This window comes from Zonotrichia leucophrys, chromosome 3 (assembly GCF_028769735.1).
Source record: "Zonotrichia leucophrys gambelii isolate GWCS_2022_RI chromosome 3, RI_Zleu_2.0, whole genome shotgun sequence".
Taxonomy (NCBI): Eukaryota; Metazoa; Chordata; class Aves; order Passeriformes; family Passerellidae; genus Zonotrichia; species Zonotrichia leucophrys.
Genome location: NC_088172.1, coordinates 79,117,103 through 79,178,050, shown reverse-complemented (window position 1 = coordinate 79,178,050; position 60,948 = coordinate 79,117,103). Strand labels below are relative to the sequence as shown.

At 41.5% G+C, this 60,948-nt stretch overlaps 1 protein-coding gene across 2 annotated transcripts; it reads left to right on the top strand.

Annotated features, from left to right (window-relative positions):
• The first annotated feature begins 749 nt into the window (after positions 1 to 749).
• On the top strand, positions 750 to 34,598 carry SOCS5 (suppressor of cytokine signaling 5). 2 transcript variants are annotated; one of them, XM_064708943.1, is made up of 3 exons: positions 750 to 851; positions 24,324 to 24,415; positions 26,846 to 34,598. In XM_064708943.1, exon 3 carries the CDS (start codon positions 26,858 to 26,860, stop codon positions 28,466 to 28,468), a length of 1,611 nt encoding a protein of 536 aa, XP_064565013.1. In that variant the 5' UTR covers positions 750 to 851; positions 24,324 to 24,415; positions 26,846 to 26,857; the 3' UTR covers positions 28,469 to 34,598. The 2 variants fall into 2 exon arrangements, with proteins under 2 accessions (XP_064565013.1, XP_064565012.1); XM_064708942.1 differs by lacking the exon at positions 750 to 851 and adding an exon at positions 992 to 1,148.
• The last annotated feature ends 26,350 nt before the right edge of the window (positions 34,599 to 60,948 follow it).

Below are 60,948 nucleotides of genomic sequence, written 5' to 3'. Positions count from 1 at the left end.
AGAGTTATGGACGCCCGGGTACCTTTTTCTGGGCAGCACAGGCCCGTAAAAGGGCACACGTTAACAAAGGATTAACCCTTAAAAGTAATAGCCTGTTGCGTATTCATACATCTCATACACGATGCATAAATTCCATTCAAACACAGGATTCTGTCTGGTCATCGTCAGCTTCTTCCTCTGAATCCTAACAGTGCCTTCGAGGTGGGAAGAAGTTCGGTTCTCCTGATAATGGGGCAATAAATTCTCTTTCTCTGAAAGATTTAGGTGTCCTGTGGCTGCTATCTCGCTGCCAGTCCTTTCTTTTAAAAAAAGTATGCTACATAGCATAGTTTCTATTTTAACAATTTTTATAACCTAAAACTATATTAAACCACTTAAGAGAATTAATACAGCATTACTTTCTAATACAACACATATAATATTCATTTTAATATTTGCGAAAAGCCAATCCCAAAATACGCATTTTCCACAATACCGACGTGTCTCCAAGGTCCTCCACGCGTTAAGCTTTTGCTGCTCCCTGCGGCGTGCAAGGAGCCGCCTGCAGACGCAGTGCCGGGGCGGTCCGTGCCTGCGCAGCATCCGGCGCTTCGGGAGCCGCACTGCGAGAAGCCACCAGCTTCCCCCCGCCGTTCCCGCTCCGCCCCACCCCTGACGCCGGCTGTCGCGGGGAATTCCGGCTGCCGGCGGGGCGGGGGCTCCGCTCGGCCGCTCCTTCCCCGCCGCCCGCCCCCGCACGTGGCTCCGCCCGGACCCAAGATGGCCGCCGGCGGCCGCCCCATTCCCGGCGCGGGCATCCCGCCCGACTCCAAGATGGTGGTCAATGGAGGCCACCGGAGACAGCCTAGCGGGTCAGTGCGAGCGCCGTGCCCCGGTTGGCTGGGCGACGCCCCGCCCCCGCCGACCCGCCTCTCCCATTGGCGCTGCGGGGGGCCAGGCCGGCTCTCATTGGCCGGCGAGGTGTCGCTCCCGGTGTCTCCGCTCCGGGGCCCGGGGAACTATTTTACATTGGGCGGAGGGAGGGAGGGGGCTCGGTCCGGTCGCTCCGGGAGCGGCACCGGCGGCGGGCCCGGGCCGGGGATGCTACGGGCGCTGCCCCCGCCGGGACGGCGCTGAGGCGCCGCTGCCCCCGCCGGGACGGCGCAGCGGTAGGTGCTGTCTCCGGTCGGGGCGCGGGCGCGGCGGGCGGGCGGGACCTGCCTGCGCCGCTCGCCCCCCGGCGGCCGCGGCCCCACTGCCGTTCGCCGAGGCCGCGGCTCCGTGCGGGAGGGAGGCGGGAGCTGCCGCCCTGTCCCGGCCCGAGGGCGTCGGTGGCCGGGGGAAGAGACGGCGAGAACTGGGCTGTAGCCGCGGCCGGGAGAAGGGCGCCTGGGGCGGGGGAGGCGCGGAGCGGAGCGGGGGGGCGGCTCCGTTCGGTGCCGGCCCCCGCTGAGGGCTCGAGCGGAGCCCCGCGAGCGGGCATCGAACCTGCCCGGCCGGACGGCGCTGCCCGGGGTCGGCACCGGGGCCATCGGGGGCCGGTGCGGGAGCAGCGGGGCGCTCGGCGCTCTCCTGTGCCCGAGTCTGCCCGCACGGCGTGTCCGTATGGAAATGTCCTGGCAGAATGACCACTGAAGGGACCTCGGGGCCGCCAGGCTCCCGTTAACCCCCGCTGCGGAGCGGCGTGCGCTAGGCAGCGGGCCGGGCTCCCTCGTGAGAGCGCATAAAAGTTTGCAAGTGGTCCTTATACGCATCTGATTCGAAGTTGTGAATGATTTCTTGGAATTGTAGGAACAGTAAATCGAGTTATTTCTGCTGTTGTTGTTAACTTTGTACTTCAATACTTGCACTGAATCACAGGAGCTTATTCCCATGGAATACATTTCTGTCTCTGAATATTTCTTTCATCAGCGTTGTGTGTAATCTGGTGATGTGGTCTTATGAACCCAGCATGTACAATAGTCTGTTTCCATTCCCTGAATACTTACAGAATCCTCCCCTCTTTTATTTTTTTCCCTCTCCTGTAAAGCTGGTTGAAGTTTTCTGCACTGTTTCTGATTGTAAGCAATACATTTTATGCTGTTCATCATGTGGCACCATATCCCATTCTGTGAGGTGTGATCCCAGGCCATACCACACAAACCACGCAAAGATGCTTTTTCACTGGAGCTAATTCCAGTATTGTTTGGGAATGTTACATCCATAGAAATCTGGAAGTGTGATCCGTGCACCTCAAGACCTTGTGTCATGCAAGTTTGTGCCATGAGAAGCTTGTGCTGAAGATCTCATGCAGCTCTCAGCCTGAGCATAACCCCTGTTACCTTGAATATCCTCAGCTGATGAGTTTGCTGCAGTGAGACATTTGAAAGGAGGCAAGTTTCCAAGTTAGCAACCTCCTACTTCATTCAGTTGTCAGTCTGTAAACCAGCATACTCAAATGGACCTCATATCGAAGCAATAGCCTTAGCAATAGAGTTTCTGTCAGAACAGATCCAATTCTTTACATTTCTGTACATGACTAAGTATGGCAGAGTGAATTATTTGTCAGTCCAAAGCAAGTTACAAGAAAGAGAAAACAAACCAATTCTGTGACCTGGTGGACTGAGTGGATGAAATCTGTTCTGATTTTCCAGTTGGTCTAAATGTCCTGCCTCTGCTCTGGTTTTCAGCATTGCATTAGCAATACAAATCAGGCAGTGAATTCAGACTGTTGGGTAGCAGGAGCTTGACATGACTTCATGTGTATGAGAGCATTGCAAAAACGGCTGAATAAGTCCTTGTAGGAATATCTAGAATTTCTCTTCTGTTGCTCTTTTAATGATGGCAGGTACATCTAAGAAAGAGGGAGCAAAAGCAAGGGATTAGAAATCAACTGTGTTCAAGCAGACAGGGTTTCTTTTAAATCTTCTTTGCAACATGTGAAACCTGTCACTCTGCAGCAAGGTTCTAGAGAGATGACTGTTCTTCAAATTAGATGTTTCCTTGATGGACATATAACCAAAGATGGTATAACATGCATTTTTAGGGCTCATTCATTATGCTTAGAGATGGATTTTTGTCTAATCAAACAACAGTGATGGTTTTTATTAGTAGTTGTAAAGCACCTCATCCTGTGATAGCTTCCTACAAAATGGCTAAATTTTTGATAGATACTTTGTGGATTCAGATCACTCCATGTAACTTCCATACAGCAATTTTACCTATTCTTAAAATTTAGTTAAACTGGTGATATTTTATTTATTGTTGCAAATAGTGAAAACAAATGTAAAATCTAAACAGGATGCCTTTTTGTTTACTAAATTGTACATTCCTGACTTCATAGATGAAATGACTTTTGATGTAAAGGCTTCATCATAAGCTCCTAAAATACTGATTTTTATTCCAAAGTATTGGAATAGGTTGGCTAGTTAAGTAATTCCTGAATAATTGTCTGCTTTAGGCTGATTTCCTTGGCTTGTTTTCCCAAGAGCTGTGCTTCCTAGTTTCAGCCTTAGGGGGAAATGAGCACTTGGTTTTACCTGGTTGTGTTTGTGCCTAGAGGCTTCCAGGGCGTGCAAGGTTTGGTTGTACAACAAGCAGTGCCTCCCCTCCATCTGAACATGGCCTGCACTGTACTGAGTAGCCCTCTGTCTTCCAAAGATACCCATCTAGTTTAAAAGAACATGTTTTAATTTATGGGATTTGAGGTCTGAAGGATGATCAGCTTTTCTGATATGCTGACCTATGCATTAGTTTGAAACAAGCATGCAATTGCTCCATTAAATAAGAAGTGCCCTGGAGTGATATGTATTTGTGTGGTTTGCTTGTTGGACAGCTTATTTTAATCTTTGAGCTATATCTAGTTAAAATGTTGTATTTAAAATTTAGTAAATGTATGCTATACCTTCTGGAGCCCTTATACTTTGTCAGCTTGATAAATTAACTTTGACACACTGAATATTTTTCACCAGCTAACGTAGCTGTTAGTTAAGTTAAATAAAGGAGAAGAGCCCACATGCTCCCTCCATGCATACAGCTGGACATTTCTGTTAAATTTTTCAACAAAAATGAAATTTTGATTGGTTCTTAAAGCTTCATGAATACACTAATTGGTGAATCATCTGATGTGCAGTTTAGTTTCAGGAAATATGAAATGGCTCACTAACTTTGTAGTTACAAGATTATGCAGACCTTCTGAAAATCTCAGTAAGAAAATGTGTGCAGTGGTGGTGGTTGATATTTTTGGCTGTGAGAGAGGTTGGCTAAAACTCAATGCAGTTATGCATAGTCTGCACTAGTTTATATGGTAGGCACTCACTTGAAGAATTATCTGGAAGGAAGAAGGAATAATTTAACAGGTTTATCTGCTCTCAGGGCCTTATCCAGATTTTGGTGAAGAAGTTTGCAGTCAGGAACCTCTTCTAGCTCTGTAACAGGTCCTGAACATAGTTACTTTTCACCCTGTGTTTTTATAGTGCCGTGGTTGTTGAATTCTTCGGCCCTAATGTTGGACAGCTGCAAAACATTTAAAGCCTATCTATGAAAGATTGGGATAGGAAGGAGGGGGAGATGGAGGCTGGCCCAGATCAGTAATACTTCTTGAGGACTCTGAAGTATTTTCTTTATGTAGCTGAATACGGTGTGTTCAGGGCTAGCTGGAGACTCCTTGATTATTTACTGCATTATCAACTGAAACATTTAAACCAGTACTCCTTTTTTGTGAAAGTTTGAATCTTTACAGTAGTTGAAGAATCAGAGAAGTCAGAAATTTGGTTTTCTTTTTGTTGCAGCAGAATAAAAGCAATTTCAGTGCACTACATAACTAGTCTGTGTAAACTCAAGGTTTTTACAAGAAATATTTTACTGCTGTTGTGGATCGTGACGCATTCCTTAAGATACTGTTGTATTGCGATACCTATGGTGAGCACCAGTTTGTTAGAGGCAGAAACTTTTACAGTGTTTGCAAGTGCTTCAGTGATTTCAGCACTGGGGCACATTTACAGAGGTGAAATTTGATATATTGCTTAAAAATTGAAGTGGAGTAGGAGCAATCAAAAATAATTTTTCTGCAGTACTAAACCTGATATGTTTTTGTTCCTCCTCAGCAGAATGAATTCTGATAGTAATTCAATGGTCAGCCTGGCTCCCAAATAAAATAACTTGGGCCTCATTGCTGAAGACTCAAATGTCAGTCATAGGATTAAGAATTGTAATTCTGGGATAAAAAATGTCTGGGGCTTACTACCTAATATTCCCATTAGGCTAGTAGAGACTCAGGGACTGCAGTTGGATGAATTAGGCTTGATCAAAACTAATGAAAATTGATCAAGAGAATTTCTTCAACTTTTTGGTCTCTAATAACAGAAATTTAGCTTGCAGTGGTGCTTATGCCAGTTTGACTTAATTTTGTTCATGGAACTTGCCTAGCTAAGGATGAACACGTTTAATGGGGTAGACCCTGTGTCTTGAAAAGAACTTAAACAGGAAACTTCCATCTCCAAGGTGTCTCTAACTTCTGATTCTTGGGATTTCATCTGCTTAGGTACATCTGTTTTTGTATCAAACTACTCTGCCTCTGTACCTTGGGTTTTTGTTTTGCAGCAAGACATGTACACTGTTTGATTTACTGACTGATTTACTTGTGGAAAAAGTACCTGTTAATGAATTTTGGTTTGGGGGAGCTTTTATACTTTGGGTCTGTGAAGGAGGTGTTTTAATCATTCCACTAGTGCACTAACTCATCAATTTTATCAAATTTTTTTTTTTAATTTAAAATTTGCTCAATAAGTTAAAATTTCAATTGAGTTGTGTCTTGCAGTGTTTTTGACTTGGTAGATATGATTTTCCATTTGTTGGTCTTACTCTTGGCTTGAAAGAGGAAGGCAACAATGTATTTTTAAGCTGTCAAAGCCTTGCAGTGGTAAAATTATTATCAGTTAAGATTGAGAGGTCTGGCTAAGGGGTTATCTTTACTCCAACAACATTCCTTTCAACCAAAAGCTAGCAATCTGATTGTTTCCAACTTTGCATCTCAAATAGGATAATACCAGGCCATCCCTGTGGGCTCCACCACGAGCCATCTCCATGTTGTCATATTATTTAGTGCCAGAGTCCTCCTTAGGTTTGTGGCTGTTCAGCAGCAGACCTAAGGAGTCCATCCCTCCCAGGCAAGGCTACCTGCCTTTGTTAACATTGATGTGATTGCTTTTCCTTGCCTTTCTCTGAAACAATGTATGGTTTGGGGGTCTGCAGCTGCTTGGCAGAGAGCCAGGAAAGATGCTCTCAATGTTCTCTCACTGCGATCGTGGTTAATAAAGCTTCTGTTTGACCTGTCTTAAATTGCACTTGTGTTATTACCCACTTGGAGTCTCCAGATTCTCTGACACAGTTTCTCCATTTTTATTCAACCAGTTCATTTAATCCACACTGTTCTAATTTCTTTTTTCCTCTGGGTTAGTTGGTAGTGGGTTAAGGGAGACCAACTCTGGGCTGTGTGACAGGGCGTGGGGGTACAGAGGGGTGATGGTGTTATGTTGTCCCTTCAGACTGCAGTGACTTGTTCTCTTTTAAGTCTCATCCAGCCACACTCTTAAGGTAAGAAAAGTCTCTTTTCAGTGAGTGAAGTTTCTGCTGCCAGTATCTCACTGGGTATTTTGGCAGATTTTTGCCAGCAGTTTAACTCATTTGGACATTTGACATGATCTAAAATTTTGGCAACGAACCCGATCTTTGATTTTTGCTTCAATTTTATTGTTCATAGTACATTGAGACCTTAATGCAGATTGCCACAGTGATGGTAGATTGGAGTATAAATCAGATTTAAAGTTTCAGTATCAAACCAGCTTTATCACCAAAAATGTGTGTGGTTTATCCACCAAATAAATTCATCATATTTATTGTTCTTAAGATTTGGTAAGCTTTACTTATGGAAGCAAGAGCTTTGACAACAGGAGCTCTGGTTCTTACAGATGTAAAACAGATTATGTGTCATGATTTAGATTTAAATTAAGAGATTGAAAGTATTGATTGTATAGTATATCTTGGAGAATGCAAAAGTACTGTTTCTGGGTTTAAAAACACTGAACTGCAGAGTACTGACTCTAGGAAAGGATATGAGGGCTGTGTTAAAAAATAGTTCACCTGTTGTTGTATTCTCTACTGAGCAGTATGTATTGGCCAGACAGGATTTTTATTAGGTGTACCCTGTGATGGTCAGGGCTATTCTTATGTTACATCCCATTACTGTATTTCAGGAGTGTGTCGTCTGCCTGTTAGTATTTGCTGACATGATTAGCATATAGCCTGGTTCAGCAATTAACAAATTCTGTCCCATCTGGATTATGACATTGTAACTGTTGGTTTCTTTCCATAACTTAGTTCTCTTTAGTTGAGAATGTTTGAAATGGTCTTTTTCAGAAAATCTATCTTTATACTTGACACTTTGCATGATGTGCACTAGTAAAGTTGTAGAAATACTGATTTTTTTTACCCCTATTCAGTTAGTCTATTTGAGAAAGAAAATCCATTTTTTGTTCTTTATTAGAAAGATAACTTAGCAATTAGTCTTCCAATATGACAATTCCAAATTAAATTCTCTTAGGTCTTCTTTGGTTCTTTCATGTCTCAGTTAAATTATTCCCAAATTCAGTTAATCTACATAGTAGTCTATATTATAGAGGTACTTTTATTGAATTGTATTCTAGCAAAAGTTATTTTAATAAACACACACACTCTTTCAGATTGACCTGATGATGTTCTGTTTCCCTTTACTGGAACTAAAAAGATAAAATCTGGGAATCAGGAGTTTTAATGTTTATAATGCTCTAGTAGTTGTGCTGTGAGAAGTGAGAAAGCTGTTTTGCCTCAAGAGTCTGTGTTGCCCAGTATCAGTTCTCATGTGCAGATGATATGGCTTTGTTTTCTCAGGTTCCTTGGGGTCTGAAGCATTTGCTAGAGGATTTAGCATTTTTGTTGGTAGAATTGTTAGTCCCTATGAGCATACAACATGGCTTTGTTCTCTCAAACTCCTTTAGGAGTGAAGTGTCTGTTAAAGGAATTTCAGTGGTTTTGTCAGAATGATCGTGACTTACATTCAAAACTGTCAAGTGATTGCATACACTACAGCTCAGAGTTGCTTATGAGGGGGACCGATGACCACTGTGTTGGACAAATTTTCTGTTTTGATATTTGCCCAGCAGTTGTGAACAAAATAAATGAGGTCTGGTGCCTTAAGGTCCAGATCCAGACCAGCAGAGCAACTGGTGTCTGAAATAGTAGTAGGCATCTTGGATCTTAGATCAAGGTTTGGACTTAGATTCAGTATGGCACTAGATTTGGGAAAATATTGTGTTCTATAGTTCTGTATAATTCAGGAAAAACCTGACTTTTTGTTGATTGAACTTACACTTCCTTTCAGGCCAGAACCCGATTTCTTAAGCAGCTTGAAAGTTTGAAATGTCCTTGCTTTGAGTGTTGTTTGGTTTGCCCTTTCCCCACATTTGATGATCCCTGTTGTAGTTTTTGGTGCCTGATGTTTAGCTTTTTTCACAACTAGTTTGGATCAGAATTTTAAAAATGGAAAAAAATAGCAATGTACCATTGCTTGTCTCTTTGACTGTACCTATATTTAAATACATATGGAAATCCCTGTTGCTGGTGTGCTCTATAGGAACTTTACAGCCCTTTTTCAGCAATAGCTTATATGGGTAGAAAATATTCTCCTGGAGTATCATAGATGACAATAGATAGCAGTAACTGCAAATCTTCAGCTTATTTTGGGAGTGGTTTTTAAGATAGAAATTATTTGGGTTTTAGTCCTGGAAGTTCTTGCTTATAGGCTCAAAAATTATCACATAATGAAATCACTTTTTTTTTCTGTTATGCAAATAATTCAGTAGAAGCAAAAACTTCAGAATGTCTACATAGCCCATGAATTCTATATTTTAAGCATTAGTCAAATATGAAATGGCCATTCATTTTGCACCATGATAAGCCAATTGTTTTAATGCTAGTAAAGTTAATGTGGCATACTAGTAGCATATCTGTGCATGGTTGAGGAATGTGTGATCCTTGCACTTGCTTTAAAGCCTGTAATAAGTGAAAAGAATCTTGATTTGACAGTTTCAATGACAGTGGCATGTGCAATTTCACACAAGTTTTCTAATGGGACACCTGCAGTGGTGTTTTCTGTTTTCCTGAGAAATACAGACACACCACGATTTTTGGTTTGACTTTGTTCATAATTGCAGAGAGCAGTAAGTGAAATAAACCTGGAAACTGTAGAGAAAAGAGAATAATGTTATGTAAGGAGATAAAATGCCATACAGTTACAGTTTGATTTGTTCTTTACTATGAAATTTCACAAAGTCTTATTTGTCCTTTTTAATAGTAATGCTTTTTTTGGACAGAAGTTTGATACTGCAAAGATGAGCAAAGCAGAAGTTTTACTCTTTTTGTTATGTAGTACAAATGTAGAAGAGAATGTTCAGGGTCTATTCTCAGTTTTCCCCTATAAACTCCCCACTTGTATCTCATTTTCTGGGTTCTCACAAATGCTGGGCTTGGTTTCTTCTTTCACTTGTAGACTTGCTTTTCTTTGTACTATTAAGTTTTAGCTGGAATGCCAGAAAATCTACTTTGCAATTTAATTTTGGCTGACTTCAAGAGGGTCAGTAATTACAGTTACTGTTTCCAGCAAGTTGAGTTTTTCCAGAAGTCTTTTTACGAAGAATGTGACTGTGGATTAATTGAATGTAAAAATGAGTCAAAAACTTTTTTCTGCCAAAGGCAAATATAGGAATAGGTGCTAGTAAGGTTTTCAAAACTGTTACCTAGGTAATTTGTAGATGTGGTGTGAGCTGTTGCTCAAAGTATAAAACTGATTTAATTTAGTGAGGAAGTTACTGGAGTACAGCTTACCTGTAAAATAGACAGGAATTCTCTGCAAGTGTTTTAGTTTTCACTCTTACAAGCAAATTGATGTTGAGATATTTTTAAAACCTGCTGCTGCCAGGCTTCCTGTCAACAGTAAGGTCGTCATCTCTAAAGCATGGTACCCTGTCTTTTTTCAAGTTATTCTGAATTCAGAGGGGACAGTAAGTTAGCAGTTGTTGATTTAAGAATATGCTGACATCATGGATGACATACCTAAGAGAACTTCTTCTCTTCTGCCTTGCTTGTTTATGTGCCTTCCTGCAGTCTGGAGGGCTGAAGAGGCAGCAGTGGTGCTCTGAGGCAGCAGGATGACGTACTTTAGTCATTCAATAGCGTGTGAGAGTGCTCAGCTGATGCCTCTCTTCTGAAGGATGTTTAGTTCTGTGGTTTCATTAATCACTGTAAGTTTTCCTTATGCCCAGGATGCACTTTTCTTTTATAAAAACATCATAGTCTTGCTATAAGGAATGATCCAAAGGGAAGCATTTTGCAAACATAGAGGAGTTTGTTGTTAGCATGGGAAAATAGTCTTGGTCTTTGCTGTTGGAAACCCTTGTGATTTGTATATAAGAATTGTGGTGTTACAGATACAGCTACATATGAAAACATTCTGGTCTTTGATTTGGGACAGTGATGAAAGAAAGCCAAATCTCTAAAAGAATGTCAGTGTACAGAGGTAACTCTCTATTACAAAATCTCACTAGTGGGCCTACCAGTATAGCACTGTTTGCAAATCCTTTAAGTATAGCTGAATCCAGTATTCCTAATCTTTGTTTCCCACTCATTTAGCTTTGCATGTTATTTTGTCTTTTCACTAATTTTGGAGTTGAACTGTGTATTTAGCTCTAAAGGGAAGTGATGCCTCTACGCAGGAGCTGAGCCTGGGGTTCAAATAAATATGTGTAGCATGTTGCTGCTCAAAAGGCTTTGCACAAGCAGACCTGTCCTGTGTGTGCAGGAGTCAAGTAGCTGGGGGTAAACTGTGTATTCATGCACTCTGCTTGTTGTGGGAGCAGACAGAAAGACAGACTTGAGCCTCCTTGGTGAGGAGCAGCAGCAAAGGAACGTACCATGAAGTGAGGGAAGTGGAGTTCTGTGCCATCCTTGCCAAGCTGAAGCTGGCAGTGTGTTGGCCCGGTGTTTTGGTGCTGTGGTGCCAAACTGGTGTGCCATGGGCTGTAACACAGTGCTAGCCTGGTCAAAGAATTGTTTCTGCTTTTGCATTTTTCTCCCTTCTCATCAGGTAGGAAGGACATATGATCATGGAAATCTGTTGTGTCCTTGCATCCAGAGGCAAGCAACGAAGCTGGTGCAAGGCCTGGAAGCAATGTCCTGTGAGGAGCAGCCAAGGGCTTTGGGCTTGTCTGCTTTGGAGAAAAGCAGGCTGAGCATGACCTCATTGTTCTCTACAGCTCCCCGAGGAAGGGAAGTGGAGAGGGAGGTGCTGAGCTTTTCTGCCTGGCATCCAGAGATGGGATGTGTGGGAATGGTTCAAAGCTGCTCCAGGGCAGGTTCAGACTGAACATTGGGAGGCATTTATTTATTCAAACACTGGAACAGGCACCCTAGGGAGGTGGTCGATGCCCCAAGCCTGTCAGTGTTTCAGAGGTGCTTGGACATTGCCCTTAAAATGTGCTTTAACTTGGTCAGCCCGGAATTGGTCAGGCAGTTAGAGCAGGTGATTATTGTGGGTCCCTCTCAACTGAAATACTGTATTCTATAGAACAAACAAGCTAAAAAACCCGCCCAACAACGACAAAAAATGAGTAATTAAAAAAGGTAACTTTGTACCAAATGTAGCTGTGTTCAAAGGTATTGCCATAATTTTAGGCTGGGTGCAGGTAGTGCTGGAGTCATGACACTTCAAATAGCTTACAATTGCCCATAGTGGGAGTTGAACAACCATGACTGGATGTAAAGAGTTCATGGCCATGGCTGTTTCTGATTTCACTTATATGTGATTGGAATTTAATTAGAATGTCCAGGACTGCTTGTAAGAGAGTCAGAAGAATGAAGGAAAAATACTCCCCTTGTGTATTTTCTTGCAGTTGAGGTGAAGTTTTCCCCTCTTTTAGACTCTTTGAGGGGTCTTACCTTGTCCTTATGGACTTTAGCTCCTGTTTGCTGTAGGCCTAAAAGTCCTCTACTGTCAGTATTAACTTTAAGAGAATATTGTCCCTGTATATGCCCATGTTGCTTCACTTGTTTGCTCTCTTAGGATGGAGCATGACATTGTTTGGGATCAAGGCTGTGAAGTCTTCCAGTTGAGTCTGTCTCTGAGGCTTGCAAAGGTCACTCTGATTTACCTGCAGATTTTTTCAGGAAAAAATAAGATGGTATAGAGTGTTAATGTTACCTGGTCACAATGAGTAAACAAGCAATTGGAATTTTTAGAAAAGAAGATAGTATTATGTTTTATTTGTGATTGCTGGCTCCATTCTGTGCTGTCATTTCACTGAACCTGACACTGGTCATCACACAGATAACTCTTAGTGTCCAGCTGTTCACCCAGCGGTTTGCAAAGTCAGAATGCACAATTTGAATTGTTTGATTTTGTATAATTGACAAAGCATCCTGTTTTGTTATCCAGCTGTAGACTTCTGTAACAAAGAGCATTGCTGCTTAAGTGAAAGTGGGAGTTCACACAAGTCATTGTTCCCAGTGGTGTTTTTCCTTCATCTGTTTCTTCCACAGATAATAGGAAGTGTTGGAAAAATTTTGACAGCTGGTGTATTCAATTATTTATAACTTTCCCGATCTCTGATCTCCTGGACCGAAATACTTAGAGGCTTTTCTTTGCCTTGAGTTTAATTTTGTTTAAAGCTTTTTGCCAAAATTCTTCATCTGCTTTCAGAAACAGAACTAGAATAATTGTGCCATTTTTTTAATGTCAGTCTCTACTTTGAAATATTGTAGTGCACCTCTGAACTGGAACATTTACATGAAATTTGTCTGTGGGCAGCCTCTGGCTGAGCAGTATTGTTTTAATTTTGCATGAAAATCTGTAAAAATTGAGCCAGTTCTCTTCTTGAAAATTTCTGATCTGAACATGACAGTTTTCTGTTTTGTTTTTTTGTGGGGCACCCTGGAGACTCTCTGCATTCTGTATGCTCAGCAGGGTTTTTCTTTCAAGTACATTTCTGGGCTGCAATAAGCTGTGCAGAGCATGGGAGCCAGAATTGTCCCGAGTGAATTGATTGAGGGGGGTCCTATGGCACAAAGCCAGCAGGGAAATCTCTGAGACAGCCCTGACATGTGCCAGCTCCAGAATCGTGCACTTGTTCCTCCTCCTTTGCTGCCCCATTGGCTCTGCAGTATCTCCAGACTCCTGCCAACACCGGTATTTTGACTGTGACTTTTTGTTGAGACTCAAGAGAAGCTGAGGTGTCCATACTGGGCTAAAGCTTGGCTTCTTCTATATCTGAATGCCTTTGCTGCTTCTGAGCACCACAAGGGTGTCACTGATCACACTCGTGGAGCTGGGGGTGTAGGGGGTGCTCAGTCACTGCCCACACACAGGGTCTATGCTTTTGGTCAGGACTCAGTGCTGTGACAGCCAAAAACCTCAATAGGATTCTTCAGAGACCTTCACAGATAAAATCTCAAAGGACTACTAGGCTGATGAACCTAAAGGTATTTTTCTCTAGGAGTTCCAAACTGGACCAAGTTTATTTCAACCTTTGTAAAGATAGCAGAAGATACTCCACACAAAGGCTGAACTTCCTGCATTTATAAAATGAGGTGGTGGCTTTTTAAAGGCGACAAAAATGTAACTTTTTTTGACATTTTTCCAACAACTTAGACTTTAAAGAACTATTTTCAGTAGCTACCCAGCCTGTGAAATTCTGACCAAATGAGAAAACTAGAGAAAGCAATCGAATGTGCCTGATGATAGGAAGCATTAGGTGAAAGTAATAAATAAATTATTTTTAAAAAAGGAAAAAGATAAGAAAATATTTTCAGAATTATGTGTCTCCTATTGGGAAAAGACTTCGGGGCCACCAAGTAGACTGACTTTCTTTGCTGTTTTTAAGGTGACTAGTTTAAACTTTAAGAAAGATGCCTTGCCTGTTGACACAGCACAGCTGAAAATTTCTTTTTTCAAAAGCATTTCCCCTGTAGCAAAATCTGTGTCAATTATGTAGATGCTTGGAGCTGTGTGAGAGAGCGTTCCCTGGATTTCATTGCTGTCCTTCCTCTGAACCAGCAGCAGAGCCCACTGTGGCAGTGTGAGCTTCTCAGGAAGTTGGTACCTGCTGGATCAGGTGCTTCTTTTCCATGTTCATTCAGTATAGGAGCAAACAGATTTTGCTGCAAGAATGTTCCAGTCTGCCTGCTGATCAGAATTCTTATGAAGATAAATCATTTTTCTTCAAATCATGACAGATTTTAAGTTACCTACAAGTTAATTTTGTATGTCTGTGTGCCACTGTGTGCCAGTACAATCAGAATTTTGTAGCCTTGTGTACAGTCAAACATTAGGCAGTGATCTGGGGTTTTCCCTCCCCCCACCTAAGTGGCAGATTCCTGCCAATCTGTAGCAGAAGAGTTTGAGATCTTTGAACTTGCACACTGGTTTTAGTTATTTGGACCATACAACTTTATATAATGGTTTGAAGGGTGCTCCAGCTGTGACTGTTCATAAGTATTTTAAGAAAATTTCTTAGTTTTCATCTAGTTTTGAATCTAGAATTTGGAATTCTCATTCTTGTGATCACCATGCTGCATGTTTTTCTTCAGGAATTCCTGTCCCCTGGGTGAAAGTTGTTAGATGTAGAAATTGCCATGTCTCATAATGATGTTTTTTTAATTTCTTTTTTGCATCAAGAATCAAAGTATTTTTCATCATGGAGGATGCTTAAGGATCACAACTTCCTGAACTCATTTATTGAACAGGTTGTTCCTGTGCTCTTAAAATGTTCTTGTGTGTTATAAAAAATACCAGAAAATGTCTGGTCTTTCAAGTAGCAGTTGAACCACCTTTTTAAAAAAATAAAGGTGAATATTTCTTATATTTCTATAATAATAGTTTTCCCTGTTAGCAGTGTTACAGTTCCTGATCTTCTGAAGGGTACAGTGTTTTTCTAGATGAGGGTTAGTCTTGAAGCTAAGTTTTAGTTTTTGTTTTACAATTAAGATTTTGATTTAATAAAATGTGTTTCAGGTTATAAGGAGAATCTGGTTAACATTAAGGAGTAGGTTTCACAGAAATGGCTAAACCAGCATTAATGGCTCACTGCTGCTGGTAGACATGGTTCTTTTGCCTCCTTCTCTTGGCATAAGACTTAAAATTCTCCTACCTCCATGCTGTCACTTCTCTCTTCTGGCTTCTTTTTTCTCATTGAAGTGCTGTTTGTCTGTCTGATGCTTCCATCAATTAGCTTATGGTGAAAATGGAGGTCAGATGAATGCTGGAACTGATGCAAGGGGATGGGAGGAAAGCAAGAATATTCTTTTTAATAGGAGCAAAGCAATGGTAGATTAATTATCATGGACTGTCACCCTTAGGGTGCCCTTTCTATGGCTAAATTCTGTTCGTGAGAAACAACCTAGAAAGAACTGTACTCTTCAATAGCTGCCCTCTGACAAGTTTATCACTCAGTAATCATTGATTTAGATTTGCTCAATTTTCTGTGGTGCTGCAGGCTCTTCCTGCATGGAATGCAGCCTCTTAAGCCATTCCAGCATGCCAGAATAGGTAAGGTTAGAAGGGAGGGTCTGCAGTGGATGATCTGGTCCTACCTCCCTGCTCAAGCAGGGTAAGCCATTCATGCAACTGAGTCTCTGCTTTCACAGGGCCAAAGAGCATTACAGGTTTTATTAGTCCCAGGCAGCTGGCAATGGTGTTGTAAAGATTCATTTTTCTAGTCTGCATCTTCTTGGAGTTCCTGCAGCCTGTAAGTTGTGTTCATCCATGTCAGATAGGAGCCCTTGGATACCAAGCAGCTTTCCAATACTGAATGAGCTGGTGTATAGGTATTCAAGTGGGACCACAGGTTAGTGAGTTGTCTTTTTAGGTAGGCCATTTGCCTATTGGTTAATTGGAATGCCCATTAGCTAACCAGTGGATTAGTGATTCATGGCTGGGGTATTGCTGCAACAATCCTTTAGTGATAACTGGAGTCAGCCATTTGGATTGGATAGGTGATTTCAAAAGACAAAGCATTTCTATATTTTGAGAAGAATTTAGGAGCTAACCAAAGATGTATATTTTTCTTAGAAAATTCTCATCCTGTGGGGGCTCACTTATGTAACATGCACAGGTGCCTCTTTGCTAGAATAAGCATTTCATTAAAATAGTTTTTATTTAACTGATTGCTTTATGTAAAACAAAGAAGAAAGATGTAGCTACATATTATCTATCTTGCTATCCTATTTCATCTTCCTGTGCAATGGAGTCTAGCACCTTGAAGATAAGATAGTAGTGTAATAATCTAGTTAGCACCTCAGTTGTAATGGGCTGAGGCAACTGATGCTCTTCAGAGGAAAGACCTGATTTTCTTACCAGTGCTTGTTCAGTCTCTGCAATGCATATCCTGTGCAGGTAGTCATAATCTTACATTTCTGACTGTGTGAAGGGTTGGATATCATTCCTTGAAGCTTTTGTGGTACGTCTTGGTCCTGTGTTTTGAATCATGGGCATTCCTGGTTTTGCATGGCACAAGGAAAGTGTGGTGTGGGTGGGTTTTGGGGGTTTTTTTGTTTGTTTGTCTTGGTGTGGTTTTGGGGTGGGTTTTTTGGTTAGGTGTTTATATTTGTTTTTGTTTGTTTTTTTAAAAAAACACTGAGTCATGAAGCTCATGAGTGGAGACCAAGAGAGCCTCTGGATTACTCATTAGCAGTCTGGATACAAATGGAGAGCAGGTGTTGCAAAGGGCTGGACCCTTTGCTGTCAGGCAGAGAAACATTTTTTGTTATTGCTAGAGCAGTAACTAAACACAGTAACTTTTAATCTCATTACCCTGGGGTGTTTTCTTTTTAGTTATTGCCTATGGATCATTGTATTGGTACTGCTTAGTAGCATGAGCAGTTAAAGGAATGTTACAGTAGTTCCTGTGGTGTCCCAGGTAAGAGCACAGTGATGCTACTGCTAACATGGGTTGACTATCAAGCTGTTCCACTGTAATCTTTTGTTCTCCCAATCACCATCAATTGGCATTAATTCTTATTGATTGAAGTGTTTTTCAAACTGAGACTATGTCCAAGTACACTTCCAAATTTCCAGTTTTGAGATAGGGAAACTTAGTGCTGCTCTTCATTGTTAGAATTCTTGACTAGCAAGCTAAAATACCTAAAATGTAAAACTTGGCCAAGACATAATCAATGTATTTGCTGAGCAATTTGTTTTGAAGAAATTTCATTCTGACATTTTAATGTTTGTCATTACATTACCTTGCATACAAAAATTTCTGATGTATATTGGTATTATACATATATCAATTTTTGTGTATGTCTATATATAACTAGATGCTTGTTGGTTCAGTTATACAAACTCAGCTAAACTAACTAAAGGATTTTTTTTTTTTTTTTGTTCCTTAGCCCTAAGAAAGGTCTTCCTACCTCGGGGGCTAAACCTGCAAAGCTAATTCTTTAAGTTTTTTTTACTTGAGTTTTAATATGAAAAAACCAAGGGCAGAATTTCAGAAAGCTTCACATTCACTGAAATCATGATTCTTAGCAGAGGTCAAAATATTTTTAAAGTCTTTTAACTTTTCTGGAAATCCCACTTAAAATTCCTCATACATTCTACTTCTAGCTACTTTCCAGAATGTTGGGGATTTTTTAAACCTTTTTTTTTAAACTTTTTTTAAAGATGCAGTTTAATTTGCAATGTTCATAAGTTGTCATTGCTCATGCTTTATCTGTTCAATGTACAGAATATCCAGAACAGTCTTAGTTTACATTTTCTGGCAATTTAGTCCATAATTTTAAAGTTATGGTAACACCTGTAAGCAAATGGTGGCATTAGAAAACCAAAATGTCAGTTGCACTGGAATTTAGTTCTGGTGTTGATGTTGCAGCCAGCTGTGCTGCAGCAGGACCCTGCACTCCAAGGCTTGGTGAGCGCTCACTGGCAGAACTTGCAGGTACAGAACCACAAAGCACAGGTTTCCTTCAGCCGGGAAGTTGAAATGTTTCTGATAGCTCTAGCTGGGTATAGTCTAGGATAAAGTTGCCTGTGGATTAAAGTGAAAACATGAAACAGGCTAGACCTACTGGCAGCCTTCCAGCTGCTTCTCCCTCTTCTTTGCAGGGTTTATGTTCTTTTACCTTCCCCAGGCCCAGCCTGGGGAACCAGGTGCTTGCTGCCAATTAGTCTTGTCAAGACAGCCCAGAGCTTCTCTTGACAAGCCTGACTGCTGACAGCAGCTGTGGGCTAGTCTTAGGCAGGATTTTAACTCCTTGCTTGCCAAATGTGCTTTGCAGCTTAAATCCCCTGGTCTCATTCTGCAGTTACTCAGTTTTCTATTTTATTAAAGTGTATTCTGTACAGAAACTGATCTAAGATTTACAGTGGTGCTGTAGTGATAGCATTTACTTGCCAAACTTCTGGCATGACAGAATGTGAGTTGGGAGTTAAGTCATTATGAAGGTCACTTTATGTTTGTTATTAGAACTGTCCATCTCAGGCCACCTTCTGCTTGCTGTAAGCATAGCTGTAGCTGGGTAGCAGCTTGGGCTGTTACTCTTCTAAGCTGTCATGGTCTTAGAAACTTTTGAACTTTTTTCTCCATTTCACTTAAATTTGAGAGAATGACTGCTTTATTTTATTTTTTTCTGCAAATTTCATGAATGGCAATAATGCTTTTCCCTATGTGGTCACTTCTAGGTACATTGCTAGAGAAAGACAAGTACAACTTTGTTTTTATCCGTTGATAAGAGGTGGCAGGTAGCTAGTTTGTGTTGGAGAACATGATCTTTTTCTTGGTCAGGTTGAAAGGACACAGGGGAAGGGTGCATGAGCAAAGCTCTGTGTCCAGGAGGTGCCTGTAAGCTGATGGGGGGCATGGATACAGTGGTGAGGGAGAGGCATTAGACAGGCTGTTGAGCTTTTGAAAAATGTAGTGAGAAAAAATAGGACTGTTAAACCAGTATAAATTGACCCCAGAACAGAAGGATTGTGTTTGGAAAATAGGCCATTTGCAATTAAATGAAGTGCTCTGTTTACAAAATATATTAAATTGGATGTTTTTACTGAGCTTGTCAAATATGTGGGATGTGATTTGACTCATCTTTTCAACCTTGCTTCCAATTTCCTTTGCTTTTAGTGAGGCACAGCTATTAAGGTATGCTTTTTCTTAACTCAGAACTTCCAAGAATTACATACAAATAACCATTAGATCACTCTTTTTATCAATTTGATACCTATTTATATTTTAGAATTTTGTAGAGGAGGATATGCTTCATTAGTGTTCTTAGAAGTAGAAACAAATTCTTCTCTACTAGAGGAGAGCTCCATCATTTTTCTTGGAGTACTTATGGCTTTTGCAGAAGTCATCAAGGGGGCTGCTGTACTTCACTTGAACACTGACTGGAACCATTTATTCTATCCACATGAATTTTTAAAAAGTATAGTGGCAGCTTCTGTGTGAGAAGAGTTAAATGTAACAGTATGGGAGCCATTACTACACTAAATCACCTAGAGTTCCTTTTCATGGCAGGTATTTTACTTTGCTAACTTCATGCTCATTGTTTTTGGTGGTTTTTTAAATGTTAAGGTGAAATTGAATTGCCTGCTTAGGGTGTATGGAGGTAGCTTAAAGGAAACTGCTTTAATTTAATCTTGCTTGTGTGGACTTACATGTTACAATGAGTGGCTGCCATCAGGATGCTGCCTAAATGATTTGAAGGTTTCTTGACTTGGAATTGATGTGTGCCATTGTCTTGAATTTGCAGTTTCTAGCATAGAAATCTACCACTATGTGGAGTTCTTGGTAAATCTGTGTAGTGTTATTTCTGTTTTAATATCTGAAACTCATGTTTGCTCTGTGATTCTTACATAATTAGAACTACCAGCTTACCTCATGATGGTTATTACCTACTAAACTTGTGTAAGTAGAGGGAAAGAAGTATTTAAAAAGCAGTTGTCTCTAGTTTGGATTCAGTGCCACAACTTTCTGTTCTTTTATTGATGGCTTTTCTGCTTCAGGGATTTCAGATTTTCTGATCAGCAAAGAAGTGGATAGCAACTGTACAGTGCTTTTCAATCCAGGGTGAACACACATAGTCCCAAAATTGTCCTTTTGGAAACCCAAAGCCTAGTAAGGGGCTTACAAGAATGTTCCCACTGTTGAGTCTTGGAGCAGTATTTTTGGACTGAAGTTACCAGTGTGTAGCTGCTTGGGGAGAAACTGGCAGAACATCAGCTGTCCAAGCTAAGACTGAATTTTGCTCAATGCAAATCTGCACTGACGAGGAGGAGTTTGCTTCTTACTCTGGGTTGGAGCAATGGCAAAATATCATTGTTGGAGATTTTGACTTGACAGTCTGCCAGCTTAAGTCCTTGAAGCTTGCAGCTTTCCTTGTGTTTTAGCAGAACTCATCAAGCCAACTCAGCATTTTAATTTTGAAGTAAAGGTTTTCAGTGGCTGAACTTTCAATACAAGTGTTCAAAGCAGCATCTCAAATAGAGTCTTAATCTCTTTTTTTGCAGCCAGAGCCCCACAGTTGAGAATGGAGATTTCTCTTCGAAGTAGCCATCTAAGAACATCATAACTTCAGCAGAACTAACCAGTGCTGCTGTGGAAGGAAGCAATCTTGCCCTGGCTGCTGCTTCCTCCCTCCTCATCTGATCCTCCCATGTGTTAACTTGAATGTTTGTACAGAAGTCATAAACCAGATGGAGTAAATGATTGAGACTTTTTCTGAGAATTCATTTTGGTCTGGATCAGTTCCTTGAGCTGGTTGACTGAGCAGCCATATGGTGTACAGACCACCTCCTGCACCAGCACAGGTGGCCAGGAAGAGGCTGACGCCATTTCTTTTGGTTGCAGTGCTGACTTAGGCCAATTCTGTGTGTTGTTGGAATTGTAGCTCTGTGTCCTTTGCCTCTTTTCTGGCAGGTTTGAGTTTTGATTTGGGGATTCAAACCTTCGTATTCATCTTCCTATGCAACTGCACTTCCAATTTATCAAAGCCTAATAGTTAAAAACCAGTAGTACTTTATCCTAATAAGGCTTTAATGAGCACTTGAGACACTTGGCCCCTTTACCTTCTTTAGTTAAAAAAAAAAAAAGCAGCCACCTTTTCCTTCCAGGCCTCTAAATCAGCCCTTTGAGCTGTCTGCAGTGAGCAACATTTTTGTGTGTGGAGAAAAATGCATGGTTCCTCTTGAGCCAACAAATTCCTTGTTTTTCAGAAACATTATCTCTAGTATTACAGTAGTAATTAATTATTTCTGGAATGTGCATTGTAATCCTTAGTACTGCCCTTCCTTCTCGAGTGGGTTACTTCAGATGCAGGGGTTGCCAGCCTTCCTCACTGTGACTGGATGAGGCTGAGGAGCACTGGTGGGAGCAGCTCCCTCAGGGCATCCCTGCAGCAGGAGCCTGCAGCGGGCACACGGCACACGGGGCAGTGCCCTCTTCAGCAAGCAGCCCTTAATGAAAGCAGTATCTTTAACTAGAGTCTCTTGCCACTGCTCAGCAAATCATTTTGAGGAATGACACAAATAGCAGCAGTGTTTCCCTCCAGGCTTTTGCTTGTACCTCTGTGGTTCATGCACCAGGTTCAGGGAATGTGGTAGCCAGTTTGCCTGTGCAGGTTTGCCTGTGCAGGCTCCAGCTAATATTGAGCTAAACAGTGTGCAGGTTTCTAGCTACTTCACTTTGTAGGTTTTTTTTTTTTTGAGCCTGTTCTGTAAGGTATCATAGTTTGTGTAGTGTATCATCTTTTGTGAAGATGGTACATTGTTAGGCGTTAATACTTTGAATATAATAAACCATACTGAATAAATTTTAAACTGGGTGAAATGAGTGCATTTTCTTTCAGACAGAGCTCAGCCTTGACTTTGAATAGAGTTCCTTCGAAGTCACAGGCAGAAAGCTCTGCCTAGATCTTGTGACATTTCTGGAAAGAATGGTCTGAGTTTTCACAGTAATCTGTTAATATGTGGTATTTTAGGATTGCAAAGAAGTTGCAAGTGTAGCTTTATCATATTGCTTAAAATTTCTTTGTTGTCTCGGTATTTGTGCTCTCAGCATACTTGAAGACTACACTCATGCAAACTTGGTATTTGTGCTCTCAGCATACTTGAAGACTACACTCATGCAAACTTCATGCATTTGAATGTCTCTAAATTTACTGCAAATGGGAGTATAGCACGAAGGTATTGCTGCTCATTGCTTCTGTAATCCCTATAGAGTGCTTATTATATGTTATTTTTAAGGTCATTTATGCCAGTTCAAAGTAGGTAGAAATAATTTTTAGTTGAAAAGAGATTGTGTTAAGAACATCAGTAGAACCTCTAGTTTTCTAAGAAGAAATAATTGAGGTTTTTTTTTCCTTAGAAAATCTACAAATGGTTGGATTCACTTTGTGGATTTTGATGGAATGAAATGGATTTCCTGTTTAGGCTAGAATAACCACTGGCGGTGCTCCTTTGTAAAACTAGGATGGCTTTAGAACCAGTTCAGAAACAATTTTTATTTTGTCAAGCTTAGTGCTGCCACAAGAAATCTGTGAAACCACACATCTGTTGCACATTGGTTTAAAGTAATTTAAAATCACTAGGTTGAATTTTAAATATTTTACCAGTGACTCAACTTTTATTCTAACACAAGGCTGAGATGTTTAACTGAGACAATTTGCCCAAATTCAAGGAACTGTTTTCCATTAGGGAAGGCTGGTTCCCAAAGAAACCACTCCCACCTGGAGCCACCTGGCAGTTTGTCCCACAGGCCGTGTCAGCTGGCTGGCAGTGGGGATGGGATAGGTGTGTATTGACTGCTCGTGTTTCTGAGCAGAACTGAGAAGAATGGGGACATATAAAGCTAGTGAGCTAGTGCCATGAAGCATGACACTTCAGGATAGGCATCCGTGTGGGTTTTTTGAATTTTTGATGAGTTAAAATGGTTTGCATGCAGCCCCTTTGCCACCTGTGCCCAGTAAAACAGTATCTCTGGTTTTGTTTGCAATGAAGATGAACTTCAGAGGACTGAATGAGCTAATGTTCCAAGTAAGGATTTGTTTTAAAGTTGGATAGCCCTTGTTCTAGCAAATTTACCTTGCATTTGCTCTGTTAAGGCCTTGAACTGAACACATTTTAATAGGTTTGACTGTCTTGTGTTTGTAAACTTGCTAGGAACATAATGCAGAACAAAAGAAGTGAGAGTGAATGTTACAGTTGCAGAAGAACTGTACTTGTGGTTTGATCTTCATTGGCTAAATACTTGGTGCTTGTCACTCTGTTGCCTTCTGAAAAGGTTACTTTTAGGGAATCTCAATAGCAGTAGTGTGGCCTTACTTTAAGAATGTTTCAGCAATTTTAGTGCCTCCAGAAGGGAATGGAAACTTGTAATACTTGGACTTTGCTGCCATTGCTCTGGAGTTTCTGCATAGCAATATTAACTTTTAATATCCACTTAGAGATTGCTCAACCCTGTAGCTCTTCATTGAAGTACATTTCAATATTTTTCTTCCTGCTCTGTGTGTAAAGCTTTAATAAAAATTCCCAATGTTTTCTCTGAACTCTTACTGCTATCCTTGAATCTAGCATGGAGAAGCAAATAAATCTTCTCTGTTCAGTTACTGTTAGATTTCTGACAGTGGTGTGAGCATATTAAATCCCTCGACTCCTCTTGGATTTCTGAAAAACAATGATGATTATTTTAGGGAACTGCTGACCTACTCTTTTAATAAAGAACTTGTCTTGTATTCCACTTTCCCATTTTTAGAATCGTGGTTCATATTGCTCTTGCTTCACAATCATATAACATCCTTGTGGAGAGTACAGCAGTTGCTTACCTGGAAAAGTAATATTAGAAAAGTGTGTATTTTTAGCTGCCTTTTGATGTGATGTAGCAGCTGGAAACAAGGAGGAGAGAGAGTATGTGGTGATCTGACAGCACTGCCAAACACAACTTGAGACCAAAATGTGGGGGAACCATTTCATAGGCTTGATTATGCCCATTGTGCCTGGCACTTCAATGATCTAGATACTGTGGCTTTGCTCTTGGTTGTCAAAAGTTTTATTTCAGAGTCATTCCCATGACTGTACTTGACAAATGTTGTTAATGTATAGAAAAAGCAAGTTCTGTGAAGCTTTTTGTTTATGTTAATATGCATTAAAAATATATAAAGACCAGGCAGTTACATGGACACGTTTCAGAAATAAATAATAAAATATCCCTTTGATGTCAGTGATTAACAGTAAATGTCTAAATGAAAAGATATTCTAACTATTAACAAAATTTCTGCTTTTCCCTTTGTAGTAAACATGTCCACAAGTCAAAGAAGGAATCTAGCAAGTTCATGTTGAGGTATATTCTCAAGACAAGACACAGTGACTCATTTGCTTTTCTGGGTAAGAAAGGTATCTTTATTCTCTTGAGTGTGACAAAAAGTACTTAACCTTTTAAATTTAACTTCAGAAAAGTACAGTCTGTCAAGCCAGTATGCTGGGGGGGTTGTGGGTGGAGTGTTTTGTTGGTTTTTATTTTTATTTGTTCTTGAAGCTTTCTGGGCACATGTAGAGAACTTTCCACCCTAAGACCTTTTAGACTGGTAGTGCAAAGGAAGAGCAATAAAGAGCAATTTCAGAATAAAAGACGCCACTGAATAGCATGTGATTGTTTGGAGGGAAAAGTAATTCCAGTTCATTGTCACAAAAATGTGCACATTTTCTAGCCTGACTTGCCAAGGAAATGGTGTTTGTATATTATCTCATTCTTTTCTCTTCCCAAAAATTTTAAACATCTCTCTGTCCAGGAAGAGAATAAAAAACTTACAACTTGAGAAAAAAGTGTAGAAGTCAACCTTATATATATTGTGTTGACAGGCTGGCAGCCAGCAAACATGTGCTCCTTCATGGTCAGCATGGGTATTCTGAGACACCACAAACAGCTATGATCATTGCAATGACATGAGACATGTTGGCTGCTTCCTGCAAATTTGTATGTGGTCTGATTTTAGTAGTTCTGCTGCTCCTAGAATTTCCCCAGCTTGATCCAGACAACTCCAGAACAAAAAAGAATTTAAGGATTTTTTTATTTTAATCAGGAAGATGTGCTTTGCTCCTTTGCTTACAGTGTTTATGTATACATGGACCTGTGTAGCATCTTCTATGTGTAACATTGCTCTGCAAGTGTTTGCCTTCTTAATAACCACGTGGGTGCTGTGCAGATTGTCCTTTAGCACTGTTGTAGGTAACTGGTACCAGTAACCTTCAGAGACTGGAGGCCTGATTTCCTCTGTTCCTCAGCTCTCTCATCCACACTCAATTCTTGTGGTCTTGCTTAGTGCGGTTGGGTACCTGGGTTTGCTGGATCATCTGATGACAGAGTGAGAAAGAAAGCTTTTGTTTTTTGTTCCTATCACAGTCAGGTGTTACAATTCATTCTCTTTCATGTTTCTCATGTAAGCTGTGCCTCTGTAAGCTCTTCTCCAGTCTCAGTGGACTCTGCTATAAAGTTGTAGGCTTACAGCTGTGCTCCTGTTGTAAGGACTTGTGGGCTGGATCACCAGAGCATTGCCTACTTGTTTATCATCCACTTTGTCATGAGCCCCAGTGCATTTAGTCACTGCTTCAGATTCCTCTCCAGTTATGAACAGAAAAGTAGTGCAGCAGCAGAGGAGTGTTGCTGCAAAATAATCTGTTTCCAAAGAACAGAGCAGTTTCCATAAAGAGTTAAATTAGATGACGTATTTTAGTCTTTTAAGTTTAGCACTTCTCTCAGAACTTAATTAGATCTAATTTAGTTTGGCATTGCCTGACTTTTTTTAGTACAGAATTAGCCTTTTTCTCTCTGTCCTAGGGCAGTCCTGTAATTTTGGCAGTCTTGTTCCAATTATCAAACTCAGTTTCTAAAGATGTAGTTTCAGAATACACACTGCTAATGTTTTTATCTTTTTACAGTATCTTCATGATTCACTGTCATCGTGTTTCTGCTGTGGAGCTGCTTTCTTTTTAAGTGTTCCTACTAAAGATAGAAAAGCTCCTTGGGCTCTTTCATTCTTTTATATCTTAAGTAATAAAGCCGATCATTGGTTGCTGGGTTTTTTTTCAGCTGTTTCATATGGCTTATATTAATGTATCAGAGACTTTATAATTCTAAAATTGTCTTTTGGTGATTGTCTCATCTAATAAGGATGAATGCTTTTTTCCCCCCTAAATTTCTATTTTTGTGCTAATTCTTTTAATCTTACAAAGCTATATCTTGGAATTTATGTGGTGTGCAGCTGGAGCTTTTGTTTTTACATGGTGCATCTGGACATTTGCAGTGCACTTGTTGGATTTTACTAACAGCTCTCCTAGTCTGAAGTGACTTGAAGAGTTCTTATACAGGATTTGTTTTACTGCTGCTTATTGGAAGCTTATCAGGGAGTCATACCTAACATATGACTTAAAAATTCTTTCTTAAATGAAGGATTTTAGATTATGTATTTCCTATTTATCAAATACAACTATGCAGGCCTACCTACATGTCTATAGAAAAGTTGGAGGGCCTACTTGTAAATGAAATGTTTGTAATTTCCTAAACACCTTCTTTGTGGTGATTTTACTAAATACTCATTTAGAAAATAATCAAAAATATGGATATTTTTCTAAATGTCAAAATGGTGTGATGCATCTTGCTTCCACATAACCCTACAAAGTCTAGGGCACTTTTTAAAATGTATTTCACTTAGTTAATAATAGTCATCTTGGGTTTGTAACTTAAATGATAACTGAAGATGTATCCTCATGTTTTAGAACTATATTTTTATTTTAATATTTCTTCTCCTCTTGATTTAGATAACATAATCCATGGATAAAGTGGGAAAGATGTGGAACAATTTCAAATACAGGTGCCAGAACCTCTTTAGTCATGAGGGTGGAAGCCAAAATGAAAGTATAGTTGTGAACTCCAATAATTGCTCGTCTGGTAAAGAGAAAGCCATCCAGATAACTGACTTGCCTCAACAACAGCCCAGCAGCCCTTTGAGAGAAAACATTGCTTTGCAATTAGGCTTAAGTCCTTCAAAGAATTCAGCAAGGCGGAACCAAAACTGTGTCACAGAAATTCCTCAGATTGTTGAAATAAGCATTGAGAAAGAGAATGACTCATGTGTCACCACAGGAGCCAGGCTCGCTCGAAGGGACTCATATTCTCGGCATGCTCCTTGGGGTGGGAAGAAGAAGCATTCCTGCTCTACCAAAACACAGAGCTCCTTGGATACGGAGAAGAGATTTGGTAGGACACGAAGCGGTTTGCAGAGGAGGGAGAGAAGGTACGGGGTGAGCTCAGTCCATGACATGGACGCGGTATCCAGCAGGACAGTGGGCAGCCGTTCTCTGCGGCAGCGTCTCCAAGATACTGTTGGGCTGTGTTTTCCCATGAGAACTTACAGCAAGCAGTCCAAACCTCTGTTTTCTAACAAAAGAAAGATCCACCTCTCTGAACTAATGCTTGAGAAATGCCCTTTTCCTGCAGGCTCAGATCTGGCCCAGAAGTGGCATCTGATTAAACAACACACAGCACCCGTGAGCCCTCATTCAACTTTCTTTGACACATTTGATCCTTCCTTGGTTTCCACAGAAGATGAAGAAGACAGACTCAGAGAGAGACGTAGGCTTAGTATTGAAGAAGGGGTTGATCCCCCTCCCAATGCCCAAATACACACTTTTGAAGCTACAGCACAGGTAAATCCATTGTATAAACTGGGACCAAAGTTAGCCCCTGGTATGACTGAGCTGACCGGGGACAAAACCATAACACCTCCAGGGAGCTGTGACTCCGAAGAGGACACGACGACGCTTTGCCTGCAGTCGCGCCGGCAGAAGCAGCGTCAGATGTCGGGAGAGAGCCATGGCCATATCAGCAGGCAGGGGGCTTGGAAAGTGCACACTCAGATCGATTACATCCACTGCCTCGTGCCAGACTTGCTCCAGATCACAGGTAACCCGTGCTACTGGGGCGTCATGGACCGCTACGAGGCAGAAGCACTTCTGGAGGGGAAACCCGAAGGCACTTTCTTGCTCAGGGACTCTGCACAGGAGGACTACCTCTTCTCGGTGAGCTTCCGCCGCTACAACCGCTCGCTGCACGCGCGCATCGAGCAGTGGAACCACAACTTCAGCTTTGATGCCCACGACCCCTGTGTGTTCCACTCCTCCACCGTCACGGGGCTTCTGGAACACTACAAAGACCCCAGCTCTTGCATGTTCTTTGAACCCTTGCTCACCGTATCTCTGAACAGGACCTTCCCCTTTAGTCTGCAGTATATCTGCCGGGCGGTAATCTGCAGGTGCACTACGTACGATGGAATCGATGACCTTCCTCTACCCTCAATGTTGCAAGACTTTCTAAAGGAGTATCACTATAAACAAAAAGTCAGGGTGCGATGGCTGGAGCGGGAACCTATAAAAACAAAGTAAAAGGAAATCAAAATAAGCTTCTGGAACGTGCTTTTTTTTTGTGTATTACAGTTTAACTGCAGCAAGCGCACCGATGGCGTCTAGCTTTTCTGCAATACCCTATTTAAGCTGAGTGTTAGTATCCTGTCAGATGCTGCCTGCTGTTAATCAAACTAAGTTGTGATGCCTCTTGGAAACAATAAGCAGACACAATTCTGCACGTTTTTCATTAAGGCCTAATGAAAATATTTTTGCTAATTTCTAAATATTTTGTTTCCCTTTTATAGCTGTAGTAATTGGATGAAGAAACTATGAGGCATTTCCCATGGGGCATTCATGTAATGCTGTTAAAGAAAGGCTTTATCGGAGGGGCATTTTGCTAATATTTGAAGTATTTTTTTAAAAATTCTCTTCTTGAAAACTTTCCTCAACTCTAAGTAATAATTTAGATCACAAACAAGTTTCCAAATACTAGTGAATATTTTCTTGTAATGAAGAGCAGTTCATTAGAAGCAGTCCATTAAGAGTTAATGGTGCTTTGAGGCTAACAGATGAATCATGCTTTTCACAGTGTATAATGTTTCCTAATCATTAAGACTTGAATATGCCTGCTCAGTACTGTAATTCTGTTACAAACACTTGGAGATTTAAGTGGCATTGTTAGCAAAAGTAATACTGTCTCAGACAGTTAAAAATACCTTCCAGTGTGAATTGCTGCTTCTGTGGCAGGACACAGAATTAGATTATTGCTGTGAAACAGAAGGTTGTGGGTTTTTTCCAAAACAGATTTTGGTGTCCTGACTGCTAGTAACTTACAGTGGAAGGTAATAGTGACAAGAAAAAAATTCTTAATTATTTAAAGTTGTCTGATATTTTTATGGAGAACATGACAAGTGGTTGAATTACTATAATCAGAGTACAAAATCTGACATATCTGAAGCAAATGTCAGGTTTCAAAGGTACTGGTACACTTTATTTGTAAATATCTTTCCATCTGCGCTTTTAAAAATGTTTTAAAGTAATATGCACTGATGATAGTTTCAACAGATTACTTAGAAACAAGATTCTAACTTCTGTTTGCTTATTTACTTGGAGATGGAACTTAAAAGTAGTTCTATCTTAGATATTTTGCACTAAAATCTTGTTGGAATGCCCTGACCCCTGTTTAATGTTTTGTACCAATTCTGAGTGCTCCCTAGTTTCTTTACCAGCTGCTACAGTATTTGATTCCTTCCTTCTCTACGGCAGTGACCTGTGCGAGGTAGGAAACATTTTGGCTGCAAGTACAATAAACGTTATTCTTGTATGCTACACTAACCCTTCTATTGATGTATTTTTCTGCTTGCTGTGCCTTGTTCTGGCTTTTTGTGCTAATAAAGTACAGTATGTTCAGTGTTATACTTGTATATCTGCTCTGTTTTTATATATTCACCTAACTTGTAGCAGTTAAATGAATTTTTAATAGGCTTTTCTTAGTATTTAGGATAGGTAATGCACAAGTACTGTGCAGTTGAGTATTAGTTGGTCAGCACACCTTACTCCTGGTTTTTGTTACAGCAACTTGACAGTGTACACCATTGAATAACATTTCTGTAGTCACTGCAAGGTAGTGGACTTGTCTGCAGGCATAGAGCATTTTACAGGTTTTTGTAATGCAAAGGATAAATGTTAAGCAAAAAATGTTCTAAAACATTATTGATCCCCTGTAATGGTTGCTGAAGGTGTTTCAGCTTGTTGTATAGGTAACTGCTAAGGTTAATATTTTGATACTCCCCACTGAGGAATGCTTATTCCTGTAAATTGACGGTACAGCAGCGGCATTTGTTCGCTTTTAGGCTATTTTGATAAATAGATGTACACACAAATTGGCCAAATGTCCTGTTTTTACCAAAGAATACTGTCAATTTATGTTGGGGTATTTTTTTTAGTTAAAGAAAAACAAACTCAAGAGTGGAGAGGTGCAATTTTTGTTCTATCAAATATTTATCCCAAGCTATGATAAACCAAAGTGTTTGACAACTTCATCTGAACCTAAGTAATGTATACATTTATGTTGGTGGAGCCTAAAGCTTTTACATCAATGGTGTTGTCATTATTCCTGAACTCACAATGCACCTGAAGAGGAGTGATTTAAATAATTTTCTAATGACTGGAACAGCACTACAGAATAGCTCATACTGCGAGGGGTTAATCTGAAGCACCCAGAAAGCACTTTAAAACATGTGTTTATATGCTTGTGGAAAGTTTGTGATCCCGTTATGCATTCTTTGTAGTAGATTATCTTCTTTCATGTGTTAAAAGACTTCAACTGTTAAAATGGAACTTTGTTTAGAATATGTAAATACTAAGTTTATGTAATTATGTGTACAACTGTGCTCTTGGTCTCTTAAGTTTTGAATTGTGTATGTGTCATTGGATATGCAACTCTTGGTTTAAAATCTGCTCTAAGCATAAAAAGAGGAAAAAGTCACCAGCATGAAATTGCACCTAAGTGTACCTTCACTGTGTCGTTCTCACTGTTCCCTCAGTCGGATCTGAATGCCAGATGAGTTTACTTAAATTCTTGCTTTCAATATTAGTGTCATACAGTCAGCCTGCAACCAAGCTTTGTCCCAGTGCAGGGACCTGTTCTTCATTTACTCTTGTTGCAGTTGCTTGTCATGAACTAGCTGTGCCATTGTCAATGTGGTCAGAAATACACATTCATCTAATTTTAAATCATGTGGTGGAATCTTTGGGAAAGAAAAATAAAAACCCCAAACCCTTATCTCAGAAAGTTTGCTCTTGCATTTGTGTAAATAATCTTTATGGAGAGATTTGCTCCCCTAAAACATGCCACCAATGAATTATCTATTTCTCTACAACTTTTTTAAAGCTCTGCTTCACTGAAATATACAGAATAATTTGCTAGTGTGGTTATGCTAAAACGAATCACTTTTTAAATTTTGATGGACTTGAGTGTTGACTATTCCAGTTGCAGTGTATTTCTTAATGAATACATTTTCAGTTCTAAAGGCATTAAAATGCTAGTATGTGGAGAATGCAAATAGTTGATTTCTCATTTGTGATTCTCATTCTGGTTTCATTTAGAAAATCTTAAACATTTCTTAAAGAGGTGCACAAACCACTGATTTATTTTTTTTTAAATGTAACAGTAGGATTCAATGTAAAAAGGTACACTTGTATTGTTCCAGTCTAATTTGGTTACATGACAGATGAGTTTTTGAGCCTCAGTCTTGTCAAGTGTTTTTTTGAGGTGATTCTCGTTTCAGCAGAAAGAGCTATAGAAAGTGCTTACTCTGTAGGAGGGTTTTGTGAGGAATCTTACCAAAGGTATTTTATGCCCCTGTGGAATTGGAGAAAGGAAAATATACTAGATTTTGAGTATCCAGGAAGGGTCTATGAGTTTAGGATCTCTTAGCAGTTTTATCAGGTCTATGGTGTTTATCAGTTTTAAATGCATAATTCATGAAAATACTTGTAAGGCAAGTACACTTGTCCAGATAATTTACTTGTCAGAATGGAACTTGTGAAGAAAATAAGTTGCTAATTAATGTTTTGCATTTATGTACGTTTAAATTTTATTCGCATTTGAAGACTTACTGCTTACAGAATTACAGTCCTTAAATCAGAAGCATAGACTTGTGAAAAGATGTGTCTGTTTTTCTGTAGTGTTTGACAATATGAAGTCAAGCCTTACAGATGTCACTCAAATCCTTAAGTCCGTGTTTAACTTAAGGGTTCGGCACTGCATAGAAACAAGCAAAGAGTCTGAATTTCTCTAGTAAAAAACCTGTTTGCTCCAGTCTCCATGTGCAAGCCAAAATATTTGCAGAATGGTTTAAAGCTTTTCTCTGCTGCAGAATCGCATGTAAGACAGAAATTGTCATTGTCAGAAGTTGCTGAGTACCAGAGAGATATATCTGCAGACATCATGGTTCCTTTTTTTCCCAAAGTTATCTTGAAAGACAGTATTTAATGGAAAAATGTGACCTGAATCTTAGTTGATTCTTTTCTAAAATAGTGTTTCTCCATTTAAGACATTTAAAACTCACATTTAAAATGATGACAGCACTTTTTGAGCCTCATTTTTTGAAAGTTTTGTTGTGAAGTGAGCACGTATGTGCCAAACCTTAGTCTGCAAGTATCGGGCACATGTATATTTATATGTTAATAAGATGCCTCCAAGCATGTTTACTTTCATGGAATTTTTTGAAGCAACTGAAGTACACCAATATGATGAGCATTAATATATTGGAATTCTAAAAGTTCTGTCTATTTTCTGTCTGTGTATGACATGCTTTGCAATTAAAAGGACTATTGTATTTGTATCTTCACCTGCACTTTTATATATTATGACCAGTTGATTGGTGTGTTTTTTCCTGCTGTCATCACACTTACCTAAACAGTTGTCTCTGGACTGTGACCAAAGGAGATTTTTCATACCTGTTTATTTTAAAGTAGAAATCAAATCAGTTGGCTTTTAAAGTATTAATCCCTATGAAGCATGGTGTAACACTGCTAATTGCTCTTTTCCTTTTTGCAGTATTATGTACAGAGAATCATTTAGCTTGACCATGAGTTGTATCTGTTGAATGTAGTTGACTTCAAATGTCTGAATTTTAAGCCTTTTTTTTTTAATTGAAAATGTTCCTGATGAGGACTTTGAAAAGGAAAAGGTTTGATGTTTTTATGTCAAAATACCTAAAGTGAATGTTTTGCAATGAGATAAGGATCTGTTGAAGATACTTTTTAGAAGTTTTCCCCTGTCACTGTCTTAAATCAAGACTCTTTAAAAAAAAAAATCAAACTCCAAACAATCTCTTGATGACTTAAACCTTACAATCTTTTGAAAACTGAAATCTGGTGCTTTTACTTAATTTGCTTGCATATTGCCAGACTGATTTAAGAATAGTTGTTTCAAGAAGCAAATCTGTTATTTCAATGAAGCATTGCCATTTATAATTTTATAAAATATTCCATTTACAGAAATTGTCTATCAACAGGATGTTAACCTGATACCGTATTTGTTGTTATCAGGGTAACTTTGGTGTGTATGCTTTTCAAGCTGAGTAAGTGTTCCCTTTGTAAATTTGCATTAAGGCTACAGCTGTTACCAGCAAGGTTCCCTAGGGCCAACACAATGAATTTATGAGCTGAAGCTCCTGGTGCTTGACCCTTTTTTGTCTTCAGTAGGAAAAAAGTGTGTAACTCTGTGCGATACAGCTCATGTTACAAATTTCCATGTTAAGCACGCAGCTATGCTGACAAGCAGAAACACATCTGAACTTGCTTGTCTGGAGTAAAGCAACCTCTCTGACTTCTCAGCAGGAGCTGTAACTTGGTGGCACGTTGGCAAAGCGGAAGCAGAAATAGGTTTTGCTCTTCCCTGAGCAGCTGTTAACTGAACACGGGGTGTGCTTCCTGTGTGATAGGGTATCTGAACTCCTTAGAGCCCTGAGAATTTTAATAGCGTTCGGAAGATACAGAAGCACTTGGCTGCTTTGCCACTTCTTGCTTTCGTGCTTGTAGTTTTGCAAAAGCTTGAAGAGATGTATTTATTAAAACTGAATCTATGTAGTCACCAACTGTATAAGCACTGCTTTGTAATATCTTTACAGAGATATCAAATTCCTACACAATTATATTTAAACTGTTTTGGGAAAATGAATAATGACACTGTGGGCACAAATTAATTCAGATTGCACTATAAACTTTCTTACCAGAAGCCTTCATTCTTACAAAGAACTATGCGATCCCTACACAGAAACTGTAGCTTTGGTGGCGCACTCTTTGGTAGATGTCCAACACAGCGGCATCCAGACGGTCCCTGGACCTTTTCTGACATTCCAGTTGAGGGGCCTGGCAGGCCCGCTGGGCACTCGAGGAGTTGGCTGGCAAGCACGCCGTGCCGAGCGTCACCCGCTGCCAGCACCTTGTGTAACTCTGCTGGTTTAGGTCTCCCCAGCTTAGATGGTTTTTAACTCACTGCAGCTTAAATGTTTCTCCACCCTGCCTAATTTGTCTTTGTTATTTGGTTGCCAAACTGTCTTGCATCTTAATAGAGTAAGAAAATAATGTGTTTTATGGCTACCCAACCAGTGTATTAAGTAATAGATGGCTCTGTCTTAATAAACGGGGTATAAACTGCCATATTGTTTTCTTTTTATATTTGTTTGGGAGCAAAAAGTTGTGGGTTTAATGAGTTTAAGTCCGTGCTGTAAATGCATAGTTTTACAAATATTTAGTTGCACATGTCAAGAACAGTAAGTAATCAGTAACTCATGTTAGAGTTCTTTTCTCTTTCATCTAAAATACTTGAGTGAAGAGATCCAGAGACTGATAGTTGTTGTCTTCAGAAGTTTTATCACTCTCTGAAATTCATCAATTAGTTTAGTGAGTTTTCACTTAAATCACTTAAAGTGTTTGTCTCTCCAGCTGTGGGCTAAGGACATGTTTTTGTGACATAGATGTGTCTTCTAGAGCACAGCCCCCATGAGCACAAACTCAGGAACAGATGTAGATGTCATCTTGTAAACTAAGAGTGTGTCTGCTCTGTGCCTGATGGGAGCTGCTCCCAAAGCAAATTAGTGCAAACCCTATAGCTAATTATGAAAACTGAGCAAAATGCTGCTGGTGAGCAGTTCTAGCTGGGCACAGCAACAACCATGTGACAAGCTGAAGAAGTGTCGTGGGCTGCTCTGTGGAACTATTTTGGGCCTCTTAATTTGTTAATTGTATATTTTCTAGACCACTGCTCCTAAAAATACTTTTAGTCTAGGCTTCATTGGAGTATTTATATCTCATCACTGGTGAACTAATAGAAAACTGAAACCCTGAAAACAAACCATGTGGTTTTGGCTGTTTTATCTAGAGATTGCCCTTGTAGTTTTAGCTTCATTGGTACATGGAGAAGCCTATGTGTCTTAAACTCACCTGAAATAAATCTGTAATTGATTAAGAAAGGAAAGTTAAGGAAATTGATTCACTTGTTGTAGTGGTGGGTTTTAAATTAAGCTCAAATTATGTAAAACTTATGGCAGATATCCTAATATTATATTAAGTATTTTATGTATTTAGCTAAGGAAAATACAGGCACAGTAATACTTCAAAAGGGTTTCAAAACACCAGTTATTCTGAAGCTGAAGTTCCTAAAATCAGTATCTTCTGCATCACTTTGCTAGGGAAGGGAATTTTAGGAGTGTCTTAGAAAGCTGCTGTGTTGTGACTAGGCAGGTACCTAGAAGAGAACATGTCAGTATATGGAATAGATGTAGGAGAGGCCCTGCAAAGAACTTGTCTGTTACACTAGCACAGGTTGTGCAGGGAAGAATCTGTCCCTACAGGGTTTTTCTTGGGCTTCTAAGGGACCAATAAGCATTTATTTGGTTTCCTAGATGCAATGCAAGAGTTGTAAGCACAGTGGAGATTGCTGAAGTGACATTGCTGCCACTGAACACAGAGGACCTGGACAAACGAATCCATAAGAAAGGTTTGTGTTGTCACTTCACCTCTGAAGCAGCTGGTGGTGTGAGGAACATTAGAGTGGTTTCACATCTGAGCTTCCCAACATCTGATAGCTTGGGTGTGGATGAAATAATGTTGGCATGACCTGCTTGGAAGACTGCTTTCACTTTCCCATCAGGTGTCGTGGGGTATCTAGGAAGTCAAAGTTGTAAACCTTCAGTGGAGATTTCACCGCTTCTCCTGAAAAGTTACCAGATGAATAAAAATTGCCATTTACAGGGTTTCTGATCTTCAGAATAGCATTAGTTGTAGCTCTCATCTGTTACTTTAGTAGGAATAAGTAAATTCATCTTGATTTCAAGAGTGGGACAAAGACTTCACAGGACCTCAAAGAACTGCTTGGAATCAGACTGGCTGGACATGGGGCAAGTGGGATGTGTTGCTGCTCAGGTTTCCCTTTCGTGGAAGAAGAGTGATGATATTTGATTCATCTGTGCAACAGTTTGTGCTCTGGTGAGGAGCACCACGTGTGTGACACTCCCTTCAGCGGGCGGTAGAGCTGAGGTAGGTGTGTGTGTCTGCACGTGAGTGGTTTTGCTCAGGAATGGCTGACACGATGTACACAATTCATAGGGTCGCAGTGGTGTGGCACTGAGTGCCAAATGCCCTTTCTGGCCTCACCCAGCCTTTGTTAAGCCATACTTTGGGTTTTCCCATGTAAAGTGGTGTTTGCTCCTTAGAAGCTCCATTGTGGAGACACTGGCTTTTGCCTCCTCACTTTTGTAATTTTATTTCTTGTGTCCAATCTGATAAGGCTGATAAACTTGCACGCAGTGTGTGAGGAGAATTTCCTGGCGTGAGCTGAGGAATTGCTGAGATTGTTATCATTCTGTACTACAGAAGCACCCTGTTTTATTTATACACCGTTTGTCTTCAGTTTCATTATGTGCCAAGAAGAAAAAAGACACACTTTCCCTTCAAGTGGTTGCTTGTATAGCCATTCATACTACGGGCGTGTGGACGCCTTGATACTTCAGCTAAATGCTTTTCTGCCCTAGCAGTGCTTGTGACGATGCTCTCCTCTCCACCCCCAGCCTGGCACACGTTGTGTACTTATGGTTGGAGGATGCTTTCTTTCATCCTTGTTCTTCTAAATGACCATTGTAGCCTGAGCTATCCAGCTTTTCTTTTAAACTGCAGGTTTGCTTTCCTGACTTTGCGGGCATGGCTTTGCATGAAGGCTGTGGCTTAAACTGTTCCAGATGTGGTGGAGTCAATGCTGACCATCAGATGAGTGCTGCCAGTGTTTATGCTGTTCAGGAAAAAGCCAGTGCAAAACATTCTGTGAGTAGGGCTTTAACTCAAGTGTTTGCTAGAAACAGCAACAGCTTCAGCTTTTTTTCCCCCTCTAAATTATTTTAGCTTCATCTTGATTCCATACTTAAAGGAGTCCTAATCTATGTGCTGGGTCACCTCAACTATATCTTTGTTTGCTTGTTTGTTTGTTTGTTTGTTTTGTTATATTGGAGGGTAAAGGAAAAGTGCTTGTAAATAGTTCCAGCACAAACTTCGAAAGAGCTATTTGCAAGACTGGTATGTGTCACTTTAAGACCTCCTTAAATTCTCAGGTGTCTGGTATCTCTGGCTGGAATTTAAGACTGGCACAGGCTCCAGAGATACAGTTGCCCAGAGAGGTCGAGCACCGCCCTGAAGCTCTACTTGGCTGCAGCTCTTGCTGGATGCCTTGGAAGTCACTTTGCAGCAGGTCATCACTTGCTGCATGCACTGTGTGCCTCACAGGCACTGGTGCCCTCCAGAGCTAGCCCTGAGTCCTGCTTTCTGGCAACTTTAACTTCTTCACAAAGCTTCCATTTCCAATCCTTATGCTCCTCCCAGGACCAGGGCCACCTCAAGAGGCAGCCTAGGGTGGTCTGAGGCTCTGAATGTGACTCAATCTTCCTTGGCTTCCTTGGGGATACCTATTGCAGGTGGAAGGAGAGGGGGTTAGGCACAAGAGTTGATCCCCATTGCAGGCTGGGCAGAGAATGAATCTAGAGCCCAACCTTGCTTTCCATGCCCTGTGGTTAGAGAGCTTTTACTATCCTCCTTTAGCCAGAAGTTTTGAGGTGACAGGAGAGAATCTGACTTGCCTCCTACCTGAGTAAGCCTACAGACCAAATCCCTCCATCCTAATAGGGCCAGTTCTGGCATCCCTTTCGTCCTGTACAAGGTAAGAGATTGTGCCCATCTGCCCTGGTTAATGCCCTGACAGGGCTCTCCTTGGGCTGCCTTCTCCTGGAGTACAGAGATAATGCCTGTACCCATATCATGAGCAAATTGCCCTCTGAGCAGTGAGCTGCTTTCAGTTCTGTGTAAGGATAATTTCTACAGTATAATTGTCCCCCTCAGGTTCTTTCAAAGGGCTCCTCTTGGTTTTCTCAAAACACTGTCTAGTCTTACTATGTCCATTTTAACTTGACTCAGTAATAGGTTATAATTTGTTGTGGTACAGCAAGTTTTGCCAAAAATAACTAAGTAATTAACTAATCAATAACAATCAAGTAGACACTGATCAACACTATGCTTCAGAGTTGCTCACAGTCTTAAATCAGCATCTCCACTCAAAGCTCTATTCATTGCCCTTAGTCATATGGTCCTCAGTGTTAAATCATGACTTTGCTTTTCTGTTGGGAGATACCCTAATTAACAGCAGCAATGAATGCTTAAGCCAAGTAATTAGATTCTCTCCTTCAAGTTTAGTCATCACTTCTCTGCAGGGACATGTTCTTCCCTTTCCTTCTGGCACACTGTTTGATGTCTGAGCTTCTTAGTGAAAAGTTTGTTTCTGGCATCTTTGCTGCTCAAACACTGTTTTTCTCCTCCATCCTGCAATGGCTAGAAAGCTTATCGATTTAGAAACATTTCCTTTCATTCTCTTTTACTTTTCATCTCTAGATGTTATTTTAAAACCTCTTTCCTTAGTAAGTATTTTAATTGGATTAGACATCTATGAAGATCAGATGGCTGAGCCCATAGCAACCATTCTGCTGGCTGTCAAATTGATGACAAGGGTGAGCAATGCATGCCCTTCTAGCTGGCCCTCCCTGCGCTGCCTCTCTCTTGACTCAACTGCCTATTGCACTTGCTTTCCTCTTTTATCTGAGTTTTGTGCTAATTACAGTTTTCCCCAAAACTGCAGATACACAAATCTGAATCATCTCATTTTATCTTGGAGACTGAGGAACCTTTTGGTTTTCTATTTGAACAGCATGAAATTTTTTGTGACCACCTTCCACAATCTAAGTCCAGGTCTCAGCTCTTTTATCTAAAGGTTATGGAACCAAAGAGCTGGTTGTGACACCACCTATAATGAATGTGAGAAGATTAAAATAGTAAATGTGGTTAAAATGCCACTCAGCGAAGCTTGGACTACTCTGGTGAACTGGGTAATGAAAGCAGCTACCTGGAAGTGTGGTTGCATCTTTACCAAGGAGTGTGCTGTTGTGAGGGCTTCCATGAATGGTGAGCTTTCAGCAGATCAGTGCCCTGCTCCCCTCTCTCCAAGGGATTGCAAAATACTGCACCTCATCATTTATTCAGATTCCAAGGATAGCAGGGTTGTCTACCGAGTGGAGAGTCTGTGGAAATGAATGTTGCTCCTGTAAAAATGATATTGTGACCACTTGTGTAGTGAATATGTGCTTTGACAGACACATACTTTTTATTGTCTGAAAGATTTCAAGCTTATTGAAGTTGTACTTTGGGAGGATGTTTCTTTCTGCCAACCCAGTCTCTTTGCATGGATGAGGAAAAGACTGAAAGACTTCAGGAAAATGTCTTCACATAAAGGTTTTTTAACTAATCAGTAAACACGTGAAAGAAGTTTAAAACTTTGTTACAATGTGTTTATGTACAGAATGACCTTCCAAATTCTACAGTTTACTTAACTTGTGCATATGTATCATCCCCACCCAGAACTTACTGTGCAGTTGTTGGTCAGCACATACATAACGTGAAAGTTAGAAGGTGTGCTAGGCATGTGTGTGATGGGTTACAGAATCACAGAATAGGATTGAACTGGAAGTCACCCATCAGGATCATTGCAATCCAGCTCCTGTTTAGCTCAACTGGTGTTGGAACCCATGTTAAAAATGACGGGGCTGGATTCCTCCTGTATGAGATCCAGACCTGGATCAGCACATCACCTACGATTTTCTGTAGGTGAGCTTGTAGATCTAGAAATACAGAATTTGAAGCTGCAGGTTTTAATCATTTATGTTTTGTCTTGATTTGATTGGTTTATCCTACAGTGATTAAATGCTGTTGTGTGAGATGAAAAATTAGTATGAGTTTACAATGGGGATGTAAGGGAAAGCTGCGAGGGGCTGTTTTGATTTATTGTGAGAACTTGAGTAGGTAGACTCAGAAACAGTGGATTGGGTTAGGCAGCACTGCCTGTGTGGAGGGCTGGGAAGCATTCATGGAATACTTTGTGGCATGCAACCCCCCAGCCCTAGCTCCCCCCTCAGCCAGCCTGTCAAATTATTGCAGCTTTTGAGCTGTGCATTTGAATGTTGTTTGCACGGAAGCTGCAACATGGGGAAGGTGGCCACAGATAGTGCAGGCTCACCTCTTTCCTCAGAATGTCCCACAGCATGGCTGAGAGGCCACAGCTGCTCCACTGGACTCTCTGTAAGGCCATGCTCTTCCAGGAACACAGCCGTGCTTTGTTCAGTGCTGGCATTAGGTCACTGCTCCAAATAAGAGATTTCTTGTTGTGTATTTGTGGAAACAAAGTTTGAGTCTCCTTTATTCCTCACTTACCATGTCTGGCTTGGGATGCAGTGCTGTTTGGTGGCCTGTCAGGCTGCCTGTGTGCTCATCCTCTGTCATGTTATCCCATAGAGTGCGGGCTGAGTCAGCTCGCTCTTTGTCCTCAGCAACCAGCCTGGGAGACACTGCCGGTGCTCCCTGTTGCTCCCAGGGCTTCCCTGTGTATTTACAGTCAAACTGTTGTTTTAGGATGAGCCCTGTGGTCATCCTGGAGCAGGTTTGCCAAAAGCAGTCCTACATGGTGTGGCAAAGGCCTCACACACAGCTCGTGCTGTGGCAATATTGAGATGGCCAAAGGTTCAACCTGACAAATTCCAGCAAGGGGAATCAGCTACAGGGACGTCACAGCTAACTGTCCATTGTACAAACATCCCAATATTTGGTGTTTCAGGACATGCCCCAAAGAGTTTTGATCATGATCCCAGCAGTTGCTTGTGCAACAGAAAGGCAGTTCAGCTCCTCAGAGATGATTAGGATGGGCTGTGTGAACACGGGGCGTGGTAATTCACTTACACACATTGTCACTTGAACGAGGTCCTGTGTCTCTCTGTGCCTCGTGTGTATAATTGTGACTAAAAAGGTAGACATATTTAAAAACTAACTTGGATTTATTTTTTGTTTGTTTGAAGCTGGCATGGAGACAAACTGTAAGTAATTCACTGTCTTTTTTTTCCTATTGCAATTGTTGAAATTTAAATAGACCAGACCTGCTGTTCTGATGATGATGCCTGGTCATTGGGATTTTTGGGTGGTTTTGGGTTTATTTTGGTTTTTGTCTTTTTTTTTTTTTTTTTTAGATTTTTTAAAAAATCTGTTTAATTAAGATTTATGTACCATTTACTTTGCCTGAAACTGTTAAATGGATACATAGGAGAAAATCTGTGGAAATGGTTCTTTTAGTATTACAAATTAATATACATTATGACATTAGCATTTTACACTGCAAACTGGGACATACCCACGTTCCCATTCCTAATAGGACTACACATTTTGAGATGGAATCTCCTATTTATACCAATTTATTATGTGAAACAGTAATGTCCCTTAATGGCAACGCCTGAAAGGTCTATCATGTGTGAAGAGACACATTAAAACTAGTGAGAATACTGTAGTGTTCTGAGCTACAGAACATAAAGAAAAGTCTATTAACCAAAGAATTTTTCTGTTATGAGAGCTAGAGATAATAGTCAGAATACATATCATATTTACATTAAATTTTGTTTGTGATGATGAAGGAAGTCAGACTGATCTAACGTTTGTTACTTCTGAGAACAAAAATCCTCAATAGTGTGTTTTTCAAATTTGATTTTTTTTAGAAAATAAAAATTTAAAGCAATCTGAATTATTTGCCGACTTTTGAAGTCTCTCATGAAGCCAGAGAGGCCTGAAAATACTGAATTCATCACGTTACAACTATATTCGTCTTCAGGCTTAATACCTTAAAGAGCAGAATCTGCCTGATGAAATGAAAAGATACTCTTAGAGATTGGCTGAATGCTTTGAAGTAGAGGAGAAAATATTCTGCTAAGTGTGGAGATAAGCAGAGATGTAGTGCTGGTGTAGAATTGCCCTTGGCCTTCTTATGGTGGCTATGTGAGCTAAATGCTGTCAACAGCTTTCTTCTGTTTTTCTGAATTCAGAGATAACTCAAATCCACAAACACCCAAGCTTCTCTGAGAAACTTTAACAGGCACTGGGGACTGCTGAATGGGCGCAGATTTTATTGCTCCAGCAAAGTCAGTCTGCTACCACCAGGCTCTAGGGAACTTACCTCCCCTTGGTGCCTTGGAATAAAAAGCTCCAAGTTTTCTTTGCTTGTTGGCTATGTGATTCTAGCAGGGTAAAATCTGGACAAATTTGCTAGGAGAAAAAGGCCCAGCTTGTACCTAATAGATTTTTGGGCTGTTAGAAGAAGTAGTAAGCCCTCCAAAGAGATCATTTCGCTATCTCAGGATACTGGCAAGCATCATATACACACAACTGTTATTTCAGGCTATTCCTCCTTGCCACACTCAGTTTAACTGATTATTTAAAGCTGCTAAACTCCAAAATGTTGGGGCAGTTGCCCACTAGACAAGGAGCACTGCAGCTTAGCTGGCTCAAGGACATCAGATGCAATTGTTCCTTGCTCTTAATCCTCTCCCTTGATACCTCCTCTGAAATGTTAGTTCCATCTGATCCACAGAGTTGGTGTGGGACATTTTTCTTCTCTGTGGTGTGTCTGCTGTAAGCCTCTGAGCGATCATCCTGCTGTGGAGGTTTCATGCCAGTCCCATCCAAGGAGCTCCCAGATGCATGTCGGGAAACAAGCCAAGCACAAGACTTGGCTTCCCTGCTCTCATTGTCATGGCAGCCTTGAGCCACAGTTGCTGTTCAAGGTTCTCTTCACTTGCTTCAGGAATTTACCTCAGTGGTGGTTTTTTGCTGCTTCCCAACTTCTGTGCATTAATTTTACTCTTTAGAAAATTGTAATTCTATCAGTAAGTTTTGTTCCCCCTCATTAAATTAGAAGGGAGGAGATAGATGACATCAGGTCTTGCTTAATGGACATTTAGCTTGGGTATGACCATATCACAGGTCCAAAGCCTGGCCTGACAGTGAAGGTCTTAAAGTCACATCTGTAACATAAATGATTCATGGCTGATGAATTTCATAGTACAGGCCTTTAATATTGGAACCTAAATTTGTCAAAACCCATCATTTCCCTTTCGGTTGAACGTGTACAGCTGTTGCAAACTCTGCTGCTTGCTGGTACCAAAAAATACCACATTTTTCTTCTACAGTTTGAACGGGAAATAATTGTGGTTTCTCAGATGCCACTTGGAAGCAGTGAGTTTTTATAGCTGGCTGACTTTAATAACTGTAATTGCACATGCAGTCCTGCTCCAGCTGTGCACCGGGCACTGTGAGTCACTGTCCAAACCCATCCCTTGGGTTCCAACCACTCTTACAGGGATGATTCTAAAATACTCCTAAGGATCTTCTGATCCGTTATCCCTCTGGTCGGGGAGCTGTGTTGTGGCCGTTCTGGATGGTTTTCCTGGAGTTTGCAGAGGCATATCCTACACTGCAGGCTCCCAAGTCAGAGCTGGGAGCAGGGGAGCAGCAGCCAGGCCAGGGATGGGCATATATGGGGATCTCGTCGCAGAGCATAGCAGACAAAAGTGTGTAGGCCACTGTGTTTGTCACCAGTGTCATCCTGGACCTTCTCCTGAGGGAACATGCTAGCCTGGGGACCTTCCCACCGCTGCTGTTCACCACCTGTGCCTCTTTGCTCTGCTTCTTGTTGCTGTCACTTCAGCATTTTTCCTAGTAGGTTAATTTGCTATGAACATCAACCAAGAAATCCAGGAATTTGTCCACTTTGTGAGAAGAAGCCACAGTTTAAATACTCTTGTATTACATTTTTATAAATTCCTTTCCATCTGCAAAACTCAGATCAGTTAATTGAACAGCTCAGTTTTGCCTGGTGTGGCTGTAAAAAATAAAGAAACTGAAGCAGAAAAGTTACATTCATTTCCTCTTGTTGAGTGGCCTGTAAGAGAGCTGTGGGTAAGGAGTTTATTCACTTCCAGCTTTCTTTGCAGCAGCTTTTGCCATGCTGTAAATAAAGTTCAAATACTTAAATATTTTTAAAATTCTTTAAAAATAATTATAATAAATGCCTTCCTATTTCATACATTTCCTGCCCACATAGCATATTTACATATTACATGTAGCTGGAAGGTATAATTAGAGATCCCTGTTCAGCCACCTGACTCATAGCACCTTTAGCTTTCCACCATAAATAGGCATGTTCAGCTGAGACTGCTCGTGACGTGATGCCTCAGCCTGTGCACAGAAAGCGCCCTCTGCTATGGATCTTTAGGGTAAATTTCAAAATCAGACTTCTTTTCCACAGCAGAAGGCCATTTGAGTGATTCCCAGGAGATGTTTGCACAGGCTTGGGCCCAGAGGCTGGCCCTCAGCCCACTGCTGGTTTCATCAGGTGGGGTGAAGGTTGCCTCCGAGTCAGAGCAGCCATGAGACATCCTCTGGGTGAAGCATGGTGAGGCTCAGGGGATCTGTCTGTGGCAGCTTTGCTGGAGGCCAGCTGCTCCTGCTCTGCTCTGCTCTGCTCTGCTCTGCTCTGAGAGGTGCTTGGCGGCAAAGCACTGGGTCTGTGCAGATCAGCTGGCCATACTGAGAAATCAGGCACTTGGGTCTCATTTCCTGATGTGCTGAGGCATGCAGGAGGTGGGGAGAGAGCTGCTTGAAGGTGTCTCAAGGAGCTGGGTCTGCAAATGCACTCAGTAGTGCTACTACTGTCTGTAGCATGTATTTGAACTTGGAAATACAGGACTTTGTCCTAGAAATGCCAAATCTCCCTTGCCTAAGATAGGAACATTGCTGAGGTCCTGTTATGGACCTGTTGTGGGTTATCTGATGCTCTGGGAGGTCCTTGACTGTATGTGTGTGAATTGTACCAACTGAGTAGGATGGTTTTCCAGCAGGATCAGACTTGGGCAAATCCACTGTGCAGCCATGAGCAATATCTGGAGTAAGACTTTCAAAATTTTTGTAATACCTTTAGCAGTAGCAGGTTACATGGACTGTAGCACATATGTACCCTGGGTTTCCAGTTTCCTGGTAAGCCTGAGTGGATTTACTGCATAGGGGTTCCAGTCACTGCTGGGCACATTCTGAAGTGCTGGGAAAACTTGGAACAATAGCTCTAACTGGGAAAAAGATATACTCAGCATTCTCTAGGAAAAATTATATTTGGCCTATAAGTCCACCCTTGCGTCTGCACTGGTTAAAAAGCCAGTCCCATACACTTTCCTGAGTGCTGGGAAATTGTACAATTCATCAGATCTGATCCAGTCTGTAAACAAATGTTTACTGTAGACTCTCAAGAGATTACCAGCAGTCCTAGAAGGCTGCTGAGCTTGATGTCTCTCAATTTACAGAACAAATCCACATAGGATGCAGAACAGGATGTGGTTTCTCAAGCAGAATAGCAACATTCTTGAAGTTGGCTACAGGCAGAGAGAATCTTAATTTTAGTTATTGAACACAGAAGCATTTATCTGTTTATGCAACTCTTAGAAGGGAAGAAGAACATGGTTATTCTGTGTAGTCCTCTGTTGAAACATTGTAATAACCCAAGTTGTCCTTCAAACAGCAAAGTGGCATCAAGTGTCACCTGGAAAAATTAACTACTGGGGAGGCTTTACACTCAGAAATGGCTTGACCTTGTATCACAGTCTCCTAAGCTGCACATAGAAGTCAAGGGATTTCTCTAACATTAGAATGGTATTTGTTGGGTCTCAAATGATGGCTTTTTGCAGATTAGCAATCTATCCAATGAATGCTATAATAAGATTTTTTTTCTAGCAAAACCTGCTGCCAACATTTAAAAATATCTACTAAATTATTTTTCCATTAAAGCAGTCTTGTTAAAATTGTCTGTTCCAAACAGAACAATATTTTGCCGTTCTTGGTTATGTGGCTTTCCTCCTCAGATTTCTGTGAAAGCACATGTTTCACAAAGCATATCAAAGTTGTCTCATGGGCAAAAACACGTAAACATCAAAGGTGTAATTTTCTTGAAAGGCCCTGCACAATGGCTGGCCATGCTGCTTAACCACTCAGAGGCATAAAAGGAAAAGGATTTTGCAGGCACTCTAAGCCTGAGTGTGTGGAAGAGCTGAGATGAGCCTGTGGCTCTGCAGTCACCAATCAGGAAGTCACCCAAATGCTTTTTATGTTGCAGTTTCCTCATTTGGGAGGCAGTTACTGTGTAAAGGTTCTGCTAATGAAAAATATGACACAAGGTCTACATGTGGCTGGGTTGGCCCATACCTGTTTCAGCCATATCTGTTTTATGATGCATAATCCTGGTTCATGTTCCTGGAAAGTGCATCCTGAAGCACTGTGGGTGGGAAGTTTCTCTCTTGCACTGGCTCCACATTGAGCTCTTTCTTCTTAATGCAGCCAGTGGACTTAAGGAGGAAAAGCTCACTTCTTCCTTGCCTGGCTGTTCAGGGTGAATCATTAACCAAGCACTAGAGTGACAAACCCAAATTGTTTGTTGAGTGCCTTCTGCAGTCTGCAGGGACACTTTGCCTTCTGCAGGAGGTATGGTTTGCTTCTCCCACAGAACAAAAGCCCCACAGACTCCCTCTGCTCTGCACCATGCTTTAACCAGACCTGCAGTATGTATATAATAATACACAGATCTATATCTAGCTACATATATATATGTACTGAAGTATATAATCTATATTATAGCTATAGAACTTCAATATACGTATATAAGTTCTGTGTTGCTCCTGCTTTATGGGTGAGGAAAAGGGATGGTGTACATATCCTGAACAAAGAAAATAACTTTTTCTTGTACTCTTCCTTTGTAGCCTGTCGAGTCTTTTGGTGAGAGGAATGATAATCCTTCTAGCAGCACTTCATGAACTGAAATCATTCTCTAGGATGATGACGACATGCCAGTTCTTGGTATATGGACATGAGTCCTGAGATCCCACACATGGATACATGAAAGGACTGCACACTGTGCTGAAGATTGGGGAGAAGATACCCTTGAGTGAAAGGTGGAACCTTTTTTTCCTAATGGCTGCCTTGAGTGTTTCCTCCATAGATCTTTTTCCCTGTCTTGAAAACATTTCCTTGGTGTGCTGGGCTGTAAATCCTTGAAGGAATAGCATGGTCTAGGTGGAAGTTGGTTGGCTTTGTCCTTTTTCCATGAGCCAAGACTGAAGAATTACTGAAATGTTGTAACTATCAATCGGGTGAGTGCTTTCATTGTAAATCTGTAAATCCTCTTAACCCCTATTTGTAAGAGATGAATGGGAGCCTGCAGCCCACCTACTCATGCCACTCCCATTCGTGTCAGAGATACAACAGCAAATACTGATTCCTCCCTATTTAATGCAAGAGCATTTATCTGCCAGTGTTCAAACTGCATTTCCATGACATAAGAAAAAATGTCTGGATAATTAACTAATACTCTTAAAACACACCAGTTTGAGCAGATTTTCTTGTCTGTGCTTTTAACATGAATGGCCTTGATTTTGCAGCCAAGTCAGTGAGATGGCACCTGAATGCAAGGGCTTGGGTTTGTGAAGTTTTGCAGAATGGTGGCCTGTATTTATATTTCTCTCAGAAACTCTCCTTATACTGCACACAAACTTCATTCTGAGAGTTTTACTGAGACAGCACATTCAAGCCTTCATTATTAGGGGATGTCTGCAATGCCATTGTCTGTTTGACATTAATTCTTCCATCTGTGCATTTATGTATTGTAATTGCCCTGATTTGTTTGGTCACACTTTGTCTTCTGCAGTGTCCTCGTGCTGTTCAGCACTTGTGATGCTGGCACTGAACCTGGGCTGTGTGGCAGATAAGGCTGTCCTCTATCAGAAAAATATGGGAATATATGGAGATGTCAGAAGGAATGCTGGTCTCTCCACTCACCCTTTGCTCTGTAATTTCATCATCCAGCCATGGAGGATCTGTGCAGGCACACCTGGCCAAGGTAATGGGTGCAAGCTGCAGCTCTGCAGGAGATAGGGACCTCTTGCCCACAGCAGGAACAGCAAGTAACTGCAATTCTCAAAAGTCTTTACTGAGTCCTTAACTGCAGTATTTCCTTGCCCTGTAATCTGGCCCAATTTAGGTAGGTTTTAATAGGGATAGACATGTTTGTACCACAAAGGTCACCTCTCTGCCAAATTTGAAAATTTCCCTTCTGAAGCTAGAGATCTTCATATAAAATGTTGCCTGGATTTATTTAACATGTGCCAAGCAGTATATTTTTCCTTTAATAATATTCCTGGAAATGGCTGAACTGTTTTGGCTAAAGCAGATGCCGGACTGTTTGAAATTAAATTTTCAGTGCTAAAGTTTGGCAAAGTAGAGTAACATGCCATTTTGTTGACACTGAGGAAGGCTGAGCACCATGGCAGCAGGGAGGGGAGGTGGCACTGCTGGTCAGCAAACCAAGGAAACCAACAAGTGCTGCTTTTAGGAAACTGCCAGCTTGAAGCCAGTGAGGAACATCCCTGGGCTGCTGCACTCTGAGTTTTGTATGTTCACCTTAAATGATGAATACAGAAACCCAGAGGCATCAGTGCTACTTTCAGCTACCTTGAAATGCTTATATATGTAGTTTAAATCACCCAGGCTCCTTTCTCCCCACCTGGGCTTGTATTGCAGTATTGCTCCTGGGCTTAAGGCTGGATCTATACATGGAATCTATAGTTATGTATTGCAGTTTGGCCTGAAGTAATTTGTATTGCCAGCTAGGTACTCTTTTTTCCACCTTGGAAGTCCATCTGCAGAACCCCTCTGTGCCAGACAAGAGTGTCCCCCACAGATGTTACACCATATAGTTACACCTTTGTGTTATAGCCTTACAGGGCTGTGATGTGAACCAGGACAAGGTTTGGTTCTTATTTGCTCTGTGCCCTGTCTCCTTTCTCTGTATTTTAGGACCCAAGCAACAGGGACATAATGCTCCTGTTCTGCTTCCTGGTTGTATATGATGCTTTATGACATGAATGGCCTGGGAAAAACTCTGGCACACCGTACCAAGTTGGCTTTGTCTCAGACAATACTATTATTTTGGGGATAGACACAAAGTTCCTATCTCTAGAATTTAATATAGGAATGACTGAACAAACCTGTTACACTCTAAAAAAATGTGTGTCCATTTACCTCAGCATCTCAAGTTGGATTTTCATGCCCTTTCCAAGTTCTTGCTCTGCATGTCCTTTCCATGCCCTCACTTACTACTCAGACTTCTTTTTTTTTAAATTATACTGGTACCAAAGCATGGGCCCAGCACTTCTATGAACTGCAGAGCTGTGAATATCTGTTTTTATGGATCCAATGTGTGCATGCTGAGGTTTTGGGCACAGGGTACATCAGTGTTGGAGTGAGGCTAATAATAGCCTCTAAAGATAATTTGAGAAGTTGCTTACCTTTCCAGGGAACAGGACATGTCTTTGTATTTCCACCTTCAGACATACAACCCACTTGTGGGCTTGACTGCATAGCAAATACAGTATGAGAGTCATCCTTGCTTATGTAGATTTTTATTTTCTTCCTCTCCTTCATGTTTTGCTTTGCCCTCTCAGTAGCTTTCTGCCTGTTTTCTCTGAGGTTAGTGATTTCTTGGCAAGTTATTGTTTATAACCAAGGAAAGGTGGTGGGTAAGCAGCAACTGCTGCCTACGGTAGCCCAAGCTGACCCTGCCACTGCTTTGGTAGGAGAAAGAAGCTGTTTCAGAAGAGCACAGCTGTCCTGGGCTTTGTGCACACAAGGACTGCTCAGAGCAGCCCCTTGACCCCATGCTGACTGGGTGACCTCTGCCACTCTGACTGATAACAGTGATGGCAGTTTGTGTTGAGGCTTTGTTCTCTGCTTCACAGAGAGAAACATTAAACTGCAGAGTGACTAAGTGCCTTCTCAAAGGCTACGTAATGAATCAGTGAATGAACAACTCCCAGCAGCTCCAGGCCCCCTTCTCTCTGCAGAACAATGCCTTTCTCCCTGTATGAAGATGCACATGCAGTATAGGTTGCATACAGAATTATGTATTTCAAAAGAAATTTGAATATTAATATTTATTCCGTACTGATGCCACTGTCCTCTAGGCTCTGTAAATAGCAGCACCACAACAATGTGGATTATTCCTTTTATGCAAACCCTGGCCAGTGAAATAGCTTGCCAAAATAAAATTGCTGCACAAAAGTTTGACAGCTACATTCATTATATATGTCAATCAAAGGCTCCTAAAGGCTTTATTGTCCCTGTACAGAGTCTGAACAATCTGCTAGCCCAATATGCTGCAAAGCTATTTTCTCACTACTCCTTCCATTTAAAAAATAGCCACCAATAACTTTTGACAAACCATCTAACAAAACTGCATGAGCAGCAAGGGAATCTTAGATTTTCTTGGGTATCTGTGGGCTGGAGCCTTCCACTCACTGGGCTCTGTCACATGTCACAGATGAGATCTGGTCAGAAACACGGAGTCCTAAAATTACTCCCCAAAACCCAGGCAGGCTGGGGTCGTGGGGAGGGCACGGGGAGTAAGGGAGGGAAACTTATGCAAAACAAAAACTAATTAAATCATTTTTGGTGAAGGCTTTTGGTTGCTTTGCCAGGTATCAGCCATGCAAGCTCCTCTGTCCCGGGTCTCCTCCAGGTTAGGCTGGGCCCGTTTTGATGAGCTCTCGCCCTTAATTACAGCTTGGGAGAGTGGAGTATGTGTATTTCGGTTCGATTCCCTTTTTCCATGGCGCTCGCTCCTGCCGGATCCCAGCTGGGGCCGTGTCCCGGGGTGGCAGCGGGGCCGTGTCCCCGGCGGGGAGCGGGGCCGTATCCCCGGCGGGGAGCGGGGCCATGTCCCGGGGTGGCAGCGGAGCCGTGTCCCGGCAGGCGGGTCCGGCCCTCCCCTCAGGCCGGGCTGTGCCGCAGTCAGGCCCCGGCTGTCGCGGCCCCTGAAGCCGGCGCGGCCCGGCAGCCGCGAGAGGGAGCAGCCGGCGCCGCCCGGCTCCCACACAGCCCTCATCCTCTTCATCCTCCCCTGGTGAGGCCCCGTCTGAAGTGCTGTGTCTGGGCTGCTCAGGACTAGAGGGACATGGAGCCCCTGGAGCGGGTCCAGCCGAGGGTAACAAAGGTGATTAAGGGCCTGGAGCATCTCACATATGAGGAAAGGCTGAGGGAGCTGGGCCTGGTCAGCTGTGAGAAGAGATGCCAGAGAGGGAACCTCCTCAAAGTCTGTCAGTATCTGAAGGGAGAGTGCCAGGAGGATGGATCCAGGCTCTGCTTGGTGTCACCCAAGAATAGGACAAAAGGCAATGGGCAGAAACTGATGCACGAGAAGTTCCACCTGAACATGAGGAAGGATTTCTTTACTGTGCGGGTGATCAAGCACTGGAACAGATTGCATGGAGAGGTTGTGGAGTCTCTCTCTTTGGAGGTATTCAAAAGCTATCTGCACACATTCTTCAATAACCTTCTTTGGGGAACCCTTGCTTGACTGGGACCTAGATGACCCCAGTGGTCCCTTTCCAATCTTAACCAGTCTGTGAAAGCGTAACATTGTAATCTTGTGCCATGGCAGACCATACTAAATCCGATTTATGAGGGTGTCATAATTTACGGTCTTTGTTCTTGGCTGGAATTTAGATTATGTTTCACAATTCAAAATATTTTGGAAGTTGATTGTTTCCGCTAAGTGCTCAGCTTGGTTCTTGGTGTGTGCTGGTGTGTGCCTTTGCTCTCAGCCCCTGGTCATGCAGCAGCAGCAATACCTCAGGATGTTACTTCCTGCACACACATCTGCCTGTGCCCTTCTGACAGCTGCTTTTGGGATGACATGCTGCTCTTGGCCTGTGCTAAAGGGCTGACCTGAAAGTGTGAAGAATAGCCTTGCTCTTGTGTTTGGGAGCAAGCCATGGGGATGCTCTATGAGGAAACATTGCAACAGGATTGCTGATCGTGACAACTAGTGTTTCTACTGAAAAAGCCTGGTGAAGAAATTGGAAAAATGGAAACTTTCAAAGAATTGAGGTGTTAATTCATGTGCTGAGAAAGCTGTGCTGCCCACTCACCATCCCAAAAACTGTGTGACATTTCCCTGAGGTGCACTGCTTGCTGCTGCATCATGGGTATGTGTTTGATCACAGGCAAAATTAAACGTGCTTTTGTAATCAGTGGACTCCACAAGTAACTTCAAGATACATGGGAGTAAAAAGATATAAACTGACACTTCTCACAGGGTTGAAGTTTACATGTTATGGTCTGTTCTCTCCCCATGCAGCATTGCCCTCTTTTTGAGGTCTTGTACAGAGCCCTTTTATTAATGTTTTAAATAATCATCACTGTTGTGGAAAGGGCATAGACATCTTTTTCAGTGCAATTTTATGGCAAGCACCAAATGTTGTGCAACAGAGTGTCTGTTGTCTGTGATAACAGCTACCTTGCAACTGACAACTACCTTTGATTTCAGGTTTGCAAGATTGGACTTGGCTGAACAGTTTGGTGATGCTGACAGGATGCAAAAGGCTTTCTGTAAGCAGAGTGGGCTCTGTGGGCTGTGCATTTCTCACCAGTCCACCTCTGGCCTGGAATGTACTTTGTAATGTGTGTGCAATGGTAAGGACACTGCAAACGCTTTTCCTCCTGTGGTAGGGCTAGGAGAGCCAGTTGCTATGCTTGATGCTGAACATGGAAAAAAAACCCTACACAAGTCTGAGGCCTCTGCCATGAGCATCCCTGCTTCATCTTGTTCTTCTGGCCCTAAAGGAAACCCTCCTGAAGGAATGTAGTCCCCAGCCACTCCCTTTCTGTGAACAGGAGGTAGTGGTGACTTCCCAGGAGGAATAAACCTGTCTTTGGTTCTTGCCTGTCTCACTTCTCTGCCTTGTGGGGAAATGTTATTACTGCCTCTATTTGGGTGATTGCTCACACTTCTGCACCCGCAGACTTCATCTGGGAACTTTTAGCAGAAATTATGCACTGATGCTGGGATGGCATTTGCCAGCTACGAGCTGTTTCCCAGTGTCACTCACTTGTAGCTGGCATGTGGAACCCCTGTGGTATTTCCTCAATGTTTAATGTGACCTAATTGTGTACTTCCACTGTCTGGGAGCATCAGCTCTTCGAGTGTGACAATTGCTGTAAATTCAGTGGCATTCAGGAGTCTCTCTGGCATTTGCAGCTGGGTACACAGCACAAGTTCCTTGATTTTGCTGCATCAGGCCCAGTGAAACATTGTGGGGCTGTGTGTGCAGCCAACTGCTTTATGTTATGCCTGGTAATGGTTGTCAATATTAAAAAAATGTAACCTCCAGCTGTTTAATTTACTCTAGGGGGAAAAAAAGGCTTCCTAATAATCTTCATATTTACATGGCATGTTTGGTTTGAAGGCAGATGGATTGGTTTACAAGATAAATGACAAAGCAAGAAGTGTGTCAGTGGCTTTAGAGGAGAAGGCATTTCTGATGTGGGGGTCTCAGTAGTTATCTTTCTAGGTTTTGTTTTTTACAAGTCAGCTTTTTGGACCTGCTGTCCCCCTGTTTGTTTGTTGGTTTTTTGAGCTCAGCCGACTAATTCCCTTAGTGCCCATTGTCACCTCTCTGTGACCAACAAGGAGGGGAAGGTGCAGAGCTGTAAGGAGGGAGAGGGGCTGTGGTGGCCACCTTGGCCTTGGCAGTCAGCACTTCCCTCTCAGCTTTGCCTTCTTTGCCCTCTCCAAACTTGTGTAGGAGCCCCCCACTGCAGCACTCACCCCCTCCCTGTGGCCAGGGCAGTAAATCCCTGTGTCCTTTTGGATGGGCTGGGAATTGGTCCTTCCTGAGCCTCTGCTGCTTGGGGCAGTGGCACTGAGCAGAGCTGGGCTCTCCAGGCAGGCTGGAGCTGAGGCTGTGCCCTCCCTGCCAGGACCACGCACCCCTCTGCCCTGGCAGGCAGCTGCCAAGTTGTGAAATATGCTTCAGCACTTTCTAAAAAATATTAAATTGTGCAGCTGTCCTGGAAAGGATTAGAAATCAGTTCTGGAAAAGACTACAGTAGTTTTTAGTGAAGAGTTCTGCCGTGCCCTTAATTATTTATAATTAAGGATCACCAGGAGGTAAGGACACTGTGTTAACCCTTCAGCAGCAAGAAAGACTGCAAATAATCTAATAAACAACATGTGCACATTTACAGATTGAGTAGGTTTAGTTGCAAGTTCTGAGATGTAGAAGTGAAGAAATGCCAGAAATAAGGTTTCTGCTCAATATTTTGTATGTCAGACATCTTGTTTGGTCAGGCAACTGGATTAGATGAACATTGTAAGTCCCTTTCAACTGAAATAGAATATTCCATGTTTCTAATGGCACAGCCCTCTCCTAAGGGGTCACAGATTTGCTTACCACCCCTGTCCTGGTTGCTGTCATCATTCACTGTAGTGGGTTTGGCTCAGGGAGTGAATTAGGGGCAGGTTGATGCCTGTGGGGCTCCTGCTCTGTGGCCTCAGGACCAGGCAGGGATGGAGGAATACCATGGAGGGATTACTGGTTTTGGCAGCTGAATGGTGTCAGGAAAAGTAGCTTCCCTTCCTGCCACATGTTTCCAAGGGGCTGCTGAAAAGGTCAGGGAAGCCAAAGCAAGGCTCCTTTTTGGGCTTAGAAACCTCCATGCTGGAAAAACCTGTCCCTGTCCAGAGGGGAATCCAAAGAGCCTTGCAGGAAATGTCATTGTCAGGTCCTCAGGGAAATGAACATTGTGCTACTACTTCATGGCTGGAGATGTTGTCTGACCACTGGCATGCATCATCCCCAGGGGCCTGTTTGCTCAGAGCATGGCACACTGAATCACTGATGAGTTCTTGGAAATATTCAGGTCCTCCACAACTTCATCTACTCTGTTGCAGAAAAATTTAGAAGCTACAAGAGATTTTTCAAGTCCCATTGTGCCCTGCATCTTATTAAAAAATGTGTAATCTCCATTGCAAACTAACTCAATACAAACAAGCTGCTATTACACTGTATCAAAGGATATTTAGAGATGTTCCATCAGTCTCAAACTGGACTATGGAGTTGCCAGCATACAGAACTCATCACTGTTCATTTTAGCAAGTGTCTGAATATTGATGATATCAGGAGTTTGACCTGGCAGTCTTGCAGTGCTCAAATCACTGCTTCCACCTTGGCAAATGCAAGTTCAGAGGATTTCTGAGGTGTTCTAGTGCAGGGAGAAGAGGACCCTGAAAGCCACAGCTGGAGAGAGGAAGATCCCAGAGGGACATCACCCCTGAGGAGCAGTGACCTCTGCTTTTCAGCAGCTGCCAGCGCTGCTGATCCGTGTGGGCTGGGCAGGGCAATGCTGCCTTCTTCATGGAAATCAGAGGGCAAGGAAAGCTAATTACCAGGTAAGGTCATTAAGTGTTTCATTCTCAACTGAACCAAGAGGTATCAGCTCCAAAGTTAGAGTGATAAAGTCAGAAGCTCCAAACCCGGAAACATGTGTTTTGTAATACCCAGGAGAAGTGGGGATTAAAATAGAGATTAGTCCACGTTGTATCTTTGAAGCTTGGATTCATGCCCATAGCTGTGGTTCTGAATTGCTTCTCAAGCTGGAAGGCATGTGGATAGGAAATCTTGCAAAATATCAGATCTCATAGGATTTCTGCCTCTTAAAATTAGCCATCTTGCAGGATTGGGCACTGTCAAGACTTAGTTCTGCTTTAAAGTGGAGACTTACTTTTAAAATTAGCCTAACCATGAATTTGAATTGGATTTTTACATAGAACATTTCCCAGATGCTGCAATAACACCTGTTAGTGCAGCTACAAATAAAAAAAGTACTTAGTATTATTTAAAATGTGCAAAAGTAATGTATATTCCTGGTACTGAGCCACAGCATAGTTTCTCCTGGCACTGCTTGTGCTTATGGGACCTGTGAAAGCAAATCTAATGCAGAGCAAGTGACTGTTATGCAAATGTGAGCTGTGGTCACCATGGTCTGTTTTGATGTAGGGTCCTTTGGCTGTTAAGGAAAAGAAAACTCTTCTTTTTACTTTTTTCAGACTATTTCTTACACTTATTTTATATTGTTTTTAGTTAAAATGCAAGTATTTAGAGGAACACTTAGGTGGCATAGTGATTTTTAAGATATTTGTTATTATATACTTGTGTGTGAAGGCTTTGTGAGTGGTTTGATGATATAAGATGTCATAGCATAATTTAAAGAACTTAAAGCACACAAGCACTCAGGAATATCAGAGTGAAAATAATCAGATTAAATTAAATAATCAAATCAAATTAATAAATGTAAACTTTACACAGAAAAGAGCAGTGCATTGTGCTGTTGCAGCTGCATGTCAGAAGATTTAGTCACCTTGTGACCAGGGTCTCTTGGCCCTGCATGAACTGTGATCACTTTTCACCATGGCCTGGTCAGGTTTGGAACAGTTTGTGGGGATGCCAGAAAGGACATTCTTCACTGTGATAGTCTGTGCAAATCCCACTCCCAGAATTTAGTAGTTTGGAAGAAATAGGACTTGTCAACAAAATGGGTAGAATTGTGGACAGCTTCAATGTGGGCAAAACAGTACATTTCAGAAGCTTGTCTTGGTAATGATGGTGAGGTCTTCTTTGATTGCAAAGAGATCCCTAATTGCATCAGATATTTAGCAAAATAAGTCTATTTCGTGACAAAGTTATAAACAGCTGAAAATAGGAGAATGTGGAGGGACAGCTTGTGCTGACAGGTGGCCCTACTACCATCTGCAGTAATTCTTTGATACAATCAATTGCTTAGCATATCATCTCTTAAACTCCATTAATATTTTAGTTATTTACTGCTTAGAGTGCATTTAGGGGTGCAGATTTGGAGGCTACAGCCTGTTCCCAGCAGTATCACAAGTTTTGTGGTGCTTTGCATGCCCTCAACTAAAATTAATTGTCCCCATTCAAGGAATCTCTTAAACACAGACTTAAACTGCCCTGGATGTCCTTCTGACCTACCCAGGCAAGCCTTTAGGTTTGTCCCATGTTTCTTTGCCTTCAGCAGTATAATTTAGCATGTACTTACTAACTATTCATGTGAAATAGTGCTGCAATGAAATTGGGAGTTTTGCTGAACATGGACATAAGTTTGGTCATTTTCTTATTTTAAGCATTACAGCTTTTTGGGCTGTTTTGAAGAAGGTGTTGTACACAAAATGATGGTGTTCTGTATAATCTATTTCTGTAGAAAAAGGAACATATTTTCCTACCTATTATGGAATGCTCTGATGCAGAGGCCAATTTATTTCTAGCTCTATTTATTTTTCTAGTCCCTTTTTTAGTGCTGTCAGTCTTGTCCTGTGTTATTAGGACAGTTTTCAACACCACCTACTCTTAGTTGTAAAGCAGAGAGATAACTTCATTTTTCATTTTCTGGGGATTTCATTTGCAATTTTGAATTTTTTCTTCATACAAGATGTAAGAGAAAAAATCATAGATTTTGCTAATCAAATGCATTTACTGCATTACACAGAATTGAAATAATATTTTCAAAAATAGAAAATTAATCATTCCATTGCAGAAAGTTTCGAATAGTGCATTTAAGTCTTACTAAAGCTTTTTTTTACCAACTTATGTCTTGATTTTTTCCCCCAATGCTGCCACATTTCACTTGCAGCTGCCCAGCATTTTCCAGTAATTTACAAGTCTAGTTGGGTATCATACAAGGTTTCCTTGCAAATAAGCAAACCTGCAGGACTTCACAGACACCAAAATGCAACTATTCTGTCTTCATCAGTCATTTTCATGTATGAGTGTTTTAGCTGGTCTGGCAGTGTCCAAAATACATGCTTTTATTGTGTCCTGGAGGAGATGCTTTCTTCCCATCCTTCTTTACATGGGCCTTGTGTGAAATCTCGCTCATCTTGTGTGTGATGTGTAGAACTCATCTACCTTTCAACAAGCAATTATGTTTATGGAAATAATGTCTTCTGGAACTGGAAATGTAGATTAACAGATCCAGGAGCCTTTGTTAGCTAATTCCTAGTATGACAGAGCAGTGCTCTTGAAAGCAGAGCACCCAGATGTAACTTTGAAACTGCTCAGGAGTAATTTAGAGCATCCTCTCAAAGTTTGGATAATGTAACTATTGATTCCTGTAAGGTATAACATGGTATTTATTCTGTGCTCTGACCTAATCTTTGACTGATGCTACATAAACTCTGTACTTACTCATGTGTGTGCACATCTTTTGAGAGTAAAAGCACAGAAATCATCTGACTAAAGAAATGCATTCAAAACCAGTCAAGACTCAGAGTTTCCATAGTGGCAGAGTTTTATTTTTAACTTGTGCTGCTTCTTCAGGTGCTTCTGTTATTCCAGCCTGTGCACTCTGAAGTCAGAGAGGGCTTGGCATCATCAGAAGTGTGTTTCCATGCAATGTGAGGATGCTCCTGTAACAGTGGAGATCTAAGTCTTCTAGGGTTGGCTGGTTTTGACTGAGCCTTGCTCTAACACCCCAGTACAATGTTCTCCCTACAGAGCAACCCAAAAATTGTATCACAGATGCACATTCAACATTTCAGCTTTGTGAAATGTGTCATACAACCAAGAGTGTTTTCAGAAATCCTGAGTCTTACTCTTACCTGCATTTGCAGGGTCCACATGGGAGACACAGCGTTCCCAAATCCTCTTGAGAGAGCCACTTGGGTAGGGAAAAACAACCTCTCCAGGCTGGTCACCTTAACAGAGATTGCAGTACTCCTTCAGAGCAAAATATGCATGACATCTGGAAACAATTATTCCTTTAAAAATCACTCAGCACTGGATAGGAAAACTAATAAACATTGAAGTTTCCAGTTATCCCACAGTCTGGGTGACCCACACTAGAGCAAAATTATTTCTAGAAAGCCTGAGCAGGGTGGGCACAAAGCTGGTCTTGGATCTTAAAGCTGACCAAGCTGTTCTGAGACCAAGAAGTAACATTTATATGAAATGAGGTGGAAAGGGAGGTTTTCTTCCCATTTTATTATGGGAAGAGAGGGGAATACAAGGAACTGTGTCACACTAGCAGACCTCATCCATCAAGGAACTGAGCACAGAATTTATGGACTTAGAACCAAATCATACTTTTTGCTGACAGGACTCATTCTTATCTGGCCCTTTTAAAACAGTCTAATGTAGAACTGCCAAAGGGTTGGAAAGGCATACAGTGAAAAACTAGTGTGACTGGGGTTTGCTGGGCTAGTGAGAGAGCTCAAATGCTCTGCTGGTCTTTGCTGACAGAGTGGGTGTCAGGATATTTCAGAAGGGACAGATGCTAAAGCAGATCCTGATTGATTTAGATCTCACTAAATGTTGCCTTCAATGTTTCCACAGTAATGTGGAAGGTGACTGGGAGCTGATTTCTCCTCCCTCAGCAGCATTAAGATATGCTTTAATACAGCAGTTCCCAGGTTAATTATTTTGTTCAAAAGACATGGAAGACTATGGGTCTGTTTTTAGCCTGGTTTCCCAGGGAAACATGTCTGCCTTCTGACCACTCTCAAGATAAAAATACTAAACTCCTTGAGTTTTGTGAAAACAGGTGGCTGTTTGGATGGCAGAGACCCAGGAGCAGTGGAAGCTCAGCAGTGCTCATGGGGAGCAGAGGATTTGTCCCAGAATGGGAGCTCTAGGGAGATCCAGATTGTGCAAGGGAGCCCTGGTGGCACAGACAAAGCTGCAGGACATGTGGAGCCAGCAGTTCCTGGTGGCACTGCTTTGTTTTTAACCCAGCCTTGCCCTCTGCACACTTCTCAGAGGTGGGCCTCCCTTCTCCTCCTCCTCCTGTGTGCAAAGAGCGGTTTCAGCAGTTTTCAAGTCCTTGCAAAACCTCCCTGTCTTGGGGCCTTTCTGATCCCTCCAATTGCCTCCAGTGACTTTGCACCTGCACAGTGCTCACTGGGCACAGCTGGCATTGCCTTTGTCCTGGGGAAACCCCTTTTGCAATGCAACTTGGCTGCTGCACTGTGTAGAGCTTGCTTAGGCAGAGGAGGGATGTCAGAGATGGGATGCACTTTAAAATGATGCTCTGTTTTCTGAGAGGGGTGATTTTGCTGAGCATTCTTCTACCCAGTGCCTGAGGCTCAATGATATCCCAAGGTGTTGCACTGTCCAGTTGAAATATCAGTTGAAGTCCAAGGCCTCAAGTGCCTCACTTGCCCTGATGCACTCTGAGATGGAAAAAAACCCTGATGCTGCTCTGTCAGACAGTATGATAGATGATTAAACGCCCTCTCCTGTTTCACAGAAGACAGGAATAAATTTATTATCAGGGCTGCAGGAAACCCTACTGCTTAATGGTCACAAAGATCCCTGAGTACCTACTGTTCTCCAGAAGGACTAGGTGGTAGTGCTGATGAACATATTTGTGCTGATAAACATTATGCACAATTTGCATGCCAGCTGGATCAGCTACTCACTTGCTATTCTTTTTGCAACCATAATTTTTATCATAAATATTTTCCAGACGTACATCAGTAGCTCATATCGCTTGCCTGGCAAGTCTAAGACAAGACTGTCTTAGTAAGCCAGACAGTTTGTACAAAACAAGCTGACTCTGTACCCCAGAAAGTGGTCATTTCCTGATGCTTTTGAGTCTCTGAGCTCTTTCTCAATACCTATGGTACATCTGCAGGCAGATTATGGCAAGAATGTTAAAAC

Bases quoted from the DNA above. Each gene is read 5' to 3' on its own strand.
- SOCS5 (XM_064708943.1), top strand. From the start codon at position 26,858: ATGGATAAAGTGGGAAAGATGTGGAACAATTTCAAATACAGGTGCCAG.